A 59,994-nucleotide genomic window follows, 5' to 3' on the forward strand; every position below is an offset into this window, starting at 1 on the left:
TAGATTCTCCCATCTTGTGTCTTGTCTGGACTTCTGTGACCGCCTGAACCAATGGACTACAATGGAAGTGATGCAATGTGACTTCCAAGGCTAGGTTAAATGTCATGCTCTTCCTTGCACCATGTTATCTTGGGCTACTTCCTCTTAGATCCTAGCCACCATGCAGTGAGGAAACCCAAGCCACATGAGGCGGCCACATATAGATGTTCCAGCCAACAGCCCACACTTGAGATACCAGTGAACAGGCAATATCGACCACCAGGCACGGTGAATGCAGAAGCCTTTGAGATGTCTCCTTCCTCAGCCACTGTCTGACTACAACCATGGGAGATTCTCTAAGTGGGAATAATAGCTGAGCCTCCAGAACTGTAAGTTAACAATAAATTATTGTTAATATTTTAAGTCACTAAGTTAATGTTTAAGTCACTGAGTTAATCTTTTAGGACACTAAGTTCATGTTTAAGTTAATGTCTTAAGTCATTAAAGTGATTGTTAATGTTTTAAGACACTAAGTTTTGGAATTATTCATTATCCCAATTGGTAATTGGAGCAAACCTGCAGAAGCCAAGGAGAGGAAGGAGAAGAGCTAACCTAGTCCTTGTATCAAAAAGGGTTGACAGCCAAAACTGGTTTGGTTCAGTGGATAGAGTTTCGGCCTGCAGACTGAAAGGTCCCAGGTTCGATTCCAGACAAGGGCATGTACCTTGGTTGTGGGCACATCCCCAGTAGGGGGTGTGCCAGAGGTAGCTGATCAATGATTCTGTCTCATCGATGTTTTTAACTCTTTATCCCTCTCTCTTCCTCTCTGTAAAAAATCAATAAAATTTTTTTTTTGAAAAGGGTTGACAGATAGGAAAAAACTTAACCAAGAACATAAAAGACCTATAAGCAGAAAATTACAGGAACCCTGAAAAAAGAGATAGAGGAAGACTGTAAACAGACGGAAGAACATACCGTGTTCATGGATTTGTAGAATTAACATCATTAAAATGTCCATACTACCCAAAGCAATCTATAGATTCAATGTATTCCCCATTAAAATACCAATGGCATGTTTTATAGACCTACAATAGAAAAAACTCTCCAAAAATTTATCTGGAATAAAAAAAGGATCCTGAATAGTCACAGCAATCATGAGAAATAAAAATAAAGATCTCAATACCAGATTTCAAGCTGTATTACAAAGCCATTGTTCTCAAAACAGTCTGGTACTGGCACAAGAACAGATATATAGATCAATGGAATAGAATAGAGAATCCAGATATTGACCCAAACCACTATGCTCAATTAATATTGGACAAAGGAGGCATGAACATACAATGGAGTCAAGACAGTCTCTTCAATAAATGGTGTTGGGAAAATTGGACAGATACATGCAAAAAAAAAAAATGAAACTAGAACACCAAGTTACACAATACACAAAAATAAACTCAAAATTGATGGATAGAGGATTTAACCATAAGATGAGAAACCATAAAAATACTAGAGGAATCCACAAGCAGCAAAATCTCAGACATATGCTGAAAGAACTTCATTGATACTGCCTCAAGAAATGGAAGCTAAAGAGAAAATAAACAAATAGGACTACATCAAAATAAAAAGCTTTTTTACAGCAAAAGAAACCATCAACAAAACAATAAGAAAGCCCACTGTATGGGAGAACATATTTGCAAATGTTATCACTGATAAAGGTTTAATCTCCAACATCTACAGGCAGCTTATACAACTTAATAAAAGGAAGATAAATTATTCAATAAAAAAAAATGGACAACGGAGCTAAATAGAATCTTAAAAAAAAAAAAAAAAAAAAAAAAAAAAAAAAGACAGAAGGAAGGCCAAGAGACACATGAAAACGTGCTCAAAGTCACTAATTATCTGAGAGATGCAAATTAAAATGACAATGTAATACCATCTCACACCTGTCAGAATGGCTATCATCAACAGATCCACAAACGGTAAGTGTTGACAAGGATGCGGAGAAAAAGGAATTTTTGTGCACTGCTGGTGGGAATGCAGACTGGTGCAGCCACTGTGGAGAACAGTATGGAGTTTCCTCAAAAAACTGAAAATGGAACTCCCATTTGGCCCAGTAATCCCACTCCTAGGAATATATCCCAAGAAACTAGAAACATCAATCAGAAAGTATATATATATATATATATATATATATATATATATATGCTCCTATGTTCATGGCAGCACAATTTATAATAGTTAAGATTTGGAAACAGCCTAGGTGCCCATCAGCAGATGAGTGGATCAGAAAACTATGGTACATCTACACAATGAAATACTATGCTGCCATAAAAAAGAAGGAATTCTTACCATTTTCAGCAACCTGGATGGAATTGGAGAACATTATGCTAAGTGAAATAAGCCAGTCAATGAAAAAAAAACACCACATGATCTCACTCATTTATGGATAATAAAGAACATTATAAACTGATGAACAAAAAGATAGCTACAGAGACAGTAAAACAGCAGACTGTCAAATTACAATGGGAAGGTTGTAGTGAGGGGTGGGGAAGATAAGACATCAACCGAAGGACTTGTATGCATGCATATAAGCATAACCAATGGACACAAAACTCTGGGGAGGGGAGGGCATGTATGAGAGGGGGGGTGGGCAATGACAAGATAGGTACACATATAATCCTACCTAATAAAAGAGTAATATGCAAATTAACCATCATTCTGCTACACCCACAAGCCATGCCCACCAGCTAATCAGAGCAGTTATGCAAATTAACCACAACCAAGATGGCTGCGGCCACAGAGAGCAGTTGAGAGGCTTGGGTTTCCCCAAGGATACAAAGTTTCAATTATAGAAGATAAATCCCAAGAAAAATGGCAACAGCCATGGACCTGGAGAGAACAGGCTAGGGTTGTTCCTGGCAACAGAGGAAGCCAAGTTTTCCACCTGCCCTGGCCGGCCTAGGCCTCCACTCCAGGTTACAAAGTTTTAATTATAGAAAATAAACAAATCCAAACAGAAATGGCAGCAGCCACAGAGTGAGCAGGGGGCTTGGTTTCGCTCCAAGCTACAAAGTTTCATTAGTAGAAGGTAAATAAATTTCAGATACCAGAGCCTCTGCTTGGGTTGCCTGGGGGCATGGTTGGCCTGCAAACTACCACAGGCCCCTCACTCGGGCCACCCCACACCCCAAGGGAACCCCCACCCTGATCTGGGACACCCTTCAGGGCAAACCAGCCTGTCCTCACCCATGCACCAGGCCTCTATCCTATCTAATAAAAGAGTAATATGCAGATTGGCCATCACTCCAACACACAAGATGGCTGCCCCATGTGGTTAAAGATCCTGCCCCCATGTGGACACAAAATGGCCAACAGGGGAGGGCAGTTGGGATGCACCAAGCCTGCAAGGAAGCATAGTTGAGAGGTACCAGGTCTGCAGGGGAGGACAGTTAGGGGTGACCAGGCCGGCAGAGTAGGAAAGTTGGGGGCAAACAGGCTGGCAGGGGAGCAGTTAGACATCAATCAGGCTGGCATGGGAGTGGTTAGGGAGTGATCAGGCTGGCAGGCAGAAGAGGCTAGGGGCAATCAGAAAAGCAGGCAGGCGAGCATTGGGAGCCTGCCTGGGTTTGGGTCTAAATGAGCAATTAAAAGTTGAAAGATTTATAGGATCTGAAGAGAAACCAGACACAAAACTCTGGGGAGGGAGGGTATGTATGGAGCCGGGGGGGGGGGAAGATATTAAAATATGTACACAGATAATAATTTAATTTAAAAAATGTAAAAATAAATAAATAAATAAATAAATAAATAATAAACGAGCAATTAAACATCCCTCAAAGTGTCCCAGATTGGAGAGGGTGCAGGCTGGGCTGAGGGACACCCACACACACACACCCCATGCACAAATTTCGTGTGCCAGGCCTCTAGTACCTTAATAAAAAATAAATAAATAAATAAATAAAAATGTAATAATTAAAATGGTAAAATCAAGTGAGGAAAAAAGGAAAAAAATAGTTTCTTAAGCAAAACATTAAAAAATTAAAAAATTAAAAAGATAAAAATGTGCAGTAGTGAAGGTCATTCACTTCCTCTATTATTCTGTTTGGCACGCCTGTTTCCCAGTCAGGACAGCATTGCAGTTCCCTGCATTCCACTGCTCCTCAGTGTGGTAAACCAGTCCTTATTTTTAAGCACATAGTGTGTCTTAATTTCTTGCATTCCTTTATTTGTGATTACACAAGAATAAATTTGTGATTCAGCCCCTGGTGGCAGTGTTTCTAGACTGACCTCTGGGACTATAGGTCCTCTCTAGCCTGTGCTTAGAACCTGCTTTCCCTGTGGCACTCAATACCGGTTTGTGGGAGTGGGTTGCCCCAGGGGTTCTCTGATGGTTATTCCCTGCTCTGATCCCCAGGTTCCAGAAAAAACAACTTTCCCCTGCAGTCTCTTAGGGTGTCCTCAATTGGGTGATCCTATGTATTGGGCTTAGTAATCAGAAGCAGGATTTAATGAGGAAAAAGCGTAAGTGTGGGAATTCCAGGGCTGTGTGCAAGTCTGTGCAGTTCCCCCCCCCCCCCCTTGTGTCTATGCAGCCGGCACACTTTTAAAATTTTTAAGCTGTCCTTTTGTGTCAGATCAAAATGGGTTGCTTTTTAGAAATCCCTTCTGTTAGCAGCTCTGAGGACCTGCTTCCACATTCATTCACGGATGTGGATCACACCAGCCCCAACAGCCACAGATTTTTCTAGGTGCAGACTTCTCCCAGTCCTCCAGCTCCAGCAGTGCGCGTGTTTCTCTGCCCTGCCTGGACCAGAGACCTCGCCTTATCCCAGGCGAAATCTGACCTTTCCGTGGTGGAGTGTAGAGCTCCTCTGAATCCACATGGGACCAGTGTTCTGGGGTTCGAAGCTGTTTCGTAGGTACCACAGTTGTAGATTTTCAGGCTTCCAATAACATCCACTTTCCCTTTATTTTTTTTATTTTTTTAAATCAATCTTTATTGTTCATATTATTACAAAGGTTCCTCATTTCTTCCCCCCTCCACCAAGTTCCCACCCCACCCTCCGCCCCCTCCCCACCCCCCATTGTCCTCATCCATAGGTGCACAGTTTATGTTCATTCTCTTCCTCCCTCCCTTTCCCCCCAGAGAACAGTCAGTCCACTCCCCTCCCATATCGCCGACTCTACTACAATGAACAGCTATTATTGTTCATCAGGTTTTTCAATCTCCTTTTTTTTGTTGTTGTTATTGTTGTTGTTTTTAATTAATAAACTTTTACACTTCTAAGAATACATTTTAAAATCTAATAATTTTAAACCTTGTTCTTTTTCTGCCCTGGGAATTGAGAGCAAACTTGTTTATCGATACATGTAAACTTGCCCTTAGGCTATCAAAAGATGTAGCCATTCAAGTGTAAATGGACACATTGTTTAAACATAGCTGCCGGTTTGAATTGGATTACCTGTTCTGGGTGGGAAGGGCTTGTCATTCCCTTTCTCCATTAAAATTAAGGTGTTAGCTTTAAAACCTCTTTTTGGCAAGAGACCTTAAACTTTCAGAACTTTAAATTTTTCAGATAGTAATTCAGTTACTTAGCATTTTCTCAAATCAATAATACCTCCACATGCCCAAGGATACACTTCACACAAAAGACATTTCCAAATAGATCAACCTCATCCAGGCCCCACACAAGGCACTCACAGATCAACACCCCAGCCCTATACTAACTCAACACATCCAGATCTAAGCCTTCCTCACTTGATTCAGCAGACCCTCAAGTTCCCCCAAAAGTTACCAGCCATGTCTGAGAGGCAGCCTTGGGGCGGGGGCAGGTGAGGAGCGAGCTGTTCCGGGCCTGGCTGCTCTGGGCCTGGCCTCTGTTGCTCTGTTCCGCTCCACAACCAGCTGCTCCAGGTCTGGCCACTGCCGCTCCCGACCTGGCTGCTCCAGGTGTAGCTGCTGCTGCTCCGGGCCTGGCCGCTCCTGACCTGGCTGCTCCAAGCATGGTTGCTGCTGCTCTGGGCCCGGCTGCCACTGCCTTGTGCCTGGCCACTCTAGGCCTGGCCACTGCCGTTCCAACATTCTGTCTTTTTAAAAATAAAAAATAAAAAAAAACGCATTTATGTTGCAATGCTGGTTGCTGAGTTGAGTTCTGACTTAGTCTTTGATTTTTCAAAATCTTCTTTGTATTCTTTCTTAAGTAATTTTACTATCTTTTGCTCTCACTTGATTTCTTCATATTGAAAACTTCTTCAGTTTCTTCCTCCTTGTCCTGGGAGCTCAGCAGGTTTGCTTGTGGCACCCCTTTGTTCTCCGCGGGCTCCTGCGCTGCTTCAGCCTGTTGCCGGGGTAGACGCCGCCCAGGAAGCAGCCCCCAGCCTCGGCTCCGGGGCCCGCGCTCAGCAGTCGAAGGCCCAGGGGCACCCCCCCCACACCGGGGGCCCCGTCGCCCGGCTCCTTGCTGGCACCCAGCTGGCCGGTGTCCGGCGGGGTCTCCTGTTCCTCGTCACGTTCCTCCAGTCTGGAGCTTTCTTTCTCCCTCCCGCTAGGGGAGTCTAGCATCAGAGTCAACAGACTGTCCTCTGCGTGCAGTGTGCGCGACTCCGGGGGCTCCACTTTTCTCTGCTCCCCCAGGACTCCACCTCACAGCCCCGTCTCCCTCTGCTTGAGCCTGGATCCCCAGGGATTGGCCTAGAACTGGAGTTCAGAGCAGTCGGGGCTGGGGCTCAGCACTGCCGGAGGTTTTGTTTCTTCCCGCCAGGGCAATACGGCATCAGGGTCAACATTCTGTCCTCCGCGCAATGTGCGCAACTCCGCTTTTCGACGCTCCTCTGGGATTCTGCCTCACAGTCCAGTCTCCCCCTGCCTGAGCCTGGGTCCCCAGGGTCTGGCCTAGAACTGGGGTTCAGAGCAGTAGAAACTGGGGCCCAGCACAGCCGGAGCTCCTGTTTCCTCCCCTCCAGTGCAATCCCGCATCAGAGTCAACATTCCTTCCCTTGCATGCAATGTGCACAACTCTGCAATGTGCACGACTCCGGGGGCTCTGCTTCTCGCCGTTCCCCTGGGATTCCGCCTCACAGCCCCGTCTCCCCCTGCCCGAGCCTGGGTCCCCAGGGTCTGGCCCATAACTGGGGCTCAGCGCTGCCGGTTCGGGGGTTAAGCCCAGGCCGGGGCTTTTATTTCCTTCCTGCTAGGGAACGCCAGGCAGCACCCAGCCCTCTCCTCCTCTCCGGCTGTGACCTCTTCGCGCGCGCGTGCGAGCGCGCAGCCTGTCTCCGTATGTTAGGCTTTTTCAGCTCCTCTGATTTTCCTTCTGGTTTTCTCTTTCCTTCTTGTTGTAGAATTTTCAGTCAGTTGACTACCTGTAGCTCTGGGCAATGTCCACTCTACATTTTAGATGTATTCCATTGAAATTGTTGTGTGCTGCTGCGGTTAGGTGTCTACCTGAGCAGCCATCTTGGATCCTCCCTCCACTTTCCCTTTAAAGATGGTGCAGTCTCCGAGTCAGAACCGGTGACTTTTCCAGACCTCTATCTTCAGTAAGAGAAAAAACTCAAGGTGTTCTTCACCAAGGTGGGCCCTGGCCTTGGTGTTTGTTCATTTGCTTTCTTCTTCTTCCAGCCCCAGGCTGAGGTGAAGTGTGCACAGGTAGAATTTTTAGGACAATAAAATCTATTTTTTCAGGAGAGGACATAACAGGATAAACAGGTGAAGAATTTCTTCTTTTGGCAGCTGTGTGAATTCCTCATAGGGAATTACTTAGAGGGTACATTCAGACTATTAAGTCCACAGGTTTTTTGGGGTTTTTTTAAAGAAATCTTGAGAAGAACTTTGAGCATATTCAAACCTTGGAATCTGGCGGGGAGTGAGGGAGGATGGTCATGGAATTACAATCTAAAATATAAGTAACCAGAAAGTTTCAGCAGACTCCCAAGGTACATATACAGTAGACACAAAATAAATGAATAAATAAACAGATGAATCAATAAGTAATTCCAACACAGTTATTACACCATTCCTCTCTATTTAAAAAAAGAAAAGAAAATTTGACTCAGATGGTGTTGCATGGTTTGGAAATGAGGTAGAACTAGTCTTTATTTGAGCAGAGACTGTCAAAGCCAATAGTGCTAGAGCATTTTAATAACAAAGGAATGTTTTTCCTCTATCATGTAAAGGGCAGGATAATTTATTTATTTAGTGAAACATTTGAAGTGCAGGGGAAATTAAATATTTTCCTATATTATTATACAGAGGCAGGAAACTGAGGTTTCAGGAGATCTTAAGGTTTGGAGACACAGACAATCAGATTTTAGAATCTGATACCTATTGGGCCACACACACCCAAAGTCACAAACACACATACATATACACACACACACACAAAGAGATGCTTAAAATATTGCATACAATTTAAGCCTTGAACTCTAGGTTAAGCAGCCCTGCGGGACACAATATTTACAGGCTTCGTCAAGCCAAGTGGCTATCTTGTGAAGCAGTTTGTGTCTTATATAATACTGTGGTTAAATCATTTGCCAAGCCAGCCTTTGCTAGTGGATCCCTTTAATATATTCCAAAATAGAAACATTTATGAACAAGAATATGAAGGTATTCCTCCTGGATAGTGCTACTGTTCATATATAGTGTCACCCTGGGCTTAATTTCCATTTCCTAAGACACTATATCACCGAAATGTAAAACTTAATAAAAGAAGCAAAAATAACATGAAAATACAAAATAAGGAGAAAGAAGATAGAGAAATGCTTAAACTGAAAATCAATGTAAACCAACTTAAATGTAAATTTTAAAGGACCAATTTTTAAAATAAAAAATGGAGAAACCAAAATGGCTGCATAGGTAAATACCTGAAATTGCTGCCTCACACAACCACTTCAAAACTACAATAAGGAAAAAGAATATAAAGAAATGCTTAAACTGAAAATCAATGTTAACCAACTTAAAGGTAAATTTTAAAGTATGAGTTTTTTAAGAGTCTCATGCTCTATCGACTGAGCTTCCAAGTATGAGTTTTTTAAATAAAAATGATAATTAATTAAAATAAAATAATTTTAATATGTTTTTATTGATTTTAGAGAGAGAGAAGAAGGGAGAGAGAGAAACTTCACTGAGAAGCATCAGTTGGCTTCCTCTTACATGCCCTCTACTAAGGATTGAGCCCATAACCCAGGGATTGTGCCCTGACCAGGAATGGAACTGGCAACCACTCAGTCAACTGAGCCACACCAGCCAGGGCAACACCTTCCTGCTCTTAATTTTTATGTTTAAAAAATACATTTTTTGTTGAAAATTCAGGCTATTTTTAGTTGAAAATCTTTCTAAATCAAAAGAAAGTTACCTATTCAACTATAAGATGTTAAGCTGACACTTAAACCTGATACCTAATAATTGGGTGTCTTGATTTAAAAAAAAAAGGGGGAGAAGTACAGAGATTGTAAAAAGGAAATGATCTGAACCTGTATTTTATTATAGAAGACAATCTAATTTAAAAATCATCAGAAAGTTTTTAATGTATTTTTACTTATTTCAGAGAGGAAGTGAGAGGAAGAGAGAGATGGAAACATGAATGAGAGAAAATCATTGATTGGCTGCCTCCCACACACCCTACACTGGAAATGGAGCTCACAACTCTGGCATGTGCCCTGTCTGGGAATTGAACCATAACTTCTTATTTCATAGGCCAACCTCAACCACTGAGCCATGCCAGCTGGGCAATCATCGTACATTTAAAGGAAAACAATCAAGTGCCAATCAAAAACGCAAAGATATTTTTTTAGTTACTAGGAAAATTTCAACTTAATGACATTAAACTTTTAGGACTATGTGAATATATTGCTGGGTCAACTTTGAGACATAATCCAAAAATGTAGGAAAACTCAAACTAGAGCAGAAACCTAGCTTCCATAGTCTGGTATATGTAGAAATGTGTCTGGTGGGTTTAAAAAGTGCTCCCTGAAGGGATTGGACTGACAATTTGTCATGTGATTACCCCTTGACCCTCCTCCAGCTTTTCAGTGGGCTTCCGGGGCCAGCTGATTATGAAGAGCTTTCAAGGCTCATTAGGCTCTACGTCTTCCCAAGGCTCTTGATTCTTTGCCAATCACTCTCACATCAGATTGTCAAGGAAGCATGGGAAAACCTGAGGCTCTGTGGGCTGCAGACAACCATGACTCCAGCCTGGATGTAACCAGGCAGTCCATTGGCTAAGTAGGGCTGGGGAACTCCAGAATTCTTTTCAAATCCCAAGTATTTTATATGAGAGTAAAATCTAGGAAAAGAAAATGCCTTGTAGAAAACTCTTGAATGATTCTAAATTAAAAGCAATAATAGGTGTATTGGATAAATCAGTAAGCATTGGTACCTTTGTGTTTACAGAAATAGACTGATAAAATATTAAATAGTTCAAAGAAAGAATGCAACAAGTAGAGTAGATTTATTTTATTTTGACTTTGTCTTCCTAATTTTGTCATTAAATGGAATGAATGTTTAAGTATAGAGAATTTAGTAAATTGAGTTTATTTTCTTTCTGGTTCTACCAAATGGATAAAGTGTGTGTGTGTGTGTGTGTGTGTGTGTGTGTGTGTGTTCACAATCTTGTTTCCCGAGTCCCAGGTACTTTCCAAGTTAGTTCTCCAAGACTCAGACTGAGCTGAAGCACACCCCATGTGATCCCTCTAATTTGTGTCCATTAGCATAGAAAGAAGGGATCTCTAGAATTTGAGCCTTGTTGGCATGGCTCAGTGGTTGAGCATCAACCTAGGAACCAAGAAGTCACGTTTTGATTCCGGGACAAGGGCACTTGCCTGGGTTTCCAACTTAGTCCCCAGGGTGGGGCGTGCAGTAGGCAGCCAATCAATGATTCTTACTCATCATTGATGTTTCTATCTCTCTCTCCCTCTCCATTCCTCTCCGAAATCAGTAAAAATATTTTAAAAACAAATAAAGAACTGGAGCATTCTTGACCAGTGTACCTGCCTCCCCATAGTGAAGAGCAGAATATGGATCAAGGATGGTGCAAGGAATAGGGTTGTGCAGAAATTCCCTACAGCTTGCCTCAAACACGGAGCATGCAATACACAAAATAAATACACAAAAGCCTATCATCTACCCTTCTTACTCCACAATGATACATTTGTCCACTCTATACTTTTCCTGAGAAACCTGGCCTTTATAACCAGGATGAAGGCACTGCTTCTCAGTCCAAGGAGATATTGTAGCCACTTCAAAAACATGGATGATCAAACACACCTTTATCTCCATCCCCTCCTAATGGCACTATAATGGCAGCAATGCAGACATACCAGTGTGGCTCAGTAGTTGAACATCAACCTATGAACCAGGAGGTCACAGTTGATGCTGGGGAAAGACACATGCTCAGGTTTCAAACTGAATCCCCTCTGTGGGGTGTACAAAAGATAGCCGCTCAATGATTCTCTTTCATCATTGATGTTTCTGTGTCTTTCTCTCTCTCCCTTCATCTCTGAAATCAATAAAAATATATTATAATGACAGCAGTGCCATTTTTTTAAACATATAAGCTGACAAGAATAAAGACAGCAGGAGAGGGAGAAACCAAGATGGCGGCTTAGGTAAATGCCTAACTGCAGCCTCACACAACAATTTCAAAAAAATACAACTAAAATACAAAATGGACATTACCCAGAACTACAGGAAAGTTGACTGACTGGAAATTCTACAACTAGAAGGAAAGAGAAAACCAGAAGGAGAATTAGAGGAGCTGTAAAAGCCTAAGGTACGGAGACACGGTGTGCGCACGGGGAGAGACGGAGCCAGAGAGGAGGGGGAAGCTGAGTGCCTGGCTGGCGTTCCCTAGCGGGAAGGAGATAAAAGCTCCGGACTGTGCTGAACCCCAGTTCTGACAGCACTGAACCCCAGTTCTAGGCCAGATCCTTGGGACCCAGACACATAAGGAAGGAGTCTGGGCTGTAAGGCGGAAACCCAGGGGAACTGCGAAAGGAAGTCCCAGAGGCACCCACATTACACAGAGGATGGACTGTTGACTCTGCTGCTAGATTGTCCTAGTGGGAAAAAGACAAAAGCTCCAGACTGCTCTGAACCCCACTTCCAACTGCACTGAACCCCAGTTTTGGGCTCATTGGGGGACAGCCTAGACTGTTTGGTAGTGGGTGAAACTCAAGGGCACCTTTCTCTCAGAGGTGCTTATAGTGAGTACCGAAGGACACTGAGGAGCACTGAGACTCAGGAAACTCATAGGGTGGGGCTGAGGGAAAGCCAAGCCTGTAGGCTCCATCCTGAAACTCTGCTCCATCCAAGCTGAGCACAGAGGCTTTTGTAATTTTGCAGTCTAGTCCAATAGGGCTGTCTCCTGGCATTGACACAGCTGATCCTCACAGCTAATTGGCCTGGAGGACAGTTCCTCCCAACAACAATCAAGACTTAACTACAACAAGGCTGTACACACAGTCCACAAAAGAGGACAACAAGAGTGTCCACCTCAGGTAACTGGGAGGCTAACTCACTGAACCATATAAGACACCTTAACACAAAAAGCCACCCTACCAACTCAGAGAAGGTGTGAAAATGCCAAGACAAGGAAACAGATCACAAACAAAAGAAATGGAGGACAAAAAGTGACTGGATATAGAGTTCAAAACCACATTTATAAGGTTTTTCAAGAATTCCTCGAAAAGGCAGATAAAATAATATCTTTCATAGGATATGAAAATGGATCAACTAGAAATAATAAAGGATCAACTATTGTAGAAATAAAGAATACATTGTCTGAAATAAAAAATATTATACAGAGTCCTAAAAACAGAATGGAAGATCACAAGAATCAAGTCAAAGATTTGGAACATAAAGAGCCAGAGGACACTCCTCTGCAGAAGCAAGAAGACAAGAGAATCCAGAAAGTTGAAGATAATGTAAGAAACCTCTGGGACAACTTCAAGCGAACCAACATCAGAATTATGGGGGTCCCAGAAGATGAGAAAGAGCAAGATATCGAAAACATACTGAAAGAAATAGTGACAGAAAACTTCCCCCACCTGGTGAAAGAATTAGACTTACAAGTTCAGGAAGGGCACAGAACTCCAAACAAAAGGAATCCAAAGAGGACCACACCAAGACAAATCATAATTAAAATTCCAAGAGCAAAAGACAAAGAGAGAATATTAAAAGCAGCAAGAGAAAAGCAAGTAGTTACCTATAAAGGCACACCCATACGATTGTCAGCTGATTTCTCAACAGAAACTATGCAGGCCAGACAGGAATGGCAAGAAATATTCAAGGTGATGAATAACAAGAACCTACAGCCAAAGATAATCTATCCAGCAAAGCTATCACTCAGAATCGAAGGCCAGATAAAGAGCTTCACTAATAAATAAATAAAATAAAATAAAAAGCTAAAGGAGTTCATCACCACCAAACCAGAATTATATGAATTGCTGAAGGGGGTTCTTTAGGAAGAAGAAGAAAATAAAGATAAAAATTATGAACAACAAATATATAACTATCAACAAGTGAATCTAAAAATCAAGGGAATTAAAAAATCTGATGAACAATATTAACTGATGAATATAATAGAATCAGAGGTAGGGAAGGGGGGTGAACTGACGATTCTCGGGGAAAAGGGGAGGGGGGGTTGCAGAAAGAGACTGAATATAAACTGTGCACCTATGGATGATCACAATTGGGGTTTGGGAAAGGGCAGAGGGTGGGGTGGAGGGGAGCAATGGAGGGGGAAAAAATGAGGAACATTTGTAATAATATGAACAATAAAGATTTATTTTAAAAAAAAAAAAAACAGCAGGAGAGGTGACAACTGCCGATGAGCAATGTCAATAAATTCTATCACCTGGGAACAATAAAGTGATAACAGCCTTAATATATTAAAGATGAAAAAGTAGCCCTGGCCACTGTAATGCCTCAGTTGGTTGGAGCTTTCTCCCATGCACCAAACAATGGTACAATAGATTGGATTCCCAGTCAGTCAGGGCACATACCCAGGTTGCAAATTTGAAAGGCAACCAATAATATCTCACTATTTCTCTCTCTCTCTCTCTCTCTCTCTCTCTCTCTCTCTCTCTCTCTCTCTCTCTCTCTCTCTAAAATCAATTTTTTAAAGAAAAAGATAAAGAACTAAATACATGGAGCAGACAGAGCTAGGGTTATAAAATTCCAACTAGCAATTGAAAGCCCCAGCAGTTACCTGTGAAGGCACAAGTGCAGAAGAGGACTGGACACTGAAGAATTCACTGACAATCCTTAAAAGCAGCAGATCTTTCCCCCATCTGCACAGCCAGGCCACTGCCTCTGCCCAACCCTGGAGGAAAGTAGAAGTTCATTTCCTAGGAACACCAGGCAAGACTGAGCACCAGAGTGCAATATGATCCTGAAAACAGCATACTGGGCAGGGAATTCCAAGACCCTACCCCCACCCACCCAAGCCTCAAATGACAACTTTTGCTGACATCGCATCTCCCACTATCTATTTTTGTGGGGTTTTTATGCAGGGTGTGCAAAAGTACTTTCACCATTTTTATATGGAAAACAATGCAATAATTAATAAACAAGAATAAACTCTATATTTCATGTATTCACAACTGTAAACATACTTTTGCCCCAACCTGTATGAAACAGCAGCATCCAGACTGACATAAATGAGAGATAAGAGGACTCCTGTTTAGGAAAATGAGCATAACTGTGTGATCCACATCCTGAGTGGTTCAGAGTTTGGGATCTGGAGAAGGGCCTTGTGCAATTACAGAGATGAGATAAGAAATAATAATTTAGAAATACTGGGGGCCAGGCAGGAAGCCCAATGCAAGGAGAAGGACTTCCACTCATGCCCACGCCTTGCCAAACTTCAATTCTGGACACACAGGCCTTAGTCAGCCAGGTAATTGCAGTAACAGACAGACTATCTTAAAGTTCAGTAAATATTAGAAAGATTTACTCTGAAACTCTTTGGTCAGGAAATTGCTTGAGCCCCCATTGTCTGGACTAAACAATCAGTGCATAGCTCTGGCCATTGCAGGGGCTCAAGGTTCGCCAGCTTTCCAGGCTCCTTGTTTACACTTCTCCAATAGTGAAGACAATGGGTGGCTTCCCACACATAACCAAGTGAAATGGCCTACACATACTGGCTTAAGGGTCCTCCCACAGAACAGTCAGGTCCCACCTGATCACCCTCAGCAAAGCCCTCCAGTAGAACAATCCCATTGGAAGATGCACACAAACTTCCCATAGAGCATCTCCTAAGGCTTACTTTTAAAATGAAAGATAGACAAACATCACCAGGTATAAGAGGAAAGCTTCTGATGTGAAATACAGAGACTGAAGAGAAAGGGAACTTGTAGAAGAGAGATAAGAGGGGACTGAAGCGAAAATTTTTGAAATTATGGTGAACATTGAAAGAGAGATAAGAGGTGATATTGCAGCCAAGAAACAAAACCAGGAAACTGTTTTTTAAACCTGACCATTCAGAGATTAAGGATGGGCCCTTGATAATATAAATGTGATAGCAGAAATTAAAGTTTCTTTTTTTTAATATATTTTATTGATTTTGTACAGAGAGGAAGGGAGAGAGATAGTTAGAAACATAGATGAGAGAGAGTCATCGATCAGCTGCCTCTTGCACACCCCCTACTGGGGACATGCCCACAACCAAGGTACATGCCCCTGACCGGAATCGAACCCGGGACCCTTCAGTCCCCAAGCCGAAGCTCTATCCATTGAGCCAAACCGGGCTCGGCAGAAATTAAAGTTTCAAAAGAAGGTTTGAAGGAGAAGTTAGTGAAATCTCACAGAAAAAGACAAAGAAAATAATACTTCATGAATGAGAGAAGAGGGGGGAAAGGGTAAGGAAAACTTATAAAATAAATAAGAAATTTTTCTAGAACTAAGAGCATTAATTCCGGATTGATACAGCCCACCAAGTGCCAACAAAATGAAGGTAAAACACGTAGACCAAGACATCCCACTGTGACATTTTAGCATGCTGAGGACAAAGAGAAAGGTTCCTAAACACTTTCAGAGAGAATTTTTTTAAGTCACATAGAGAGCCCAAATGGTATCAAACTCCTCAATAGCAACACTGGAAACCAGAAGTGGAACAGTGCCTCCAAGAAATTTGAGGAAAATTCTGACCCACATACCTGGCCAAATTGTCAATCAAATGTGAAGGTAAAGTTCTTTTCAGACATACAAGAAGTAAACCATTTTACCTCCTCTAGACCCTTCCTCAAGAAGCTACTGGAGGGTGTGTACCACTGTCCTAAGGAAATAAGCTGAGAAAGAAGGCATGGGATCCAGGAAACAGAGGAGAGGCAAAGAGAATCCCCAAGGATGGTGATGAGAGAATAACAATTAAATAGCTGGTCTACAGAACAATAGAGAATAAAGCAGCAAGTACATCCCAATAATGAACAAATGAATGAATGAATGAATGACAAAGTTTTACTTTGATTAAAACACAAATTAAACTTGGCCAGGTGGCCCAGTTGGTTGAAGCATTGTACCGTACGCCAAAAGGTTTGGGGTTCAGTTCCAGGTCAGGACACTTACCTGGGTTGTGAGTTCCATCCCTAGTTGGGGGACATATGGGAGACAACTGATTGATGTTTCTCTCTCACATCGATGTTCCTCTCTCTTTCTCTAAAATCAATAAAAACATCCTCAGGTGAGGATTTGAAAAATAAATACAAATTAAAATTTTAAGATACAGAAATATTTTTAAAGATATTGTAGAGATGTTACAACAAAAGATAAGGAATAAGATGGATTTCTCCATTAAATCCTCTCTGCTCAATATTAGTTCATCTGTTTTCTTCTACTCCTGCTTGCAGTGCCAACTAATAATGACATAGCTATAAGAAATGCCAAGGTTTCCTTTCCTGCTGCCTGATGTCCAGTCGATGCCTGGCTTCCCCAACCATTCCTTTATATTTCATTCATTTCACAAAAAATAGAGGGCAAACTGTGTTGTTAAAAGAGCAATTGTGCCCTGGCCAGTGTTTCTCAGTGGTTAGAACATCAGCCCACACACTGAAAGTTTTGGGTTTGATTCCTGGTCAAGTTCACTTACCTGGATTGCAGGGTCAATCCCCAGCCCTTGTTGGGGCGAGTGTGGGAGGCAACCAATCTCTCTCTCTCTCTCTCTCTCTCTCTCTCCCTCTCTCTCTCTCTCTCTCTCTCTCTCTCTCTCTCTCTCTCTCTCTCAAAAATATCCTCGGGTGAGTATTAACAAACAAACCCAAAAAAAGGGAGCAATTGTATCACCTATTAAAGTCTGACCAGTAAGTTCACAGGTCTTTTTGGGTGCCAACCTCAGTGTTCTGCAGAAACTGAAGTGACACAAGAACACTAGGGTGTGTGTGTGTGTGTGTGTCTTCATTCCAGGGGCCAAGGGCTCCTGCCTTGATGACTCTGTGTGGCCTGATGAGAGGAGAGAGATGCTTGGTGGGAACCGGATAGTCTATCAATCGTGCCACAACCTGGATTGAATGGCATTCTTGTTTAACAGATATCTTTTTAGTCGAAAGTTATAAATGTATGTTAGTTGGGATTATTCATGCTTTTGAATGAAGAGAAAGGAAGAGGTAAATCCACAATCTCATGCTTTAACAACCAAGCAGGAGTTAGCAGAGGTGGTCCATGACATAGAGATCCTTCTAAGGCCATGAATGGACGTGGGTGGGGGTCGGGAAAAGGATGAGGCTCAGGAATGGGACAATTGGCAGAGTTCAGATCAGAGAAGAGACAATGGTACCTGGAACTTAATGGCATTAAAAAGCTGAAACTCACAAATGGCTCTCATGGATGCTAGTGAGACTATTGAGGATATTCGAATATGAACAACACATTATGTAACAGTATTCTCTCAATTGTTAAATTCTTAGCTGACAAAACACATCATAATTATGTAAAAGAATATTAATAATCGAGCAATACTGTATAAGTATTTAGGAGTGTGGAAGTCTGTAAGAGTAATACTATATAAGTATTTAGGGGTGTAGAAGTATGTAAGGGTAATACTGTATAAGTATTTAGGGGTGTGGAAGTATGTAAAGGAAATATCATGGTAATACAACTTACTTTAATTGCAGCCAAGAAACAAAACCAGGAAATATAACTTACCTTCAAATGGTCAAGATATAAAGAAAAATAGAGATATAGAGAAAACAAATGAGGCAAAATATCAACATTTGATTAGTCTAATTGAAAGGTATATGAGTGTCTATTGAACTACTATTCTGTTAACTTTCCTACAGATTTGAACAAAATGTTTGTTAGGAAGCTTAAATTATTTTTAAAAAGCTGAAATACTGCCAAAACCGGTTTGGCTCAGTGGCTAGAGCATCGGCCTGCAGACTGAAAGGTCCCAGGTTCAATTCCAGTCAAGGGCATGTACCTTGGTTGTGGGCACATCCCCAATAGGGGGTGTGCAGGAGGCAGCTGATCAATGATTCTCTCTCATCGATGTTTCTAATTCTCTATCCCTCTCTCTTCCTCTCTGTAAAAAAAATAAAAATAAAATAAATAAAATAAAATAAAATATATTTTTTTAAAAAACTGAAATACTTTGTTTGCTACAGTGTGAATGTCAAAATGTCCTGCCTCTTGGTTCCAGTCACAGAATTGGTGGAGTTCCCCAACCTTCTTCCATCCAAAATGCCTGCCCCCAGACTGCCCAACAGCAGGCACTGCTCTCTCAAAGCCCTTTGGTACCAGATGTCTCCCCACTATGCTCGGCAGCTCTCTTTTGGGGCTCCCATTGCATTCTATAACAACATAATATCACTGTATTGTATTCATCTATTTACCTTTCTCTTTTTGTAATCTCCAGCAGCTAGTATAATGTGCAGCCTACAGGAAGTACTATTTCCATGTTGTAGAAGCAGTCAGTGAAGGAATGGCCTGTTGGATGAACAAATAGACAGATGCTAGGTGGAATATGACAAATGAAAGCAAGTAACTCTGGGCTGGTTGACAGGGACTGAAATGATCAAAGTGTTCAAGGATTTAGATTTTTGTTGTCAGAGACCCTAAAATGTGGTGAAAGCACTATGCCACCACATGGAGTTGACTGAGTCCCCCCTGTGAACCAGGAATGTGGGAAAGAGATTCAGCAGTGAGCAGCCCAGAAATAAAGTCTCTGCTCTCAAGGTGCTGGCCTTCTTTGGGAGGAGACAAACTCTAAACAAATGCATATCCAGAAGCATATATCGGATGGTGATGTGCTAAAAGTCAAGGGGCAGGGTAAGGGCTTCATAATGGAAGAAAGGGACAGAAGGCATGATTTCCAATAGCATGACCAAGTAAAGCCATCAGAAACCCCACATCTCTGCCTCCCTGAGAGATGGCCCAGTCCAGGGCCTGGCATGGGTCTGGGAGCACCGCCTCCCCCTAGCGTTAACCGGAAACAAGCTAACCGGAAACAAGGATTAGAAGGGAAGAAGGAGGACCCAGCCTGGCTGTCTCACTGGGAGAGAGAACAGCAGCACGTGCGCAGAGGTGAACACGTCTTTTGATAGGAACAGGAAGGGGCCTTTTGATAGAGGCCCAGGGAAGAACGGGAGGAGGTGGGGCCCAGGGAGGAACGGTAAGGGATGGGACCCAGAGCATGCGCTGATTGGTGGTTCAATGTCTCGGGAATATCCCCACCACAGACACAGGTTATGTCATACTCTGCCCACCATTTGGGGGAAGGGAGGATCTATCATTCCAGGCTTTTGGTGATTTTTTTTTTTATTTTTTTTTATTTTTTTGGAGGGGTGTTCCCAGCAAGTTCAGGGGGTGAAGGTCCGTTTTCCATAGCTACTTCCTGCTAAGAGGTGGTGTTGTCAGGGGCATCCACCTGGGGTCTCAAGGATTTTGGTGACAGAGGTGTCTCTAGGTTCTGAATTCAAGGCCAGATAGATCTCTCCCACCTTCTGGCTGGTGAACACCTGCATTCTCCTGCAAAAAAACTAGTCAAACAGCAGAAGACATGGGCCAAAGAGCAAAATTAAAGGAATAGATACTAGTGGGCCTAATGAATGGAGATGCCATGGGAGTGTTTTCCGTGCTGGACAAGGGGTGCAGGAGCATGATTTCCCCAAGGGACTGCTTGGTGAAGTCTCAAGAGCAATTCTATTGAGTCACTTGGGAGGTAAAAACTGGTCCTTAGGCTGCCACAGTGTCACTTGTCTGGTTTTTCTGTTTTTCTGAGCCTGGAGCTGAAATACAACCTGAGGGTAAGGTTCTTGAGGAGGACTGAGACCCCCAGCTGGAGAACTGGTCCTCGGCAGTCTTGGTTGGCTGATTCTGGCCTGGGCAGAAACCTATCAACGTGTTCCCGGAGCAGTTGCCTAAGTAAGGGCAGGTATGGAAGATAAATAGCCAGGAGAGGAGGGTCAGTAGGGAGATGACAGTTCAGCAAGAAAGATTGCCCATATAGGAGTTCAAAAGGGCTTAAGAAGGAGGGCCTAGGGCCCTCCTGCCCAGGGCCCTGGCCTGAATTCCGGCCAGGGCCCTGGGCAGGAGGTACAGCCAGGAGCTGAAAATTTCTAGAGAGAGTTTAATTAGATGGTCTTTAAGGAGGCCGTTGATCCTCTCCATCTTACCCAATTATTGTGAGTGGTAGGGTATGTGCAGTTTAGTTAAGTCAGGATTTGAGAGAGGAAAAATCTGAGAGTACCACCCGAGGTTGAGTGAGGGCCTTGACGACCTCAGGGCAGGAGTGCGTTGCTGCAGGTTGGGTGGAGGCAGCAGGAAGGAGAGTAGCCGGGTTCCAGGCTGGACCTGGGTCAGGGAGATGTCAGGATTCTCGAGGAACAGGAGATGGAGTTCCTGTATGCGAGAGGGGGCAAGGAAAGATAAGGATCTGTGCGACACAAGATCCTATAGTCTATGGGTGGAGAAGACCTGTGGGGGTTGTTGAAGGCAGATCTTCTGGGCCTCCTTGGTGAGAGCAGTGGCTGCAGCCAGAGCCCGGAGGCAGGGCTGCCATCCCCGAACTGTGGGATCAAGCTGTCTGGACAGGTAGGCTACGGGGGTTAAGGCTGGCCCTAGGGGCTAGGTGAGGACCCCCATAGCTATTCCCTGTCGTTCATCAGTAAAAAGTTGGAAAAGCCTAGAGATGTCTGGAAGAGAGAAAGTGAGAGATGCCAGAAGGGTATCTCTGCCTAGTGAACAAGGGAGGGTGAGGAGAAGGGGCCTACTGGTGTTTCTTTAGCGGCCTGGTATAGGGGCTTAGCTAGGAGAGCAAAGTTTGGGACCCAATGGCAGAAGAATCCTACCAATCCTAGAAAGGTCAAGATCTGTTCAGTAGAAGTGGGAGGCAGTAGGTCTCGTATTGCCTGTGCTCAGCCAACTGTCAGTCCTCAGGAATTGGGCATCAGACAGATCCCCAAGTAAGTGATGGGGGGAGCCAACAGTTGAGCCTTGGCAGGGCACACATGGTATCCTTTGTCCCCTAGAAAGTTGAGGAGGCCAGCTGTCTGCCTCTGAGACATGTCCAGGGAATGGCTGCAGAGAAGGAGATCATCTACATACTGGAAAAGAGTGCTGGCTTCTAATGAGCATTGTTGGAGGTCTCTGGGTAAGGCCTGGACAAACAGATGAGGACTGTCTTTGAACCCCTGAGGCAGAACTGTCCACGTGAGTTGGCAAGATAACTGCTTGTCTGCATCCTCCCAAGTAAATGCAAATAGATGGTAAGAGTCTAGATCCAGAGGAATGATAAAGAAGGCATCCTTGAGGTCGAGGACAGAAAAGCAGGTGGTACCAAATGGGATGCGGGAGAGAAGAGTGTAAGGATGGAGACCACTACTTCATTGATTAGTCAAAAGTCTTGCACCAGCCAGTAGGTCCCATCTGCCTTTCTTTTTTCTTTTTTCTTTTTAATATATTTTATTGATTTTTTACAGAGAGGAAGGGAGAAAAATAGAGAGTTAGAAATATCAATGAGAGAGAGTCATCGATCAACTGCCTCTTGCACACCCCCCACTAGGGATATGCCTGCAACCAAGGTATATGCCCTTGACCGGAATCGAGCCCGGGTCCCTTCAGTCCCCAAGCCGATGCTCTATCCATTGAACTAAACCTGTTTCGGCCTCATCTGCCTTTCTAACGAGGAGGATAGGGGTGTTTCAGGAAGAGTCAATAGGTATGAGGAGACCCTGCCCCAGAAGCTGAACAATGAGGGGTTTGAACCCTCTGCGATGAGTTAGGGAGATAGGAAACTGAGGATGGGAGGGAAAGGAGGTGGAGTCCTTAAGTCTGATCCTGACCGGGGTATGGTGTCTAGATATCCCATACTATTGGGTCAACAAGGGGTGCAGGCAGTGGGGGAATGGAAGGCCATGTGGCCAGAGAGGGGCAGGACTTTCTTCAGCGTTCCTACGAAGGAAGAGGGCTAGGAGCAGAAGAAGCAGGGAGGCTGAAGGACTCCAAGTGAGCTGCAGAGTGACCCCTAGTTTGGTGAAGATATCTCATCCTAAGCGGGGCACAGGGCACGAAGGCATGACTAGGAACGAGTGATTATAGGGCTATCATTGAGAAGACAGGGAAGGGGCCTGTGGCCAGTGGGCAGGTGGATTTTCCATCAATACCCATGACTGAGTTCGTGGAAAGGAAAAGTGGCCCAGAAAAGGAGGGCAGGACAGAGAAGGTATACCCCGTATCGACCAGAAAGGAGACCGGCTTACCCGCTACCCTGGGCTCGGCAAAGGTGATGGGGGTCGTGGAGTTCAGGCATCTTCAGTCTTCAGCCAGTCTTCAGTCATGGCCAGTGGTGGCTCATGACCTGGAAGAGCAGCCCCTCTATACTGAGACGCAGAGGGCCCATTACTTTTCCAGGGACAGTCACTTTTACTGCACACCAGGCCGGGCTTGGTTGGAGCCAGGGGCAAGGGTACTGCTTTGCCTAGTGGCCTTCATTTCTGCACTTGAAGCATCCTCCAGGTGGTAGATGTAATCGTCCTCTCATTACACCCCCACCATGCACAGTTCTCTTGGGACCCTGCGTGGCTGCTGTCAGTCTCAGAGCTGCAACCAAGTCTTGGGTTTGCAGGTTCACCTTCTGTCGAAGGTGGGCTTACTCTGCCTGCTCCTAACAGGCATTACAACCTTAAAGGCCATATTCACTAGATCTTGGATCGGAGTCTGATAAAGCATTAGGGGAAGGGGTGGCAGAGCAGGCAGAGGGCCTTGGGCTGGAGAAGAAGGAGTAGCGTGAAGGCGGACAGCCACATGAGGCTGGGCCCACAGGGGCGGGCTGTGGGAGGCCTCAGTAACTTTATTTAAAGCACATGTGTCAAACACAAGGCCCGCGGGCCAAATCCATCCTGCCAGGCCTTGCAATGTGGCCCGCACCGTGCTGTCATCACTGCACTCCGCTGCGTTTCCATCACAATGACAGTTTATGACTGTTCAGTAAACCATTCGGCCCGCGATTTAGGCTGGATTTTAGATTTTGGCCCCTTCTCTGATTGAGTTCGACACCCCTAATTTAAAGAGAGGGATTTCCTAGGAATATATCCTAAGAAACTAGAAACACCAATCAAAAAGGATATATGCACCCCTATGTTCATAGCAGCACAATTTACAATAACTAGGATTTGGAAACATCCTAGGTGCCCATCAGCAGATGACTGGATCAAAAAACTATGTACATCTACACAATGGAATATTATGCTGCCATAAAAAAGAAGGAATTCTCATCATTTGCAGCATCCTGGATGGAATTGGATTACATTATGCTGAGTGAAATAAGCCAGTCAATGAAAGAAAAACACCACATGATCTCGCTCATTTATAGATAATAAAGAACATTATAAACTGATGACCAAAAAGATAGATACAGAGACAGTAAAGCAACAAACAGACTGTCAAATTACAGCTGGGAGGTTAGGGAGATATGGGGGAGATAAGAGATCAACCAAAGGACTTGTATTTATGCATATAAGCATAACCAATGGACGCAAAACTCTGGGGATGGAGGGCATGTATGGGAGTGGGGGGGGGCCAATAGTAAGATATGTACACATATAATACCTTAATTAAAAAAAAATGAAAGGAAAAAAAAGAGAGAAGGGTTGGACTTGTTGTTTCAAGATGGCGGCCCCCATAGGAATGGCAGGCCATGTTGCCAGAGAGGGACAGGCCTTGCAGTTCCAAGATGACAGCCCCCATGGGAAGGGCAATCCATGTAGCCAGCATGGTGGCTGCTCACAATACACAAGGGAAGAGCAAACCAAAATTTCTACAGACAAACAGAAATCTCACTTAGTTGTTTGGAGCAACTGGCGGGATGGCAGGCGGGTGGCTATTGTGCTGTGCAGCAGCCTCTGCTCAGCTTGCAGCCTGAGGCAGGATAGCAGCTCCCATAACAGTGGCTGCCAGCTGCAAAAGAGGCAGCCACGGCTAAGAAGGAGGCGGACGTAGAGAGGGAGTAGAAGGTGAAGTGGCGCAAGCGGGAGAGGTAGAGATGAAAGATCGACTGGGATGAGTCAGAAGACAGAGAAAGGGGATGAGGACAGATTTGAGGGGGTAAAGAAGACTTTGTGATGAGGATTTGATGAGTGAAATATGAGGAATAAAGCAAGGAGTGGGAGCAAAGGGCCACTTTCTGGTTTGCAGGGGGAAATTACTGATGTCATTGAGGATGTTAAGAAAGAAAAGTCCCATTTCAAGTCATCTGGACCCATTCCAATTCATTCTGAGGCCATGCCACATTACAGAAGAAGCCAGATTGGTGAGGAGACACTCTAGAGGTGTGCTAGAATCCAGTTTAGAATTTTGATTACCCATAGTAAAAACTGGGATCAGAACCCATAGCTAAGGACCAGCGTCCCAGTCTTTGAGCCCAGGTTACAGATGGGGAATCCGAGGACAGCTGGGGACGTCTCCCCTAGCTCCTGGGATTCGGATGGAGGCCAAAAGGCCGGAAAACCAAGGGGGAGACAGGAACGTTTCCACTGCCTCCCCAGATTCAGAACCCCTCCTGGAGGGGCCCAGGGGGCTACGCCTGGAAGGCAATCTCTGGCGCAGGCTTCGGTTTACAGAAACAGACTCTGGAAAAATGACAGCCAGGAATCACCACGGGCTGGGAATTACCACTCACGCTAAAGAGCCAGGGAGAGCACTGAGGGTCCTAAACCACAAGGAGAGAAGACACCCCAGACTGGGAAAAATCAAATGGAGTGTCACCCCTCCTGGGTTTCAGCACTAAATGGCATGTTAAAAAAGGAAGTTTATTCTGCACCAAAGAGAGGGATAGAAAAACAAGGATTAGAGGAGAAGGAGGAGGACCCAGCCTATTGTCTCTATGGGAGAGAGAACAGCAATGTGTGCAGAGGTAAACATGCCTTTTGAGGGAAGGAACAGGAAGGAGTGGGACCCAGGGCAGAACAAGAAGGGGTAGGACCCAAGGCAGAACAGGAAGGGGTGGGGTCCAGGGCACTCTGCTGATTCCTGGTTCAATGTCTTGGGAATGTCTTGGCCGCAGATGCAGGTTAAGTCATAATCCCTCAACCAGTTGGAGGAAGGGAAGAAACTATCACCCACATCCTCCTCACTCTCCTTCACAGGCACCTCTGGTTTCTCAAAAGGTGCTATTATCTGGGTTCCATACTCAGCTCACTTCTCTTTTCATTCCAGTCATATTCCCTGGGTGCCTTGCCCCCACCCAAGTTTCTCTGCAGCCCTGAACCCCCTTGGCAAGCTCCAAACCCCACATAACCAGTTGCTTCCACATTCCAAATTACTGCCAGACTGTGAATTCCTTCTGAGAAAGATCCTAATTAATGCATTATTTCCCAATGCCTGGTATCCTGCTGACACACCATAGCACTCGATAAAGCCTAAAACTAGTCCTATGTGGGATACAGATCCTGCCATTTGGGTGTTATCCCAAAGGCCCCTCTCTGGGGGCTTATAAGCAATAAGAACACTGACACAACCTACTGAGTGACATCAGACAAAAGGCCTGGGCAAGGCAGCCAGCTCTTCCTCAGGAAACAACACGCCCAGGTGAGGCCCCGCCAGCCTTCAGCAAGGGTTCCCAAAACTGAGGCGTTCAGGGTGGAAGCCCTGCCCCAGACAGCAGACCAAGGGCACCCTTAGATGCCAGGCAGCCAGATCTCCCCATGCCCACCATGGCTGCTGGTAGCCCAGGGCACATTTCCTCCCTGGTCTCTTGGGTTCCAGCTCTCCTCCACATGTTCCAAAGCTGATGGAAAATAAAACTAGTTCCTTCCTTCCTCAAGGTGAAACTTGGAAGGAATCTCTGCTACTTAAAGAATAAAGTCCTAACTCCTGAGCCACTAACCCATCCAACCACACCCCATGCCTCTTTTGATCAGCTCCAGCTCCAGCTCTTGATTGAAGTAGCCTGGAGGAGGCAGGCTCTCCTGAGTCCCGCACCTACCTCTGAATCCCCTTTCCGCTAAGCCACAGAATACACACTAGCATTCCAGCTTTGTGTCCCACAAAAACGTAATAAACAGATCACCAAGGTTTTTACAGTGATTTTTGAGGTAGGTCTGGAGCACACTCCAAGAAATCTCCAGAATAACCCTGATCTACTAACCTTTGAGGATAATTATTAACTGCTTGAATTATTTATTAAGGATCCTAATACAGGATGGGGCAAAAGTAGATTTTCAGTTATTTGTATGGAAAATAATGTTTCCTAGACACACAAGAGTAAACCTACTTTTGCTCTACCCTGTATTCAGCCAACATTCTCATTTTGTGAGAGTGTTAGAAAGCTTGTGCAGGCAAATGCTATCCCATCTCCATGACTATCAATCCAAAAACCCAGAGGGCTAATCTCACTGGCCCTGTTCAGAACTGTAAATACAGTCTGGCTACTACCAATTCTTTCTTTCCAAGGTTACACTGAAACCCACCTTAATATACTACAGTTCCTACCAGATACTGGAATATATCATAAAGCCACAATAAGTGAGTACACGGGGGCAGATCAATGGGACAAGGTAAAGATATATCGATAGATGCAGCCCAGCTGGGTGTAGCTCAGGGATTGAGTGTCCACCCAGGAACCAGGAGATCACCAGTTCCTTTCCTGGTCAGGGCACGATCCCCAATGGGGAACGTGGAGGCAGCTGATCAATGATTCTCTCTCCCTCTCCCTTCCTCTCTGGAATCAATAAAAAATATATATTTTAAAAGATATAGATCCAGCTGAAACCAGTTTGGCTCAGTGGATAGAGAGTCAGCCTGCAGCCCGAAAGGTCCCAGGTTCGATTCCGGTCAAGGGCATGTACATTGGTTGCGGGAACATCCCCAGTTGGGGTTGTGCAGGAGGCAGCCGATCGATGATTCTCTCACATCGATGTTTCTAACTCTCTATCCCTCTCTCTTCCTCTCTGTAAAAAAATCAATAAAATATATTTTTTAAAAGAGATATAGATCCAAATACATATAAGATTACTCTACCCAGCAAAGTTATCATTCAGAATTGAAGGGCAGATAAAGAGCTTCACAGATAAGGAAAGGCTAAAGGAGTTTATCACCACCAAATCAGAATTATATGAAATTCTGAAATGTATTCTTTAAGAATAGGAAGAAGAGAGGAGAGGAACGAAGATGGCGGCATAGGTAAACACTCCTAAACGACTGCTGTGCACAACAATTTCAAAAAAAACTATAAAACAAATGTCTATCTCCCAAAAACCAAGGGAAAGCTGGCTGAGAGGAAGCCCTATAACTAGACTGAAAGAGAAAGAGGAGAATCTAGGACACAGCACTGAAAAACTGAGGTAGGGGGCACAGGCGCAATATGGGCTGGCGGCAGATCCCAGCGTCAGAGGGTGGTGATTTCTTCAACCCAAAGAGAGACAAGCTCCCGATCTCTCTGAAATCCAGTTTCTGGCGAGAAGCTAGACTGTCTGCCATCAGGTTGGAAAATGAGTCTGGCTTGCTTGCAGAGCTGAGATTGTTTGCTGTGCTGTGGTACAAGACATGGGGAGATGCGGGAATGAGGGAATGCTGGGACACCATTGGAGAGGCGATGGACAGGGCAGCCATTGCTGTTGGCCAAGCCCCAGCCTAGTGACACCCTGAGACTCCTCCCTAAGACTCCGCCCCTCACAACCTACAAACACACCCAAACTCCAAGCAGCGGCTTTTGCATATGAATGGCCCTCTTTATTGCAGTTTAGCAAAATTGCAACCTGGGGCAAACAGATCCAAGGAGGACAGGACTGTGGTTCACCCTGTAGCTCCTGCAACAGTACTGGCCTCAGACAGTAGCTGAACTGCACCTCATCAAGACCCAGAAATCAGAGTTCTAGTGTTAAGTTTCTTTTTTTTTTTAATAACTTTTTATTGTTCATATTCGATATTATTACAAATGTTCCCTTCCCCCCCCTCCATTGCTCTCCTCCACCAGGTTCCCACCCCACCCTCTGCCCTTTCCCCACCCCCCATTGTCCTCATCGATAGGTGCATAGTTTATGTTCAGTCTCTTCCCACATTCCCCTCTCCCCTTTTCCCCAAGAATCGTCAGTTCACTCCCCTTCCATACCTCTGATTCTATTATATTCAACAGTTAATATTGTTCATCAGATTTTTTTTTAATTCCCTTGGTTTTTAGATTCATTTGTTGATAGTTACGTATTTGTTGTTCATAATTTTTATCTTTATGTTCTTTCTCTTCCGAAAGAACCCCCTTCAGCAATTCATATAATTCTGGTTTGGTGGTGATGAACTCCTTTAGCATTTTTTTATTAGTGAAGCTCTTTATCTGGCCTTCGATTCTGAGTGATAGCTTTGCTGGGTAGATTATCTTTGGCTACAGGTTCTTACTATTCATCACCTTGAATATTTCTTGCCATTCCCATCTGGCCTGCATGGTTTCTGTTGAGAAATCAGCTGACAATTGTATAGGTGCTCCTTTATAAGTAACTACCTGCTTTGTTCTTGCTGCTTTTAATATTCTCTCTTTGTTTTTGCTCTTGGAATTTTAATTATGATTTGTCTTGGTGTGGTCCTCTTTGGATTCCTTTTGTTTGGAGTTCTGTGTGCTTCCTGGACTTGTAGGTCTAATTCTTTCACCAGGTGGGATAAGTTTTCTGTCACTATTTATTTCAGTATGTTTTCAATATCTTGCTCTCTCTCATCTTCTGGGACCCCCATAATTCTGATGTTGGTTCGCTTGAAGTTGTTTCAGAGGTTTCTTACATTATCTTCAACTTTCTGGATTCTCTTGTCTTCTTGCTTCTGCGGAGGAGTGTCTTCTGGCTCTTTATGTTCCAAATCTTTGACTTGATTCTTGTGATCTTCCATTCTGTTTTTAGCACTCTGTATAATATTTTTTTATTTCAGACAATGTATTCTTTATTTCTTGTTGATCCCTTATCATTTCTTGTTGATTCCTTGTTAATTCTAGTTGATCCCTTTTCAGCTCCTCATAGGTCTTATCGATCTTTTCTAGAAAATTCTTAAAAAACCTTATAAGCATAGATTTAAACTCTATATCCAGTCACTTTTTGTCCTCCATTTCTTTCGTTTGTGATCTATTTTGTTGTCTCGGCATTTTCACAGCTTCCCTGATGGGGCGGGGTTTCAGGGTGGAGCCTACAGCCTTGGCTTCCGTCAGCCCCGCCCTATGCGGTTCCTGAGTTTCAGTAATCCCCAGGGTCCTTCAGTACTCGTTGCAAGCACCTGAGAAAAAGGTGCCCTCGATTTTCGCGTGCTACCAAACAGTCTAGGCTCTCCCCCAATGAGCCCGGAACTGGGGTTCAGTTCAATTGGAAGTGGAGTTGGAGGTGGCATTCAGAGCAGTCCAGAGCTTTTGTCTCCTTCCCGCCAGGGCAATCCCTCGGCACAGCCAACTTTCCCTTCTCTGCACGCAATGCGCACGCCTCCGGGACCTCCTTTCACTGCTCCCTGGGGGTTCCGCCTTGCAATCCAGCTCCCTATGGATGAGCCTGGATCCCTAGGGTCTGGCCTAGAACTGGGGTTCAGAGCAGTCGGAACTGGGGCCCAGCACAGTAGGAGCTTTTATCTCCTTCCCACTAGGGAACGCCAGCCAGGCACTCAGGCGCCCCTCCTCTCCAGCTCCGTCCTCTCTGTGCGCACGCCACGTGTCTCCATACCTTAGGCTTTTACAGCTCCTCCGCTCTTCCTTCTGGTTTTCTCCTTGCTTCTCGTTGTAGAATTTCCAGTCAGTCGACTTTCCTGTAGTTCTGAGTAATGTCCATTTTATATTTTAGTTGTATTTAATTGAAATTGTTGTGTGCGGCTGCAGCTAGGTGTTTACCTGAGCAGCCATCTTGGATTCCCAGGACTCCTAGTGTTCAGTTTCAATCCCTCACACCTATAAGTGACACATTCGGAAGACGATCTCAATGAGAACCAAAGCCTCACTGAAACAAAGCATGTCTCCAGAGCAGCAGTTCTTCCTTTATTGACACAGCAGGACCTCACAAACAATTGGCCTGGAGGTCAATTCCTCCCAGTGTACCAACAGCAATCAAGACTTAATTAAACCAAGACTTTGCACTAAGCCCAAAAAGGGATATAGCAAAAGCAACCACCTCAGGTGATTGGAGAAGCTGTGCTACTGACCCCTATAGGTCACCGACCACACAAAGCCACTTCATCAATACAGGAAGGTAGCCAAAATGAGGAAACACAGAATCATGACATGAATGGGAGAGATAGAGGAGAGTAAACTACTGGATGACACAGATTTCAGAATCACATTTATAAGGTTACTCAAGAATCTTCTAAAAACCTTTGAGAAACTTGATGAGATCTCCAAGGAGCTTGGTGAGACCTTCAGGAACCTTAATGAGAATACAAAAAAAAAAATAGAAAAGGACCAGCCAGAAATTAAGCATATAAAGTCTGAAATAAAGAATATACAGAAACTCAACTATAGCCGAAATCTGTTTGGCTCAGTGGTAGAGCGTCAGTCTGCGGATTGAAAGGTCCTAGGTTCGATTCCGCTCAGGGGCATGTACGTTGGTTGCGGGCACATCCCCGGTAAGGGGTGTGCAAGAGGCAGCTGGTCAATGTTTCTCTCTCATCGATGTTTCTAGCTCTCTAGCTCTCTCCCTTCCTCTCTGTAAAAAATCAATAAAATATTTTTTTTAAGAAAGAAAAGAAACTCAACTATAGATCAACCTGCCCCAAGAATCAAACCAAAGATCTGGAATATAAGAAAGCAAAAATCACCCAACCAAGAGAGGCAAAAAGAAAGAAGAATCCAAAAGTTTGAGGATAGTGTAAGGAGCCTCCGGGATGGCTTAACCAACATCCGGATTTTTGGGGTGCCAAAAGAAGAGAGCGAGCAGGATATTGAAGGCTTAATGGAAGAAATAATGTCAGAAAACTTTCCCTACCTGGTGAAAGAAATAGGCCTACAAGTTCAAGAAGCGCACAGGACCCCAAACAAGAGGAATCCAAAGAGGACCACACTAAGGCACATCATAATTAAAATGCCAAGAGCAAAAGACAAGGAGAAAACCTTACAAGCAGCAAGAGAAAAACAACTAGTTACCTACAAGGGAGTACCCATATGACTTTCAGCTGATTTCTCAACAGAAACTATGCAGGCCGGAAGGGAGTGGCAAGAAATATTCAAAATGATGAACAACAAGAACCTACAACCAAGATTACTCTACCCAGCAAAGCTATCATTCAGAATTGCAGGTCAGATAAAGAGCTTCACAGACAAGAAAAAGTTAAAGGAGTTCATCAACACCAAACCAGGATTACATGAAATGTTGAAGGGTATTCTTTAAGAAGAAGAAGAAGAAGAAGGTAAAGGTAGAAAATTATGAACAACAAAAAGGCATCAAATGCATACCTACCAACAAGTGAATCTAAAAATCAAGAGAATAAAAAAAAAATCTGAAGAACAAAATGGACTGGTGAATATAATAGAATCAGGGACATAGAAAGGGATTGGACTAACAATTCACAGGGGGAAAGAGGTCTGGGAAGAGATTGGACAAAAATCTTACACCTATGGATGAAGACAGTGGCGGGGGTAAGGACATGAGGTGGGGTTGGAAATCAAGTGGAGGCAGCTATGGGGGGGAGGGGGGAGAAACACTAAAGATTTATTTTTAAAAAAAGAATTGAAAGAAGAAGAAAAAATAAAGATAAGAATTATGAACAACAAATATGTATCTATCAACAAGTGAATCAAAAAGCCAAGGGAGGCCGTTTCTCTCCGCCAGCCTTCTCTGCCACCCAAGTGCGTGCTCCCACCCCATGGAAGATTCTATGGACATGGACATGAGCCCTCTGCGGCCCCAGAACTACCTTTTCGGTTGTGAACTAAAGGCCGACAAAGATTATCACTTTAAGGTGGATAATAATGAAAATGAGCACCAGTTATCTTTACGAACGGTCAGTCTAGGGGCTGGAGCAAAGGATGAGCTGCACATTGTCAAAGCAGAGGTCATGAATTACGAAGGCAGTCCCATTAAAGTAACACTGGAAACTTTGAAAATGTCTGTACAGCCAACGGTTTCCCTTGGTGGCTTCGAAATAACACCACCTGTGGTGTTGCGGTTGAAGTGTGGTTCAGGGCCTGTGCATATTATCAGACAGCACTTAGTAGCTGTGGGGGAAGATGCAGAGTCAGAAGAAGATGAGGAGGAGGATGTGAAACTCCTAAGTATGTCTGGAAAGCGGTCAGCCCCTGGAGGTGGTAGCAAGGTTCCTCAGAAAAAAGTAAAACTTGAAGACGATGAGGATGATGACGATGAGGAGGACGATGATGAAGATGATGATGATGATGATTTTGATGATGATGAAGCAGAAGAAAAAGCTCCAGTAAAGAAATCCATATGAGATACTCCAGCCAAAAATGCACAAAAATCAAATCAAAATGGAAAAGACTCAAAACCATCAACACCAAGATCAAAAGGTCAAGAATCCTTCAAAAAACAGGAAAAAACTCCTAAAACACCAAAAGGACCTAGTTCTGTAGAAGACATTAAAGCAAAAATGCAAGCAAGTATAGAAAAGGGCGGTTCTCTTCCCAAAGTGGAAGCCAAGTTCATTAATTACGTGAAGAATTGCTTCCGGATGACTGACTTGGAGGCTATTCAAGATCTCTGGCAGTGGAGGAAGTCTCTTTAAGAAAATAGTTTAAACAGTTTGTTAAAATTTTCCGTCTTATTTCATTTCTGTAACAGTTGATATCTAGCTGTCCTTTTTATAATGCAGAGTGAGAACTTTCCCTACCATGTCTGATAAATGTTGTCCAGGTTCCATTGCCAAGAATGTGTTGTCCAAAATGCCTGTTTAGTTTTTAAAGATGGAACTCCACCCTTTGCTTGGTTTTAAGTATGTATGGAATGTTATGATAGGACATAGTAGTAGTAGTGATCAGATAAATGGGAATGGTGGGGAGACAAAAATATACATGTGAAATAAAACTCAGTATTTAAAAAAAAAAAAAAAGCCAAGGAAATAAAAAATCTGATGAACAGAATAAACTGGTGAATATAATAGAATCAGGGGCATATAAAAGGAATGGACTGACAATTCTTGGGGGGAAGAAGAAGAGAGTGGGGGAAGAGACTAGACAAAAAGTATACACCTATGGATGAAGACAGTGTGGAGGAGGTAAGGCAGAAAGGGTGGAGTAGGACCCTGGTGGTGGGGAGCTATGGGGGGGAAAGAGGAACAATTGTAATAATCTGAATAATGAAGATTTATTAAATTTTAAAAATAAATAAATAAAATAAAATAAAGAAGCACAATACATCATGATAAAAAATAAAAAAAACCTCCACTAAAGAGATATAACAACCATGAATTTCTAACATCTAAATATTCTATTTCAAAATATATAGAATAAAAACTGGAAGAGTTAATAGGAAATATTCATAAATATCCAAATGCAGAAGAAGAGTTCGGTGCACTCACCAGGAACAAGTAGATCAGTCAATAAGAATATAGATCATTTGAACCACATAATTAAAAGATTGATCTAACAGAGAAATATGTAACCCTGCTTCCAAAAAGCATGGAATGTAAATTTTTAAAATTTTTTATTGATTTTTTTATTGAACAGGAGGAAGAGGGCGAGAGAGATAGAACCATCCTAATATATCAAAACTCTGGGTTGTAACAACGGGTCACCACTGAGGCTCAACCAACCAGAAGTCAGTCCTGCAGTCAGCATGGCAACCCAGATGCTGACTGCTTTGGCTGCAGGCAGAGTGTCGCAGCACTGACTGCTGAGGAGACTTCAAATCAGGGCCAGAGAGAGGCCTGAAGAGAGAAGCAGGCACTGATATGTTGCCTCTGTGGCAGCTTTTGATCATCACTTGCCTCTCTCTATCTCTCCCAGTCTGGCCAGCAGCCACTCCTCCGTTTCTCTCCAGGGCTCCACTCAGGCTGCTGATCAGCCCCCTCTTTCTGATCAGGCCCTGTTGATAGGCCCAGAGATGCTGACTGGCATAGGAACCAACCCATCAGAACACAATTTGGGTGTTATGAGGAGCAAATGGCTGTCAAGGAGGCGGAGCTTTTGACATTGATTGACATAGAAACCAACCAATCAGAACCAAATTGGCCAGCAGAGGAAGGCCATTGGGGGCAAGATCAGGCTGGCAGGGGAGGACAGTTAGGGGTGATCAGGCAGGCAGGCAGACAGGCAAAGAGGTTAGGAGCAAACAGGCAGGCAGACAGAGAGGTTAGGGGCAGTTAGGGGCCAGCAGTCCCAGATTGAGCAATTAGAAGTCAGCAGTCCCAGATTGTGAGAGGTATGTCCCCAATTGGAGAGGGTGCAGGCTGGGCTGGGAAAATCCCAAGCTGCTCAAATTTGGTGCACTGAGCCACTAGTTAATGATAAGAGAGAATAATCTATCAGCTGCCTCCTTCATGTCCCCCACTGGGGATTGAGCCCCCAACTGGGACATGTGCCTGACTCGAAATTGAACTGTGACCCCCTGGTTCATAGGTCAATAGTTACCACTGAGCCACACCAGCTGATCTGATATATAAATTTTTCAGGCACATAGACACATTATAAAAATTGACTTTGGCCCTCACCAATTTGGTTCAGTGTATAGAGCATTGACCTGCGGACTAAAAGCTTCCAGATTCAATTCCAGTCAAGGGCATGTACACGACCCCCGTGATTAGGGCCCAATCAGGGTCTGGTTTCTGGAGGAGGCCACACACTAAAATGAAGAGAGAGACTAGAAGAGTTACTTTAGGACAAATGGGGGCCAGGTGGGAGTCAACCTCTAGTGGGAAGACTCTCCAGGCTCTGACCTTGCTATCCCTTTTATTGAGGCTGCTATGGGATACACCCATTACCCTTAAGCAGCTTTGGGAAACACCCATTACCCTTAAGCAGCTTTGGGAAACACCCATGGCCCTTAGGCAGGTAATAAGCAGATTATCATATCAGTAAGGATTTACATGATCACAAGATGGGGAAGTTGCCTCACTTACTATTGTCTCAATTAGATAGGGTGTGGTTGGCTCTGACTTTTCAGAGATTCAAGGTTGACCAGCCTCTTTCTATTAGTGGTTTCCGGCAATGTACCTTGGTTGGGGGCACATCCCCAGTCGGGGGTGTGCAGGAGGTAGCTGATCCATGTTTCTAATTCTCTATCTCTCTCCCATCCTCTCTGTAAAAAATCAATAAAATATTTTTTTTTAATTGGCTTTGAAACAAAACAAATGAAATAAAAATAAAGTTTAAAAAAAAATTGATTCTGCACCAGGGTGCAAAGGTAGTATTGACAAATCAGAAATAATTCATTTCACAGGGTGTTTAAGGCCTGGGGTAAGGGAGAGCCAGGTAGAGAGGGGAAATTAAGGGAAAAAGAGGAACATCTGTAATACTCTCAACAATAAAGATTTAAAATATTTATCCACAGATGATCATATTAAATAACAAACTTCTTCCCTAGCTGGGTTGGTTCAGTGGAGCATTAGCCTACAAACTAAATGGTCTTGGGTTCAATTTCAGCCAAGGGCACATGACCCAGTTGTGTGCTCATGATGTATTTGTTACGGAGCGAGTCCCAAGAGATGGACCACCGAAGCCAATTTGATTAAGCCAGCAAGAATTTATTGCAGATTCGAATCCGGGCTCAAACCGTGGCTGACACAGCAGCCAGCAAACACCCAGGTAAGAGCTTCGATGGAGGGGCAGACCCTCCTCTTATACCTCTTTTCCCAGCCCATCCCACTGTTGGTCTGTCACTCCCTGATTGGCCCCTCAGGACAAAGAACTGGCCGAACTGGCCGTCCTTAGCTGTTCCTAGGCGGTTTGTACAAACTTGTCTGTTCTGTCTCAAACAGGAGTGCGGGATGTTGCGGTTTTGCTGACGCCAATCTCCTAGCTAGATCTAGAGGGAGGTTTGCATGTTTCACTGTAGAGGAATTCCAGGCACCGAGTTTCAACTGACCTTATCTTTTTAAAATTTTCCACTCTGGTCTGGTCTGTCTCCAGAGTCCTTATCTCTTGGGCCGGCTAGGCCGACTGTCACAGTATTGTGCTTCTTTATTTCTCTAATTGGTGTGCAGGAGGCAGCTGATCAATGATTCTCTCTCACCATTGATGTTTCTGTCTCTCTCTCTCTATCCCTTCTGCTCTGAAATCAATAAAAATATATTTGGGGAGGTGGGGAGAGAAAGAAAGAAACTTACAAGTTTATTTTTTCAAAATGTAATAAGATACAGAAGTTGGAATTTATTGGTTCCTTTCTTGAAACTGATTAAAATAACAATGATATTTTTACTACCTTTCCAGTTCATTCTTTTTATTTGGAGCCTCCTGGCTGGTGAACTGCAAATGGGTTATAAGTATGGACCCCTCAGCCTGAAGCCCCAAGGCCAAATCCCTCCAGCTGGGAGAAGCTTCTTCCTTTAACCACTTTATTTCCACGTATCATTTGCTAAGTGAGCCACAAAATGACAATCTTGAGAATCGCCCTGTCAGTGGTCGGCCCTGTGTTGTGTCTGGCTTCAGGACATGTTAAATCCCACCGAGTTAAAAAGACATGATATATATTCTTTGGCCAGTGTTGGATTTAGGATAATTTTATTGAATTTCTTTTCTTTCATTAACCTAAAGTATCTTTTTTAATTGTTAAACTCAAAATTATAAACATGTGGAGTAATATGTATTATTGACCTAATACAAAGCAAGTTTCTATAAATGTGACTACTATCTGCCCTTTGGGAGAACCCAGTGATGAGAGAGGAGGGGAGGACAATAGGAAACGTGGGAGGAATACGGGGAAATGAGCCCCCTAGTGGTGAGTCTAGAGTAAAATGTGTTCACTGTGGACAGACACAGAGAAAAGGTGACTCTCTAGGGAGGGTGGAGATAGAAGGGGGCGTGGCTGGGGAGAGGAAGACTAAAAACTCTAAGGGATGGGACTGGGGTTGGGGGAAGAGATGCTGAAACAACCACAGGCCGGGGTGCTCATATGGCCACACTGTTTTCCACTATGCTGGGTCGCAGGTACTCGTAGGGCATATCCAGCTTTGCATTCCGGATCTCAATTTCTTTATCCAGGACAGCCAGCTCCTCCCTGAACTTCTTCAGCATGGCTTTGGGCTCCGGGCCTGAAAAGTACTCCTCCTCATGCTGGCCCAGAAGCACCTGAGATGGAGACAGAAGCAGCTGAGAGCCTATGAACCCCAGTTGGGAGCCCCACACCTCCCCACAGCTGCCCCCTTCCTCAGGGACCAGGCCACCCGGCTCTCACTCTAACGGGCTGACGTCTGCCCAGTTGCCAGGTAATGGACATCTGGACAGAAGCCTGATGAAAGTTGGGCAGTGTTGCCATCACCGTCTCCAGGGTCACATCCTTGGTGGTCGGTGGGGGCAGCCGCATGGTGCAGGGTGCATTAGGGACCCAAGCATACCAATCCAGCTAACAAGGGGAAAATATCTAGAATGAAACTGCTAAGCATAAAAATCCCTTAACCATCTGCACACCCACCGCCCACACCACCATTCCAGGAGCAAATGCCCACTGCCCCCCTATCACAAGTACCTGGCCCAGGTGAACGGAAGAGTGCTGGCCAGTGCAGGTGAAGATGCACATGGTGACAAAGTGGCAAAGCTGGTCCCTGGACTCTAAGGACATGGGAAATCCTGCAGGAGGTAAGGACAGTTAGAAGCTGGGAGGCCAGGAACAGAAACAGAGCTCAGAGAGGCTGAGCAGGGAGCATACAAGAGAAAGGAAAGGGTGTCAAAAACTCTGAGGAACTATTGTGGACACTGACATGAGCATGAGTTGTGGTGGGAGAAACGGGGAGATCTTCTGGGAGGACCTTACTCAATGGGGTACTGGTATGGCTCACACTGGCTCACAAGAGTCAGTTGTGTTAAATGTTCAGGTATGTAACAAGCTGAATTGACATCAAAATGGGAGCTATGGTGAAAATATTTACACCAAGGAAATGGGCAAATGCTACAAATCACAGCTTTTTTCTTTTTCTTTTTTTCTTTTTATGCATTTATGAGCAACCACTGGTCCCACTGCACCTGGGACCTAGCGGGATGCTTCTGGCATAAGAACCTGAAAAGGCCATTGGGCATTTTAATAGGGCTTGGACATGCTACTGGGAAGTTTCATAGAAGCAGGGTGGATTCTGGGGATGTTCCCAAGAGGAATCATCCTCACTGGCAATCTCAGGGCAGGGACTCAACTCACCTTGGTCCTGGGCCCCTCGCAGGCCAATTTCAGTGATCTCTTGACACCAGCTCTGCAGTTCCAGGTCCTCTTTCACTGCGTTGTCCGTCTTAAAGTAAAGACTCACAATTCCCTCCACATAGCTGTCAGCCAAGGGGTTGGACCAAGAGAGCTGAAGCTCACAGGGAGCCTCCAGGCACTCTGTTCCTTGCCCACATGGCCAGGTCAGGGCACCCAGCCCTCCAACATAGGTCACCTGGTCTCTCAAGCCACTTCCTGACTGCCCACCCTCCCCCCAAGCCCTGCCTTCCCGTTGCCTCACCGATACATGATTTCCCAGAGCCGCAGAGCATCCTGGGCATAGTAAGAAGACTTGACTCCCAGAAGCCCCCGGTCAGCCAGGTCATCAGGGGGACACAATGATCTATAGGTTAAACAGGGTCCAGCGCGCCTAAGCAGATCCACATGGCCTCCCCCACCTGAACTCACCACCTGAAAAGCAAGGATGGGCAGGGTCAGGCAATTCCACCTGCCGGAGGCCAGAGCCAGATGGAGCATGAGCTCCAGAAGCCCCCTTCTCTCTTCATACCTGGTCAAAAACGCCATTTTCGGAGACCAGCCCAGTCCTGGCCCGCACATTAATTTCCATGGTGTATCGCAGGTGGGGGATTATCAGCTGGAGGAAGAGAGCAGGGAAGAACAAGTCAGGAGAGACCTGTGGCAAGTCCCCGCAGGAAATTGGAAGTGAAGAACAGGAAAGGTGCCAGGTCTTCAGGAAAAGCAGAGCCATGAAGTTCAGTGGTCCCTCGACACCAAGAGTGTTCAGTCAAATTGTAATTCATTCCTCAAACGATTGAATTATTGCTGCATACTGGGAAAAAATAATTCTCCTTTTCTTTTCATATAAGACTGTTCAAGTTCTAGTTCAATGTTTCTCAACCTTTTTCATTATCACTCCTCTACACAGCCTTTTCAGGTAGTATTTCAACCATTGAAATATTAATGCTGCACTATACTATATATGTGTGTGTGTGCTTTATTTATTTTTTCATTGACTTCAGAGAGAAAGGGGATAGGAGAGAGAGATAGAAGCATCAATGATGAGAAAGAATCATTGATTGGCTGCCTCCTGCTCACCCCTTACTGGGGATTGAGCCCACTACCCAGTATGTGCCCTTGACCAGGACTGAACCTGAGGCCGTTTAGTCTATAGGCCAATATTCTATCCACTGAGCCAAACTAGCTAGAACTGTATATATGTACTTTATACATAAAATATTCTATGTTTTTGCAGCCTAGAACTTTTCCGTGGTTCTGAACCCACTTTCATCCCCTGTGAGGGGTCTAATTGCCTCCTTCGGAATGCATGCTCTAACCCACCTAGCTGCAGAACTTCCTCTCTGCCCTTCTCATGTTTGTCCATTGCACTCACCTCCTTTCCTTTCCTCAAACATGCCAGGCTTGCTTCTGCCTTGGGACCTCTGCACTGTTCTCAGCTGTTCCCTCTGCCCAGAACAATGTGCACCTTGATCTTCTCAAGTCTGGCTCCTCAGATCCTCATTCTCTATGTCAGCTAAAGAAGGGAGCCTTTCCTGGCCACTCAGTCTGAACTCGACATCACATCGATATGCTTTGATTCTCTGCATTGTACTTGTTAAAGCTGATCTGTCATAATACACAGTCTTTATTGGCTGGTAGCCCCAAATGGACATGAACATTTCCAAAATCACAATTATCTAGAATGGTTCTTGCAATATTGGAGGCACCCAAGAAGAAAAGTTAATGGGTGAATAATCAATTTAAATTGTCTGTTAAAAAAAAAAAAAAAAAAAAAAAACACAGGCCACTGTTGTAGACCTGAGTCTGTCTAACTGGTCTGTGTGTTACTATTTAGGACAGATCAAAACTGGCTGGAAAAGACTTCTATGTTATTTGCTTGGTTTTCTCTTTTGTGATGGAATCCTCGGTCATTTGTGGGCACTGTCTATATACTGTATGTTCATCAATCTGTGCTTCATACATTATCACCTCCCACCCATTCATCCCCCACCTTGCCAATGAATCATTTCCACCTCCTTGGGAGGTGATGTCACCCTGTTGAAAATACAGAACAAGCCACCTCACTTTCTTGCTCCCTTCTCTCTCATTGGTTGGCTTTCCCCCACTCCCTGAGATTCCACAGAGAGGGTGCCTCCAGATGTGGGACTGTGCCATGGGGCAGAGAGACAAGCAGGAGAGAAGGGGATAAGGTATTACCTTGAATATAGGGTGTACTGATGGAAGGCATCTCATGGTGGCCATAGCAATAACCTCAGCCATCAAATGTCCCCTCAGAAGATGAGAGAGAAGCTCATGAAGCTGGAAGTCAGCACTACGGACCCAGCATTTGGCCAGGAGCCAGGCCATCGGGGGATCCGTGGGCAGGAAAAGTGTTGGTGGTGGGGATCCCATGCGTGGCAATTCAAGCTGGATCGAGGATAAAGTGTGAGGAAAAGAGGATGAGTGCCCAGGTGCCCAGCAGATCCCCCCTCCTTTGCATTTTAACCCCTTTCTTCTTCCCAGATTTACTTAGCTTTCTCCATCTCACTTCTGCTACTCCCAGCAGCCACTATTCCTTCTCCTGACTTTCCTACCCACTCAGTGCATTAACATTGTACAAGCTACTCTGCCCATCCTCTCCTACCCACTTCCTGGCCTCCACTTCCCCTTTCACTCCCCTCCGTGTGGACAAGATTCAAAACCTCTGCTTCCTTTATCCCACAATTTTTCAGAAATTTCAGCTTCTCCCTAATCTTTCAGCCCCACCCATATTCAGCTAATTAAGTCTTCAGTTCTCATCTAGTCACTGCCTAGATGTAATAATTTGAGTATCTCCCTATCTATAATAATGAAAGCATATTATGCTAATTAGACCAGACGTCCTTCCAGATGACCTTCCAGATAAAGCAGAGGCTATAAGAGAAACTTAGGTCCTGGGTGTCTGCCAGTGGCCAGAGGGAAGCCCGGGTCCTAGGTGTCAGAAGGGAGCGGGTGCCAGCAGCCGGGGCAAGAAAGGTCTACTCTTGCACAAAGTTCATGCATCAGGCCTCTAATTCCCTCATAATTGGCCAGACAAAAGCCCATCTGAGCATCTTTTCCTCTTTATTTGTCCTATTTCCACAGGTGATTTGCCTAACTCTTCCTTTTCTCTTTTCTTGAACCCAGGCCAGTTTAATCTTCTTCTGCATGCTCATATAACTTTCCTCTGCACGCCCACAGCTATTCTCCACAACTTGAGTCCATTACCCCCATCTTGGGCAATTGCTGTAGCATGACAACCTAATCTCCAGATTAGAATCTCCCTTCTCCAATCCATCCTAAACAAAAATGACCCATAGAATGTGCCTATAGCATCTTTCACAACAGCCAACACCAACTTCCTGTATTCATACTCCTTGATTTGGTATCCACTGCCCACGACAGTCTGGCCCTAACATTACTCCCCAGCACACCACCCCAATTATCCACTGAAAATCTAACTTCTCATACTCTACACACCTCAGCCTCGCTGCCCAACCCATCTTCCCCTGGGAAGAGATCCTGCTCCTTTACCACAGCTATGCCCAACCCACCTCCCATAACCCCTCCCACACTATCTCCACCCTCGGGTACTTCCTCAGTACTGGAGCATATTTAGATTTTCCCAGTCTCTCTGTCCAACTAGACCACACCTTTCTGCCTTTTCCCATTGCCTCCTTTATGGCCACTTCCAGTGCTTCAGCACAAGTGAATCCTCAATGAATTTGGGTGAAGGGCTGAGCTGAGAGGGCCAACCACCAGGGAGCAGAAATCCTGGGTCCTCTCACCTGGATGACCATGGGCAAGAGTTTCCCATCAGGCTGCAGTTTCAGCATGACCAGAGGGGCAGCCAGGTATTGCTGGCTACATAGGATGACATTAGCCTTGATCCCATCCAGCAGGGAGAAGTCGGCTTCAAACAGCGTGCCTCCCTGGATGGGGCAGAGGGTGAGGACTATCAGTAAAAGGCATTTACTTTCCACCCTGATTCCCCAAAGGAAGAAGAACTAGAAGAAAACTAACTTATCTCCATCACCTACTTTGTAACAGGTAATGAATCACATGCTATTGTTTCACATAAGTCTTACAAGCACTTGAATTAAATCCAGGGTTTTTTGTTTTTTGTTTTTAAAAAGGAAACATGATAAAATAAGATAGATAACTTGCCTGAAGTCACACGGTTTGGAAACAGCACAGCCAGGGTTCAAACCCAAGTCTGTCTCACCTTATAATCCAGGAATTTTCTCTGCCCAACCCATCAATTGATCCATGTTGACTCCTGATTAATAAGTCCCCCAATTTGATTCTTACTACACACTCCCCCAAATCCTTAGCACTAAGGCCCACTTATTTCTTCATTTTGATTGCATCTATAACCCATCTCACACTCTTCCTCCCAATATGCTTTTCTCAGTTGAGGGGAAGGCCATGTGGTTGTGCGCCTCCAAGATCACTCAGGATTTCCCTGTAGAATCCCCTCTTGCATTTGGGGGCAAATTGGGCTCATAGTGGGGCCTGGAGCAGCATAAACACAGACCACACTCCCAGTTCACTGTGTGGCCTCCTTTGGGCCATCATATCCATACCTCCAGCTCCTGCTCCAGCTGGGCCTGCAGCTCCTCCATTCCTGAAGGGAACACTAGGCGGGCAGGAAGGCTACTGGAGCGCCTTAGCAGCATGGGGTTGGCACCATTGAGAAACTGGTACCCAAATAAGGCATCCTCCTTCCAGGAATCCCGCACCTTCTCTGAGGGTGGCAGTTGTGGAGCAGGTTGTGAGATCTGGTGCCCTGGTTCTTCGAACCCCCACTAAACCATTCCCTCTTGCCCCCAGACCACCAGAAGGACCCAGAATTCAGGTCTCACAGCCCTGGTTCCCTAATTTGGGTGGTAAGGATCCTGGGAAAAGTGCTGGGTAGGGATACTGACCTGCCAGCTTGCTGTGGTCACAATAGAAGATCCTGTTGAAGTCATCCAGATCATCCCAGCGAACAAGAATATTTAGAGAGTCTTTGACAGCTAATTTGGCCAGCCTTCAGGTAAGGATAGGTGAAGCATTTGAAAGTTAGTCTCAAAATCACACATTATAACTATAAGCACCCCCCTTGGGCTAATCCAGCCCTGTTCAGTGCATAGGAGCCCCTGGATCCAGATACCTCCCTCTCCTCCAGCCCCCACTATTCTCACCCCTTGGCCAGTGAAGACTCAAAGTCAATTCTCTTGTCCTCCAGAAACCTTTCATCTTGCGGGAGGTCAGATAAATTGGTCGCAGCCACATTCAGGATTAACCCATCCTTCCAGTTACCCCATCTGTGGGGCAGAAATGAAATCAGGCATTGATGCCAGGAAGGGCCAGGACTCACTGCCCAGTCAAGGGGGTGAGAAGGGGGGTGTCAGGGGCAGGTTAGGCTAACTTGTACAGCTTCTTTCTCTCTTCCAGCTCCTCCTCCCTGTGTTTCTTGAACAGGCCTTGAGGGTCATCTACCAACGTGCAGCCTAGAGGAGGAAGGAGGGAAAGGACAAGGGCATGGACAATGAGGCTTCTCCTGAGAGCCTCCCCCTGTCCCTGCCAGAGGTGCCTTCTCGGTTCACCCTTGAAGGGGAGGGATGAGCCTTTAGCATCATGCCCCTCCCCATCCTGCTGCCAACTCCAGCAATCCACCTCTTCCCAAAGGAAAAAAGACCCAGCCCTCAGGTTCCCGCCCTCACACGCTGTTCCCTCTCCTCCTCTCCCCCACCCCCAGCTTCTCTTGGGCCCCAGAGGCTTCCTCACAGCCCACCCTGCGCTCACCTGTGCCCTCCGGGAGGCTCAGGACACCACAGCCCTCCACCCAGCGGTAGCACGGGAAGCGGTACTCCTCCCCACCGGCCCCAGGGCCCTGCACGGAGATCCAGTTGCAGAACCAGGCGTCATCCTGTAGGCAGTGCCTTTTGCGAATTTTCACAAACAGCAGGGGCCCTAGGTACTCCTTCACATCTTCCTGGAACTCCGTCTATTGCAGGCAACACAAAAGAGGCTCAGCATCCAGGGCCATCACCGGAAGTAGAGACTGGGACTGAGCCCAGCTCCCCATCCTGGCCCTTCAGCTGGAACTGAGCCCAGCTCCCCACCCTGGCACTTTGGCTGGGCCTCTGGGAAAGCGCAGCAAAAAGAGTCAAACATAGAAAGGGGACGCCCTGACCAGGTGTTCGCATGTCCCCATTATGGGTCATGGAGTTCTTCAGCCCGGGGTGAGCAGAGCAGGGAAGATGCACTCCTTCCTGCCCTATCTCTCCTCTGTTCTCCTCTGTTCTCCTCTATTCTCCTCGTCGTCATTGATCCAACCCAGCACTGAGCGGGGCACCGCCACGGGCGAGCCCAAAGTTGCGCGGGGAGATACACTGTTGACCAGGCACTTACAGCCCAGAGACCCAGCGCCTCCTCCGCTGGGTGTGAGCAGAGACCTCTGGGTGTGAAGGGATTAGCCAGGGAAAGTGAGAGAGAGGAAAGGTTGGGGAAATGCGTGCCAAGGAGAGGAAGCGAGAGCGTGGAGGGTGAGTGCAGTTCAGAGCGCGTGGGAGATGAGCATGACTAGATCCTGAACAGTCTCCAAGGGTAAGCCAAGAAGGTGGTGCTGAGAACCGGCAGAAGCTATTCAGATGTCTGTGGGGAGGTCTTATGAGGTTGGGGGTGTATTTGGATGAAATCGATCTGGCTGCAGAGGGGCTGGAAGTGCAGGAGAGGAAGCTGCCGGGTGGGGGAAGAGGCGGAAGGTGGCATAGGTTCAGGGGGCACTGGTGGTCGGGGGTGGGTCGGGCATCCGGACCCGGAAGCCAGAGATGTCCAGGAGGCAGAATTGACAACGCTTGATTCTTGTTTCTAGGCAAACAGAGCGGGACGCTGGCGTAACACCTCCATGAAGGCAAGGGGAGAGGGGTGGGGTGGGAAAGGGAGACCTCGCTTGGGCAAGTTCCTTTGAGGCACCCACGGGACAGACATCCAGATCTGGAGGTCCTGGAAAGAGCGGGGTGGGCGACGGAAAAGTGGGGATAGGAAACGGGGAAGAAAAGTAACAGGAACCCTGGGCCGAACCGGCAGATGTGATGAGAGAGGGGAAGGGATCAGGAAATTCAGCTCTTAGTTACTCTCCTTCCCCCCCCCCAACCCCCAACCCACCCCATCCCACCCCCCGCCTCAGTGGAAGAGGTTTGAAATAGAGTTTCTGAATGAAGGCAGCGTCCCTAGCCAGGTAGGTCAGTAGGTTAGAGCGTGACCTGACACCCCAAAGTTCCAGGTTCACCCCGGGTCAGGACACATACAAGACTCAACCACGCATAAGTACGTGGAACAAAATCTGCTCCTCTCCTCTCCTTTCTCTCTCTCTCTCTCTCTCTCTCTCTCTCTCTCTCTCTCTCTCTCTCTCTCTCTCTCTCTCTCTCTCTCTCTCTCTTTCTGTCTCTCTCTCTCTCTCCTCTACTTTTCCTCTCCCTCTCCCTCCCCTCCCTCCTTCTTCTCGAAATAAAATAGAGGAAACCGGAGACAGGCAGCGCCTCCAGGATCTCCGCAAAAAGAGAGCGCTCTGTGAAGGAGGGGCTGCAGGAGCATCCTCTCCATCCCAAGGAAGCCAGAGGGCGCTCTCTGTGCCACACTACGCCAAGCGCAGGTCTCTTCCCAGGTAGGTGAGGTCCTCCAGGTGGGGGCCAGCTCCCGCCAGCTCACCTTGCCCAGCACAGGCCGAAAACGGCTGAGCGCGGCTTCCCCGTGCTGGCCCACCAGCCACAGCTGCACCTGGTTGGTGGAGCCGGCGAAGAACGAGGACCCAGTGGACACGCGGATGCGGTAGACACCCATCTTCCACAGAGAAGTTTTTGCCTTCTGAGGGGAAAGAAGAATGGAGGTGCCTAATAAAAGGGCTCAAGACCCCGCCCCGCTCCCCCCCTTAAGCCTTGTTTTGCAATTGCAGAATTGCAGGGTGTGGATGGATGGCAGGCCTTCAATTGGCCAGGCCTGGCCAAATGCTCTGGACAGCACAGAACTTGACCCCAGCTCAGGTTGGCGGGGCTTAGGCAGTTTTAGGTGCAGGCCCTTAGATGGAATGAAAAAGCAGAGACAATTTGGGCAGAAAATATGCACAAAGAAAAAATTGACACCTAGCCCAGCAAGAAAGAGGAGTGTGGCTGGGAAGTCCCCTCCATCTGAACACACACACACACACACACACACACACACACACACACTGGCCTCCCAGGTTGGTTCACCCCTGCCAATGGTCATGCTTAGGGCTGTAGGGGTGGATGAAGAAGCAAGGAGGTCTGGTCTGCACCTGAGGAAGGTACATTCAACCACCAAACTAATTTAACCAAGTGGGAACGCTTGTGTCTGTGCCTTGTGCAAGGCTCTAGCTTACAAGTCCTGGCCTCTCTGTTGCCTACAGGATGAAAATTAAATTTTTGTTTTTTGTTTTTTGTTTTTACCTTTATTGTTGAAAGTATTACAGATGCTTCTTTTCCCCCCAATATCCCCTCCACTCTGCTCCTGCCCCCTCCCCAGGCCTTCACTGCACTATAGCCTGTCCATGGGTTATGCGCACATGCCTGTAAGCTCTTTGCTCTCAGGGAAGTCACAAACAGTTCTGATAGGGCAAGATGTCCATTCTGAGGGGCCCCACTGGCTATGTTGTGACTTTTTAGAAGCAAAGACTAAATAATAAATAGGGTTACTTGCAATAGATAAATGTAACTTGTTAATAACCAAAAATCAATTGGTTAATTAGTTGCAGTTAATAAAAAAAAAACATTTTAAAATGGTTCAAACAATAAGGAAAGGTTATTATTGCAGAAAAGAAGCAGCCCATAGGACAGACTGGCTCTAGGATTGTTTGCTCCGGGGCTCAACAGCATCATCAAGAAGCCAAGGTTTGCCTGGTTGGTATAACTCAGTGGTTGAGCATCAACCCATGAACCAAGAGGTCCCCTGTTTGATTCCCGGTCTGGCACATACCCAGGTTGCCAGCTCAATTTCAAGTAGGGACCATGCAGGATGCAGCTAATCTCTCTATCCCTCTCCCTTCCCCTCTTTCTAAAAATAAATTAATAAATAAATGTAAAAATTAAGTTGTTTTTTTTAAAAAAAAAAAAAAAAAGGAAGCCAGGATTTGTTTGTTTTTCTGTCTTTCCATCCTTCATGAGTCAGCTCCTCAATAAAGTACCTCCTTAGCAAAATGCCTGCTACCACCTCAATAATCCCCTAAATACATAGCAACATCCATTTGGAAAAGAAGAGCCATTCCTCCTGTGCCTCTTTCTAAGAGCAGGGGAACCTTTCCCAGAAACCATCCAGCAGCTGCCCCTCACCCATCTTTGGCCAAAACTGAACACCAAACCCAGATCCTTCAAAGAGGCAAAGGAAATGAAAGCACCATGAGCAGCCTAACCTTGCCAGGATTTATCCCTGAATTACATGAGGAAAGATGAAGACACAAACATATTTGGGACCCACCAATAAGCAAGAAAGGACAAGAGCCTGGGAGTTAGGCACCGAGAGTGTCTGTTACAATTAGTTTGTAAAAGGCATAACTTCACCATGATATTACCAAGTAAAGTTACTGTAAACTGTTACCAAAAAAGTATAAGAGTGACTATATTAGGATTTAAGTGTGTGGTGTGTTTTTAATTTAATGTGAGGCTTTCATTGCATGTTTAAATATCGCAAATAAGTGTAACAAATCATTCGGCATCTTGGTGTTTCTATAGTTAGACAACTTAGATCTTATTCATTCAGCAGCCTGCTGAACTGTTCCTTTTTCAGAAACATAGATACCACCTAAAAACTTTCTGATATCCTTGTATTAACTGTTGTGCCTTGCTCAATCAAAACAGCTGAACTTGATACAACTTAAATGTGGTTTCCTTCAAGAATCAGCTCATCTTTCTGGGCTTGAGATACTGAACAAGTAATGCCTGACTTTATCCGAACTCTGCGGGTGTATTTTTTGCCCAAGAAATTTCTAATTTCAACAAGAGAACCATTCTCCTGAATAACCACAAGTGTTGATAGGGAAGTAAGTGTACACAAACCTCATCTTGTATACAGTGTTTCCCAAACTTTTGACATATGTGTACCCCTTCTATAATTTTCGTAACGCTGAGTACCCCTAGTACTCATGAGAACGTAGAATTAGGCACAGCTAAGCATATCCTCACCAAACTCTGGTGAAATGCATACCCCCACCAAACTCTTCCCGTACCCCTGGATGTATGTGTACCACACTTTAGGAAACACTGAAGCCCAGTGTAACACCCTTGATCACGTACTGTACATGACTACATATCATGTGGCCAGTTCCTTTCTATTTCACCACAAAGTACATCTTTTCACAGTGATGTCCACATTTTCTGGGATGTCCACAGAATGATTGCTGAGAATGGTCTTTATCCTCACAGTAGATATGGCAAAGAAAGGATTTTTTTTTAAGATTTTCAAGTTTTATAGGAAAGTGAATATTACTAATTATGAGTATGTTTCTTCTAATTACATATATGTTTATAATGAACAGATATGTGCTCATTTTTACTGGTCAATGGAAAAAAAAATGAAAACAGAAGATTGTGTGTGAGCTAAATAGTCCCAGGAAAAAATAGGAAGTGTTCTAAGATCAGTACATGTGACTACATACACATGATAACCAGGTAGAAAGGAAATTCAACTAGTTAACCAGCATTGCTCATACTCCAGGATCAAGGAGAAAGAGGGTCCTGAGATGCTGGGTAAGCCAAATGTCCTGAAGATGGGCACAAATGTGCAAACACAATCCTCTCTCCCAGGAGACAAATCTACTAGATGGCCCTTAACCATATGACATTACTAGCACAGGCATAATTTTAAAGTAATGCTAACTATATCATAATGACAGAACAAGGGGTTCCATAACTCTGCCCAAGTGAAACCAAAGGCATACATCATTATAGATGCAGAAACTACAAATTTAGTCAAAGACACAAACATTAAAAGACTTATTAGGGTAACAGGATAAGTTTTACTGGAACAAAGATAACTCCTTGGCAGATACAACAAGCATGGATCAACCTGCTGAGAAGCCCAATTCTGTAGCCAGGTGTATATGAGATTCTGAGGCAATATTTTTTGGGGGTGCAGGGAGTCTAACAACTTTTCAGTAACATCAGGAAAACATCAAAAGAAATATTTGATCAACCTTAAAAAAGTACCTTCTTCCCAGAGAAACACAATAGCAAGTAGAAACCAATGAAGTAATGAACTAAGTCTATGTGTTGGTGTCTGCTGGGATGTTTCTCAGCATATAGAAGTGTTCTGGAATCTAGAGAAGGGGCTGTGGTAAATTAATAAAGAAACTATACATCAAATATAAATTTGGAAGGCACCCAGGGCCTGTGCTTTTCCCTCCAGAGATACAGGCAGCCCAGATCCTGTCCCGGGCAACCCCAGCTCCCTCCCCACAGTCGCTGGGAACCTGGAGCCAGGCTGGTGCTGCACCACCGAGGACCAGAGAACGTGGATGAGAAATCCCCAACTGAACGTCTAGAGCACCTATCCTGTTCGTTCTCAGTCATGAATGAAAGTTAGCAATTCTTTAAGGCCCGAAAGGGAAATAAAAGATATTTCATGCTGCAGGGAGGATTCCCTGTGACTTCTGCCTACCATCCATAAAATACTCATCCTTTCAAGTGAGGAGATTGAGACCCAGAATTTAAGTGTCTTACTGAAGGACATTTAGTTGGCCAGGCAGAGGCAAAATCTAAACCCAGCAGGTTCCTCTCCAGGCTCCACCCTGTGTGGTCCTCTGGTTAAAGACAGCATAAGACCAAGTCTTTTTCTTTTTTTTCTTTTTTTAAGGGAGAGGGAGAAAGAGAAACATCAATGATGACAGAGGATCAGTGATCGGCTGCCTCCTGCATGCCCCCCACCACCACCACTACCACCACCACCACCAGGCATCAAGCTCACAATCCCAGCATGTACCCTAACCAAGAATAGAATTATGACCTCCTGGTTTATAGGTCGAAGCTCTATCACTGAGCCATGCCAGCTGGGTGAGAGTGGGTCTTAACGGACACTCGAACTCTGGGGAGCCAGTGCTATGTGATTACCTGTTCTTATCTGTTGGAAAGTTTGTTCTTGTTTTAATGGGTAGTTCAATTGCTATAAACTCTGGGAAAAGGGACCTTTCTCAGAAGCTGTGACTCGCCTTGACTAACACTATTGAACAAAATATTCCATTTTTCACCTACTTGTGGCCGTAAGCAGGAAAAAAAAAAGTCAATAGTAGGTAAATTAAGTAGGGTATCTAAGTGAGGCACATTTTTTTATTGTTTTTATTAGGTAGTTAATATTAATAACAAAAAGGAAGAAAGGGGAAGTCAGACATATAAGCCTGCCCAATTTTGGATAATGTATGTCAGGGTATTGATGCTAATCCCACAACAAGCCTCTATGGTCCAAAGAAATCCACTGCAAAGAAAACAGGAACTTGTATAACTACATTGAAACTATTATAGTCATATAGTCTTTGGGAATAATTACACAATCTATGGTTGGATGTTGCAGCGATAAGCTATATCTATATCATTACCTGAACTTAGAGTTACTCAGCCTAAGAAATTCTCTGGTGAAATAACTGGTGGCAGACCTCAATGTCTGGTGTTTACCAGCCTCTAGACACCCCATTCCTTAAGAGAGTAGAGCTTTTCAGGAAGCATATTTGATATGCTTGAACTTGATCAGTCTACACTCTGTTCCTTCTGCTAGAACAGGATTCCATTATCCAGTTGAAAGACATTAGGTTGCTTATATTTTTCTGGTGATTACAAATAAAGCTACTATAAAGATTTGCACACAGGTTGCTGTGTGAACATAAGTATTCATTTCTCTTGGGTAAATATCTAGGTGTAGGATCACTGGATAATATGCAAAGTGTACGTTTAACTTGTGCTTGCTGTTAGGGGAAAGCATATGGTATTTCATAACTAAGTATGGTGTTCGTTGTAGGTTTTCAATTTCATCAGTTTGAGGAAATTCCCTCCTACTCATAGTTTGCTGGTATTTACCATAAATGGATATTATTGCGTAATTTTTTGTTATTGTTATTAATCCTCACCAAGGATATTTTTCCTTTAACTTTTAGGGTGAGTGGAAGAGAGGAAAAAAGACAGAGAGAAACATCGATGTGAGAGACATTGATTGGCCTCCTGCATGAGTCCAACCAGGGTCCAGGCATGGGGAGAAGCCCACAACAAGGTACATGCCTTTGACCAGAATTGAACCTGGGACACTTGCCAACACTCTATCAACTGAGCCAAATGATCTAGGGATGTCACATGCTTTTTTCTTCACATAGTAAGATGATCATATGATTTTTTTCCTTAGCTGCTAAGATGGTAAAATGTATTGATTGACTTTCAAGTGTATAACCATCCTTGCATTCCCAAGATGAACTCCACTTGAATGTGCAGGCCCCTAGCCCAATTCGCAGTTATATCCATCTGCTGCTTATTACTGGTCCTAGTAAGCTTCACAGCACTCTCCACAGGGCCACCGATAGATAGCTGGCAGAACGCAAATGGGCCATCAAGCACTGGACCGTCCTCACCAGCACTGAGTCTCTACAGCTGCCTGCTGTACTCAGACATTATTATCTGGGAGGATGGAGTGCAAGAATTTTATGTAGTCATCACTGTGTACTTGGTTATCTCCTCAGCCAGGGCTTTGTGAGGGTGATAGATTTCCATTTTGCCTTAAAGACCATAGTTAAGTGGCAAATTGTGAGTTATGCAGATCTGATGGGGCTTCATTGCGTAGCCTTGTTCATAATAGTAATTTCCAGCATCCTATCATAGAATAGTTACTGACTTTCCTCCTGGTAACCTGAGTCTATATCATTTTTGCTTGCCTCCTTCCCTCCCATTCATCTATCTGATATTGTGATTTTTTTAAATATATTTGTATTAATTTCAGAGAGGGAGAGGCAGAGAGACATAGAAACATCAATGATGGGAAAGAATCATTGATCGGCTGCCTCCTCCACACCCCTATTGGGGATTGAGCACACAACCCTCACAAGTGCCTTGACCAGAACTGAACCAGGACCCTTCAGTCCACAGGCTGATGCTCTACCCACTAAGCAAAATGGGCTAGGGTTGATATTGTGGTTTTTAATAAGAAATATACATTTGGTCTTCCTCCCCATTTCAGGCAGAGTTCATAAAACCCTTGGAATTTCTTAAATAATAAGAGCAAGAAAAGTGTCTTTTATTATGTTAATTAGGTAGGTTTTGGAAAGCCCCTAGTTCACCTAAGAATGGAAGCTGGTTGCTAAAGGAGCCCAACTGATGAGAGGGTTGGAACTTTCAGCCCCATTCACAGTCCTCTGAGGAGGGCAGAGGGGCCTGAAGTTGGCTCAGTCACCAATGGCTAATGATTTAATCAATCCCACCTATGTATAATCAAGGGCTAGGTTTAGGGAGCCTCCAGGTTTGTGAACATTGAAATGGGGGAGCATGGTCCCTGGAGAGGGCATGGAAAACCACATCCTTTCCCCTATGCATTTCTTCCATCTCGCTGTTCCTGAGTTACACCCTTTATAATAAACCAACGATCTAGTAAGCCAAGTATTTATCTGAGTTCTCTGAGATGCTCTGCAGAATATGTTTTTTGCATCCAATGTATTCTCTCCTCTCTTTCTGGGACTTCATTAGTCCTCCCTTTGAGGTGAAAGGGAAGGGAATGTGTAGGGCTCAAGCTATGGCCAACAGTGGAATAAAATAAAATAAATGAATATTAGACCTTTTGATATTATCCCACAGAACACTGAAGATCTATTTATCGTTTTTTATATTTCTTCTTTATTTTTATCAGATCGAAAAATGTCCAATTATTTGTTGCCTCTTTCCTGTCACCTCCATTACATTGTTGAGCAATTCCAATGAATTTTTATTTCAGATGTTGTATTTTTCAGGTCTAAAATTTTCATAATTCATTTTTATAGCCTCTACTCAGCCAAGAACATCTATCTTTCCATTCAAAACCTTTACCAAGGAACAGTCATAACATCTGTTTAACATCTTTGTCTGATAATGCCAATAACTGAGTCATCACAGGGCTAACTTTCAAGTTTTGGCTTCCTCTCAGTCTGCATGCCATTATTAATTTTACAGACTCCTCAGGTAGCTAGTTGCAGTTTGATTTTGTCCAGAATTCTCCATTATAATCAGTGGAAAAGATAGGCTGTATTGGGCTTACCAGAAGTCATTGTTGAATTTTAATAATATGCATGTACAATGGATGAATGTTGAAAACATGTTAAGTGAAAGAAGCCAGACACAAAAGGCCACATATTGTGTGATTCCACTTACATGAAATGTCCAGAATAGATAAGTACATAAAATAAAAAGGAAAATAGACTCATGTTTCCAAGGTTTGACGGGAAGGGAAGAATGAAGAGTGAAGGAGAAGAGACCCCACGTACAGGCAGGCAGAGCTCATTGTACTGCACTTCACTTCACTGTGCTTCACAAGTATTAGATTTTCCACAAACTGAAGGGAAGATCCTTTACCTGGATCTGAAACCAAACCCACGATATCTCTGTGGTGTGTCTGCAGGGGGGTTCTTTTGTGGATGGCAAAATGTCCTGAAAATAAATAGTAGTGATGGTTGGATAACTCTTTAAACATCCTTTAAAAAAAAAATATTTTAAAAGGTGAATTTTATGGTATGTGAACTACATCCCAAGTTGTTATTTTGAAAAAATATATATGTAAACCTAGGATTTTTATTATTTCTTTTCAACAAAAATTGTATTCTACTTGAAAGTTAATTTTGACAATTTCCTGTTGTGCAGTTAGCCCCTGACATCATTAAACATGTTCATTGCAAGAGCAAATTGCCTGACAGTTCACAATTATTCCAGCTCACTTTGGACAGAGTTTTTGGTTCCAGTCCAAGCTGGATGGAGTACTCATTTTCAACCTATTCAAATATGCTAATTGACTGCCCTGCCCTCAAAGATGGCAGCATCCACAGCCAATAAGAAGGAAATATGCTAATTAACTGCCACACTCTCAAAGATAGCGGCACCCACAGCCACAAGATGGCAGTGCCAGGCTGGGAGCAGCCAGGCCCGGAGCAGCCGGGTCTGGTGCGGCCAGGCCCGGAGCAGCGGCTGCCAGGCTGGGAGCGGCCAGGCCCGAAGCAGCGGCTGCCAGGCTGGGAGCGGCCAGGCCCGGAGCAGCCGGGTCTGGTGCGGCCAGGCCCGGAGCAGCAGCTGCCAGGCTGGGAGTGGCCAGGCCCGGAGCAGCCGGGCCCAGAGCAGCCGGGTTGGGTGTGGCCAGGCCCGAAGCAGCAGCAGCCAGGTCCAGAGCAACTTGGTCGGGAGCAGCGGTGACCAGACCCGGAGCAGCTGGTTGTGGAATGAACCAGAGCAACAGAGGCCAGGCCCTAAGCAGCCAGGCCCGGAACAGCTCGCTTCTCGCCTGCCCCTGCCCCACGGCTGCCTCTCAGACATGGCTGGAAACTTTTGTGGGAACTTGAGGGTCTGCTGAATCAAGTGATGAAGGCTTAGATCTGGATGTGTTGAGTTAGTATAGGGCTGGGTTGTTGATCTGTGAGTGCCTTGGGTGGGGCGTGGATGAGGCTGGTTGACCTATTTGGAAATGTCTTTTGTGTGAAATGTATCATTGGGCATGTGGTGGTATTATTGATATGAGAAAATGCTAAGTAACTGATTTACTATCTGAAAAGGGATTTACTATTGGGGAAAGGGAGGGAGGAAGAGACTGAACATAAACTGCACCTATAAATGAGGACAATGGGGGATGGGGAGGGGGCGGAGGGTGGGGTGGGAACCTGGTGGAGGGGGGAAGAAATGAGGAACCTTTGTAACAATATGAACAATAAAGATTGGTTTAAAAAAAAAAAAAAAGATGGCAGTGCCCAGTCCCTTCAGCCCTACCAGGGTGGCAGGCATGCGGCAAGACTGGGCCCACCACTCTGTGTGCCTGCATCCAGAGTCCTCAAGTCCCCTTAGCCCCCCAGCCACTCAGGTCCAGCCTGAGGCACAGGGAAGCCTCAGATGTCAGCTTCCCAGCCGCCCAGGGCTGGTCCAAGGCACAGGCAAGCCTTGGATGGCAGCTAACCAGCCACCCAGGGCCGCTTAAGGCTCAGGTAACCAAGGCCAGCTGAGGTTTGTGCTGCCGACAGTGGCAGCAGCAGAGGTACGATGGGTCACCTTCCCCTGTTAACCAGGTTGCCTTCTGCTCCTGAGGACTCCTGGATTGTGAGAGGGGGCCAGCTGGGCTGAGGGATCCAGTGCATGAATTTTCATGCATCAGCCTCTAGTGTATATATATATACATTATATATATATTTGGAACTGACCAGGTACCTCATATGGAAGTAGATCCAGCCTGGAACTTTACACTAATGATGATGATGTGGCTACATACACAGGACCTCCCTTTGAGGTGAAAGGAAAGGGCATGTGTAGGGCTCAAGCTATGGCCAACAGGGGAATAAGACCTTTTGATATTATCCCGCAGAACACTGAGGATCTGTTTATCGTTTTTTATATTTCTTCTCTATTTTTATCAGATTGGAAAATGTTCAATTATTTGTTGCCTCTTTCCTGTCACCTCCATTACACTGTTGAGCAATTCCAGTGAATTTTTATTTCAGATGTTGTATTTTTCAGGTCTAAATTTTCATAATTCGTTTTTATAGCCTCTGCTCTGCCAAGAACATCTATCTCTCCATTCAAAACCTTTACCAAGGAACAGTCATAACATCTGTTTAACATCTTTGTCTGATAATGCCAATAACTGAGTCATCACAGGGCTAACTTTCAAGTTTTGGCTTCCTCTCAGTCTGCATGCCATTATTAATTTTACAGACTCCTCAGGTAGCTAGTTGCAGTTTGGGTTTGTCCAGAATTTTCCGTTATAATCAGTGAGAAAGATAGGCTGTATTGGGCTTACCAGAAGTCATTGTTGAATTTTAATAATATGCATGTACAATGGATGAATGTTGAAAACATGTTAAGTGAAAGAAGCCAGACACAAAAGGCCACATATTGTGTGATTCCACTTACATGAAATGCCCAGAATAGATAAGTACATAAAATAAAAAGGAAAATAGACTCATGTTTCCAAGGTTTGACGGGAAAGGAAGAATGAAGAGTGAAGGAGAAGAGACCCCATGTACAGGAAGGCATAGCTCATTTTATTGCACTTCACTTCACTGTGCTTCACAAGTGTTAGATTTTCCACAAACTGAAGGGAAGATCCTTCACCTGGATCTGAAACCAAACCCACGATATCTCTGTGGTGTGTCTGCAGGGGAGTTCTTTTGTGGATGGCAAAATGTCCTGAAAATAAATAGTAGTGATGGTTGGATAACTCTTTAAACATGCTTTAAAAAAAATCTTTTAAAAGGTGAATTTTATGATATGTGAACTATATCCCAAGTTGTTATTTTGAAAAAATATATATGTAGAGAAACCAAGATGGTGGCATAGGGTAGACACCTAAATGCAGCCTACCACAACAAATTTGAATTTAGAACTGAAAAACAGGGGAAACATCACCCTGAAGTGCCAGACAGCTGGCTGAGAGGAGGCTCTACCATCTGGGAAGGAGAGAGAAGGCACGCTGAACCTCAGGAACTGTGAAGGTACAGAGAACTGTGCACGTGAAAAGGCGGCCGCCCGACTTCGCTGCTGGCTTGCTTGCGGAGCACGGAGAGAGCGGCCTGAGTTCGCTACTGGTTTACTACCTGCACACGGAGAAGGCAGACAGCTAATGTGCAACTAGCTTTCTTGTTCGGGAGGAAAACAGAACCACCCTGTTGCTCTGATAGACGGCCCCAGACAGGGAGAGGCCAGACTGTCAGGCAGTGGGCAGAGATCTCTCGGAGGTGTGTGAAGCCAGCGGTCATTACTTCGGGACTCAGAAACCAGACCCTCATAGGGAGGGGCTGAATAAAGCTTGTCTGCATCACCTGAGACTCTGCCCCATCCAAGCAGAGCACAGAAGCCCTTCCAGTGGCTAGCTTTCTCATTCGCAGTGAATGGGACTCTCCTAGGCAGTGACAAACAGGAATCTAAAGCTTGTCTGCTCCTATACCAAAGAGGTGCGTGTGCCTGCAACCAATTGTGCGGGATTCAACAAATCTTGTCTGTACCATCCTGAGACTCCGCCCCATTCAAGCGGAATACAGAAACCCTCCTAGCTGAGACACTTCTGGTCCTCATAGCCAATTGGCTTGGCTTGGAGATCAACGTTTCCCAGTGATACCAACAACAAGCAAGGCTTAACAACAAGACTGCACACACAGCCCACAAAGGGCTACACCAAGACTGTCCACCTCAGGTAACTGGGAGGCTGACTCACTGAACCATATAGGACACCTTAGCAAACAAAGCCACCCTACCAACTCAGGGAAGCTGTGAAAATGCCGAGACAAGGAAACAAATCACAAACAAAAGAAATGGAGGAAAAGAAGCGACTGGATATAGAGTTCAAAACCACGCTTATAAGGTTTTTCAAGAATTTCCTAGAAAAGGCTGATAAAATAAATGAGACCTATGCAGATATGAAAAGGTATCAACTAGAAATAAAGAATACATTGTCTGAAATAAAAAATATTATACAGAGTCCTAAAAACAGAATGAAAGATCGCAAGAATCAAGTCAAAGATTTGGAACACAAAGAGCCAGAGGACACTCCTCCACAGAAGCAAGAAGATAAGAGAATCCAGAAAGTTGAAGATAGTGTAAGAAACCTCTGGGACAATTTCAAATGAACCAACATCAGAATTATGGGGGTCCCAGAAGAAGAGAGAGAGCAAGATACCGAAAGAATACTGGAAGAAATAGTGACAGAAAACTTCCCCCACCTGGGGAAAGAAATAGACTTACAAGTCCAGGAAGCACACAGAACCCCAAACAAAAGGAATCCAAAGAGGACCACGCCAAGACACATCATAATTAAAATGCCAAGAGCAAAAAACAAAGAGAGAATATTAAAAGCAGCATGAAAGAAACAGGTAGTTACCTATAAAGGAGCACCCATACGATTGTCAGCTGATTTCTCAACAGAAACTATGCAGGCCAGAACGGAATGGCAAGAAATATTTAAGGTGATGAATAGCAAGAACCTACAGCCAAAAATACTCTACCCAGCAAAGCTATCAATCAGAATCGAAGGCCAGATAAAGAGCTTCACAAATAAAAAAAAAAAGCTAAAGGAGTTCATCATGGCCAAACCAGAATTACATGAATTGCTGAAAGGGGTTCTTTAGGAAGAGGAAGAAGATATAGATAAAAATTATGATCAACAAATATGTAACTATCAACAAGTGAAACTAAAAGCCAAGGGAATTAAAAAACCTGATGAACAATATTAACTGTTGAATATAATAGAATCAGAGGTATGGAAAGGGAGTGGACTGACTATTCTCAGGGAAAAGAGGAGTGGAGGGTGCAGGAAGAGACTGAACATAAATTGTGCACCTATAGATGAGGACAGTGGGAGATGAAGAAAGGGCAGAGGGTGGGGTGGGAACCTGGTGGAGGGGAGCAGTGGAGGGGGGAAAAATGAGGAACATTTGTAATAATATGAACAATAAAGATTTATTAAAATAAAATTAAAAATAAAGAAAGAAAAAATATATATGTAAACCTAGGACTTTTATTGTTTCTTTTCAACAAAAATTGTATTCTACTTGAAAGTTAATTTTGGCCGAGACCGGTTTAGCTCAATGGATAGAGCGTCGGCTTGGGGACTGACGGGACCCGGGTTCGATTCCGGTCAAGGGCATGTACCTTGGTTGCGGGCATATCCCCAGTAGGGGGTGTGCAAGAGGCAACTGATCGATGACTCTCTCTCATCGATGTTTCTAACTCTCTATCTCTCTCCCCTCCTCTCTGTACAAAATCAATAAAATATATTTTTAAAAAAAAGAAAGTTAATTTTGACAATTTCCTGTTGTGCAGTTAGCCCCTGACATCATTAAACATGTTCATTGCAAGAGCAAATTGCCTGACAGTTCACAATTATTCCAGCTCACTTTGGACAGAGTTTTTGGTTCCAGTCCAAGTTGGATGGAGTACTCATTTTCAACCTATTCAAATATGCTAATTGACTGCCCTGCCCTCAAAGATGGCAGCGTCCACAGCCAATAAGAAGGAATATATACTAATTAACTGCCACACTCTCAAAGATAGTGGCACACACAGCCACAAGATGGCGGTGCCCAGTCCCCTCAGCCCTACCAGGGTGGCAGGCATGCGGCAAGGCTGGCCCACC

At 44.7% G+C, this 59,994-nt stretch overlaps 1 protein-coding gene and 1 pseudogene across 1 annotated transcript; one reads left to right on the top strand and one right to left on the bottom strand.

Annotated features, from left to right (window-relative positions):
• The first annotated feature begins 7,399 nt into the window (after positions 1–7,399).
• Positions 7,400–33,382, top strand: LOC118726753 (annotated as a pseudogene).
• A 3,339-nt stretch (positions 33,383–36,721) lies between these two features.
• Positions 36,722–46,544, bottom strand: LOC118726750 (polyunsaturated fatty acid lipoxygenase ALOX15). Its single transcript, XM_036451878.2, has 14 exons — positions 46,381–46,544; positions 44,473–44,674; positions 44,096–44,177; positions 43,869–43,991; positions 43,611–43,714; positions 43,269–43,429; positions 42,471–42,614; positions 40,882–41,091; positions 39,215–39,301; positions 38,948–39,117; positions 38,647–38,768; positions 37,984–38,084; positions 37,693–37,860; positions 36,722–37,586 (listed from the first exon to the last, which is right to left on the bottom strand). The coding sequence occupies exons 1-14, from the start codon at positions 46,510–46,512 to the stop codon at positions 37,407–37,409; spliced, it is 1,986 nt and encodes a 661-aa protein (XP_036307771.1). The 5' UTR covers positions 46,513–46,544; the 3' UTR covers positions 36,722–37,406.
• Positions 46,545–59,994: the final 13,450 nt, after the last annotated feature.

This window comes from Pipistrellus kuhlii, unplaced genomic scaffold, assembly GCF_014108245.1.
Source record: "Pipistrellus kuhlii isolate mPipKuh1 unplaced genomic scaffold, mPipKuh1.p scaffold_m20_p_23, whole genome shotgun sequence".
NCBI lineage: Eukaryota > Metazoa > Chordata > Mammalia > Chiroptera > Vespertilionidae > Pipistrellus > Pipistrellus kuhlii.

Bases quoted from the DNA above. Each gene is read 5' to 3' on its own strand.
- LOC118726750 (XM_036451878.2), bottom strand. From the start codon at position 46,512: ATGGGTGTCTACCGCATCCGCGTGTCCACTGGGTCCTCGTTCTTCGCC. The intron at 43,715-43,868 runs GTGAGAATAGTG...CCTTACCTGAAG, and splicing joins GAGTCTTCACTGGCCAAGGG to GCTGGCCAAATTAGCTGTCA. The intron at 39,118-39,214 runs GTATGAAGAGAG...CTTGCTTTTCAG, and splicing joins AAAATGGCGTTTTTGACCAG to GTGGTGAGTTCAGGTGGGGG.